Raw genomic sequence first — 72089 nt, forward strand, 5'->3', positions numbered from 1 at the left:
TCTACCGGTGCCCTAGTTTCCACTGCCACCAGTGACTCATGCCCTAGCTCCGGGCTTCGTCCTCTCTTCACTGTCTTGGTCACGGAGAAGGTGCCAAGTGATGGATTCCAGTGGGTTGTTTGCTGTGGATTGTACCTGTTGCCGATCACCACTTCTCCTTCTTGATCCGATGGATTCCAGCAGTACCTATTTAGTTGCAGTGTTACATTGAGGTGAGAAGTGTATAGAATTGGATTAGTACTAAATTAAATCCATTATTTTGTTGCTGCATTGAATTTGGTTATGGTTCTAAGAATTTAAGTGTTAATTGTGAACAGAGGATTGGTTTATTTTCGGGATTGAGGTTGTTAATCTGTGCAGCTTGAGGTATGGTATAGTAAATTTTGATACATGGTGTAGTAGGTCACATGATCAATTATAGGATTATGGGGTTAGTATCATGATTTGTTATGATGGATTGTTAATCAAATTGACATTGTGATTAATAAAAGAGTTATGATCGATGTCAAGGATCATTGGATTGATTATAAGATGTATAGTGTTTTGGAAAAAAAAAATAAAGGATTAAAGGGTTATTTGATTAGGGTTTTCCCTAATTAGGTTAAGTTGAGATTTAGCTAGTTGTTTGCATATATAATTAGCTAAATTATAATCATGTGATTGATACAGGACTTTGGTTTGAGACGAGACGTTGGATTTGACTGGATTGGACCTGCGATTTGAGGCGGGTACCTCTTGACTTATCTTTTATGATATTGTCTTTGGATATGCATAGTACTTTATAACTACAAGCAATGAACATGTTTGTCTTTGGTATGTCACTGTTTGATATCCATAGCATGTTAGGTTTGTCGCCTGAGATGTATTCGTGCTTATATCACATGATTTGTTGCCATGAGTATCTTATTGCCATGAGTACTTTATTACCTTATGTATCTTAGTTTCTAGAGTAAGTGACATACCATGTTTTACTTAGGTTTTTATGCCATGACTGGCTGGTGTACCTCTGTTTGTTGTCATATATGGTTCGTGTACCTAGACCTTGTTCTTTGATCTGTGCATATTGTTGGTACATAGGTTATGGAAGGGGGATATGTTTTAGGATCTAGGTTGTTATACCAGAGAGGACCTGTATACCCTAGATCCGTGGATTTGACCTACTGATACTGTGGTACCCATATTATATATATATGGATTTTTCTATGCTGATCAGGATATACCATACTTGTTATGTTCAGGACATATGTTTTTGATATTCTATCTGACCTGTGTACTCTAGATTTTGGTATGTGACCATCGCTTTTACAGTACCCATTTTGTATATATGGATATGGTTATGTTGATCAGTTTTTGCTATGTATAGTGACATGCATCATGATTGCATGCTGTGCGATTGTCGCCTCTGCTAGTTACATGTACTGCACACACCCCACTCATGGTTTAGTGGTATATCGTGTGTGTGGCGGTTCTTGTTTCTCCGTTGGTCATATGACTGGTGGTAGCCGCGCTGGCTCTGCTTGGCTCCGGCATTTAGTGTAGCAGTGGTAGCTGCAGATGGTGGACTCTGTTTGGCTCCGTTGGTCGTGACTCCGCCTGGTAGCCGGAGATTTCCTCCCCATCGTGGGAGATGAGAGCATTGAGCCTCCCATTTATGATTTGGGGTCACGGGGTGAGTACTCCGGCGTCCGTCCACTCGGTCACCATCAGCTGAGTACTCCACCCACCCTCGGTCTCGCCATTTGTGTGAGAGGGGCGATCTGGGGTGACCAGAATCATCATTAGCATCATATGCATTGATTGCCTTTATTTGTTTGTGTTTGCTATATGCTGCATTTTGGTGGATGCATTTGTTTGACATGCATATGGGAGACATCTGCGTATCGGTTTGATGACCCTTTAGATCGGGATAGGAGTTCCTGGTGAGTACACTTCGCATCTTTCCTATATATGATTAGGAAGTTGTATTCCATGTTTATTGTTGTTAGATATATCTTACTAGGCATGTCTATTGGTATTCGCTAAGTTGTTGAACTCACCCCCGTGGACACTATCTTTTCAGGTACCAGGTTATTTATGGTGTCGCTTGGAGCATCCTGTCTGCTGGTCCCCGCGTCACATCAGAAGACATATCGTTGGCTTTCTGTTGTTTTATCTTGGTATATGAAATTTTTGATTTTGTTTCCGCGTGTTATGTTGTTGGTTGTGTAAGCCTAGCCGGCTAGCCGAGTGGGCTGCTTTACTTTTAACTGCGTGGTTGTGTCAGCCAGAGGTTGAATTTGATATTAACTGCGTGGTGTTTGTTTTTTTTTATTGTTATGATTCCAGCTGCATGTGGCTGAGGTATATTATGTCTGTAGAAATGCTTCAGACTGTCACCGGTACAGGGGAGGTGCTGCCGAAATTTCTTCGGACAGGGACTCCTCTGGGGCATGACACTGCAAGCTAAATTAGCGTGTTTAGCTGGTCAAAAAGCAGTATTCAAAGGTTCTGATTACATAGGAATTCTTGCAGGCCTATCTTTGAGGGGCTCATTGACTATGGTCAAGAGTTCATATGATATGAGGTAACATTGGGTAAGCAATCTACTTTTATTACTGTTATTTTTAGAAATATTAGACAAACACAGGTGTTCTATAAAAAACATGATGATATCCAAAGCAAAGTGTAGAGCTACAATAGGAGGGGAATACAAAAAACAACTGCTGTTTCATAAAAATCAGAGACACATTCTTTAAGGGTTTACATTGACTCCAGAGCCAGAAGCTTGATCCTTTCTAATCAGATGAGCTTGGACCTTAACTAGATCTTCCTGAATAAGATCAAGGGCGCGCTTCAGTTGCCCAATGGTCTCGTCTTTGATCCGTCCTTCTTCTTTCAGAAGAGTCACCTCATCTTCATGCTTCATCTTCAAATAAATAATATAGTGCACCTGGCTCTGAAAGTTTGATTGAGCCTTCAGCTTAAGAGCAACTTCGGCCCGGGTCCTGGATTTGACGGCCAGCCAGAGGTTTTCCATTTCATGAGCAGAGTGGTAATCTGCTGGAGCGAAGCTTCTTCTTTTTGAGCCGATAGCTCCAACAGATGGGAGGTCTATCGAAGCAAAGAAGCAAGTTCGCTAGAGACGGTGGTAGGCTCCATAAGTACATAGTACTGTATTAACAAGAGGATAGTTGGAAGCAGCGGATGTTTGAATCTTTTATAAGGAAGGAGAAGGTGAAGAGATTTTCTTGAGACTTGAGGCGACGCTTAGAAAACAAGGAAATATTTATGGGAGGAAAGTACGCTCGGAAGTTGAGGGGTCAGCATGAGCATAGGAAATAGTACCTATCCTGGGAGGACAGGATATTCCCCAAGAGGCAGAGGGGAGACAGGGCAGCAAAGGGTGCGGAAGCCAGGTCAGCTAACACAAGGACGGGGGTCTAGTCAGTCAGACTAGAGCCTCCTTCGACTAGACTTGAGGGGGAGGCTTGTGATACGGTGTATGTTTTGTGGGGTCGATCGGATAATGTTGTCATGAGTCAAGGCCACAAGTGGGTCAAAAGTCAAGCCTCCGTGGCTGGTCAACAGTCAAGCTGACATGGAGGTCAGGAGGGTCAAAAGTCAAGCCTCCGTGGCCGGTCAGCAGTCAGGCTGACATGGACAGCAGGGAGGTCAAAAGTCCAGCTTACGTGGTAAAAGTCAAAGTCTCAGCGGATAGGGTGGTCAAAGGAGGGGATTATAAGACCAACCCTAATAGTAAGTAATAAACGGGCCCGCGGCCCAGGTACAACTAAGGGCGGAGATTAAAGGTCTGCTTACAGACCCAGCATGTAGGTCGGGACATCCAAGTCAAGGATCAGAGGTCTGCTTACAGACCCAGAGTGCAGGTCGGGACATCCAAGCCAAGGATCAGAGGTCTGCTTACAGACCCAACGTGCAGGTTGGAATAGCTGAGCCAAGGATCAGAGGTCTGGATACAGACCTAGGGTGCAGATCGAGATGTGCAGACCAGAGATAGCAGACAAAGTATATAAAAGCAGGGCGAGCCCAGATCTCGAAACACAGGCTCGACGGTCAGACACTACAAGACAAATCAGCCAAGGAATCGTAACTGCTCGTCAGAGAGAATAATCAAAGTGTCAGGAATATGCCAACAGTCGGGGCTCCATACACCTTCGGGTTTGCCGCCAGCCTATCAAGAAAAGCCACGTGTCAATTATATCTTGTCCCTTATGCAGGTACGCTCACTCGTCATTTCTCACTAGTATCTACTTTTCGTCATTTCTCTGTGATTTCTGGGGAAAAAGTACCTGACTTGAGCGTCGGAGGGCCTGACCCGGGGACTTTTTCCCTAGTTTCTGGTCTTTAATGACTGGTGGATCCGTCTGAGTGTGCGCAGGGTAACAGCGTCGTCGTTCTGATCATCTCTAGCCGTCAGCTGCCCGTGTGAACCGCTTCATGGGAGTACCATGTAGATTCGGCACTTCAACGACTCTCCGTCAATTGTCCGCACAACAAGGTCCGCTTTCATCCGACTCAGCTTCCGGACGGGATCATTGATAATCATATCTAGTCAAAGTTTATAAACCAAACAATAGTATTAGAATGATTAAACTTATTCCTATTCTAGTCTACTATCAAACTCATTCCCATTCTCATTCTTGTACTCTACACCAAATGCCACCTAAATGTTCATGATTCAGGTAAAGAATCCTTCAGCCAGAGCTGAGCACGAAGCAAGCACTTCAAAGATCGGTGAAGACCAGCTTTTCTACTTTCAGCAGAGAGGATCGATCACGAAAAGGCCGTTGCCGCAATGATTAGTGGATTCTGCATGGATGATGTGTTTGATAAGCTGCAGCTAGAGTTCGTCTCCGACGTGAACGAACTGATGAACATGACATTAGAAGGTTCTGTTGGGTAAATTCCACTTCATCAGATGGAAATTCTACTGATACACGCTCTGTATAGCTTTATTAAAACCATTTCCCCCAAAATCTGAGTACATTCTTAGCCTCATATGTCACATTATAACAATTTTGGAGAAGCTAGGCTCAAATATATCAAATGAACACATTCACTTGAAAATATCATATTGATTCTTTCATCCCTATATTTGATTTTTACATTGGTAAATGTCGAAGTTACAGAACTTGCAATTGGATGTGTTTTTTAGTAGAAAGGAGAAACTTTTGGTAGCTTCAACCATGAATTGATATTTCAGTATGCATTCATATCATTAACCGGAGAGTTTTCAGATCACAAAATTACAATCAATAAAGGTTACTAACAAAATATTAAATATAATCTAGGTCTTCGGATTTTATCCTTCTCTCTGATTTACTTATTGGGAAAAATCCGAAACACAATTTATGTGTGCTCAGAAGTCGATCTCGAAAATATTCATTCTTGGTGGATCCTCTTATTTATTTTCTTAAATATTTTATCATGCATCACACCCGAGGGAGCCAGTTACTAACAAAATTTAGGTGACGTTTGATTTAGAGGTTAGGGAATAAGGGAATGAATTCATTCCCAAACCTTAGGTTTGATTAATGGGAATTGAATCAAGATTTTGGAATGAAACTAAAAAATTTGGATATGGATGAAACTCACCCCCTTCCTTGGGTTTTGATGGAATGGAAATAAAAATTAAGTTTTGAACGAAAATACTCTTAGTATATTTGTTCAATTTTTCTTTCATTTCACTCTTTCTCCTTGTTCTCTCTCATCATAGTTCCTCTCTCCTCATTCTATCATCACATTTTCTCTCTCAACATAATTTCTCTCTCCTTATTCTCTCTCATCACACATTCTCTACCATTTTCTCTCTGTATTCTCTCTCATCACACACACTCTCTCATATTTTCTCCCTCTTCATTTTCTCCTCATTTTTCATCATACTTTCTCTCTCATATTCTTTCTCTCTCTTCAATCTCTCTTACCATACTTTCTCTCCATATTTTATCTCATCACACTTTCTCTCTCTTCATTCTCTTCTATTACACACTCTCTCCTCATTGCCTCTCATCACACATTCTCTACCATTTTCTCTCTGTATTATCTCTCATCACACTCTTTCATTATTTTATCTCTCTTCATTCTCTCATTTTTTCATCATACTTTCTCTCTCATCATACTTTCTTTCTCCTCAATCTCTCTTACCATACTCTCTCTCCATATTTTTCTTCATCACACTTTCTCTCTCTTCATTCTCTTCCATCACACTCTCTCCTTATTTTCTCTCATCACATTTTCCCTCTTTTCATTTTTTCCCATCACACTTTCTCTCTTATCACATTTTCTCATCATACTTTCTCTTCTCAATCTCTCATTTTCTCTCATCACGCTTTCTCTCTCTTCATTTTTCCTGAACACACTTTCTCTCTCATCATATTTTTTTCTCTTCTCAATCTCTCCTATCACGCTCTCTCTCCTCATTTTCTCTCATCACACTTTCTCTCTTTTTATTTTTTCCCATCACACTTTCTCTCTCATCATATGTTTCTCTCACATTCAACTTTATCTTCCATCTAATTTTTTCTCTTATTTTCCTCTAAAGGTAAAAAAGGAAATTTAAGTTCATTCCGATTGAAAATATTCAACTAACCAAATATTATTTTTAGGAATGATACCCAAGCTCATACCCATTCCTATTCCATAATACTATGATATTCATTCTCATTCTAATTTTTAAGAGAGAATCAAACGCCACCTTTAACACTACAAAAAAATAATAGTTTAGGGACGAAAGTTTGGGACGAAAAATTTTCATCCCAAAATCGCAACAATTTTGGCGACAAACAAAAATTTGATCCTAGATTCGTCCCAAATTCTGGAACGAATCTAGGATTCGTCCTAGATTCTGGGACAAATCCAGGATTCATCCCAGATTCTGGGACGAATCCAGGATTCGTTCCAGAATCGAAATTTATTTTAAGAAAAAATGAAAAAATGGGCCAAAATCTGGAACGAATCCAAGATTCGTCCCAGATTTTGGAACAAATCCAGGATTCGTCCCAGACTTTGGGACGAATCCGGAATTCGACCCAAATTTAAGAAAAATAAAAAATAAAAGACAAATCATTTGGAAGATCTAAATATGGATCTAACGATCTCATAATTTTATGAAACAAGTTTCTATGGGTTTTTAATTTTCTCATGATCTTAAAAATATCCTCAACCGTAATTTTAACCTCATATATTTAGTATGGTGATTTTTTAACCCGAATTTGACCTAATTCATAATAAAAAATTCACCGCATTTAATATAGTATGTTAAAATTATGGATGAAGATATTTCTAAGATCATGAGAAAAATTAAAAATCCATAGAAACTTGTTTCATGGAATTCCGAGATCGTTAGGTTCATATTTAGGCATTCTAAATAAATTTTCTTTTATTTTTTATTTTTCTTAAATTTGGGACGAATCCAGGATTCGTCCCAAATTTAAGAAAAATAAAAAATAAAAGAAAATTTATTTGGAAGGCCTAAATATGGACCTAACGATTTCGGAATTTCATGAAACAAGTTTCTTTGGGTTCCTAATTTTCTTATAATCTTAAAAATATCCTAAATCTAAATTTTAACCTAATATATTGAGTGTGGTGATTTTTTAATATGAATATGACCTAATTCGTAATAAAAAATTTACCGCACTCAATATAATATGTTAAAATTATGGATGAAGATATTTTAAGATTATAAGAAAATTAGGAACCCGTAGAAACTTATTTCGTGAAATTCTGAGATCGTTAGGTCCATATTTAGTGAAACATAGATAGTTTAGTATTAATTAAGTATGTTAGCGTTTAAGGCATGTTTGAATATGTGTTTAAAACTTAAAATATAGATCTACAGATGTCAGAATTTCATGAAACAAGAGTCTATAAGTTTCTAATTTCCCCTTAATCATAAATATATCCTCATCCTTAATTTTAAAATAATATATTGAGTTTCGTATTTTTTTACCTGAATTAGGTCAAATTCGGGTTAAAAAATCACCACACAAAATATATGAGATTAAAATTATGGATGAGGATTTTTTAAGATCATGAGAAAATTAGGAACCCAAAGAAAATTGTTTCATGAAATTCTGAGATCGTTAGGTCCATATTTAGACCTTTCGAATGATTTTTCTTTTAATTTTGGTTTTTCTTAAATCTGGGACGAATCCTGGATTCGTCACAAAATCTGGGACGAATCCTGGATTCGTCCCAAAATCTGGGACGAATCCAAGAATTCGTCCCAAAATTTGGGACGAATTTCTGGATTCGTCCCAAATTTAAGAAAAATAAAAAATAAAAGAAACATTATTTGGAAGGCCTAAATATGGACCTAACGATCTCGGAATTTCATGAAACAAGTTTCTATGAGTTCCTAATTTTCTCATGATCTTAAAAATATCCTAAATCTAAATTTTAAACTAATATATTGAGTGTGGTGATTTTTTAACATGAATATGACCTAAATCGTAATAAAAAATTCAACGCATTTAAAATATTATGTTAAAATTATGGATGAAGATATTTTTAAGATCATGAGAAAATTAGGAACCCAAAGAAAATTGTTTCATGAAATTCTTAAATCTGGGATGAATCCTGGATTTGTCCCAAAATCTGGGACGAATCCTGGATTCGTCCCAAAATCTGGGACGAATCCAGGAATTTGTCCCAAAATTTGGGACGAATTTCTGGATTCGTCCCAAATTTAAGAAAAATAAAAAATAAAAGAAACATTATTTGGAAGGCCTAAATATGGACCTAACGATCTCGGAATTTCATGAAACAAGTTTCTATGGGTTTCTAATTTTCTCATGATCTTAAAAATATCCTAAATCTAAATTTTAACCTAATATATTGAGTGTGGTGATTTTTTAATATGAATATGACCTAATTCATAATAAAAAAATTCAACGCATTTAATATATTATGTTAAAATTATGGATGAAGATATTTTTAAGATCATGAGAAAATTAGGAACCCATAGAAACTTGTTTCATGAAATTCTGAGATCGTTAGGTCCATATTTAGTGAAACATAGATAGTTTAGTATTAATTAAGTATGTTAGCGTTTAAGGCATGTTTGAATATGTGTTTAAAACTTAAAATATAGATCTACAGATGTCAGAATTTCATGAAACAAGAGTTTATAAGTTTCTAATTTCCCCTTAATCATAAAAATATTCACATCCTAAATTTTTAAATAATATATTGAGTTTCATGTTTTTTTTACCTGAATTAGATCAAATTCGGGTTAAAAAATCACCACACTAAATATATGAGATTAAAATTATAGATGAGGATATTTTTAAGATTATGAGAAAATTAGGAACCCGTAGAAACCTGTTTCATGAAATTTTGGGACGAATCCAGGATTCGTCCCAAAATTTAAAAAATAAAAAATAAAAGAAAAATTATTTGCAATGCCTAAATATGGACCTAACGATTTCGGAATTTCATGAAACAAGTTTTTATGGGTTCCTAATTTTCTCATGATCTTAAAAATATCCTAAATCTAAATTTTAACCTAATATATTGAGTGTGGTGATTTTTTAACATGAATATGACCTAATTCGTAATAAAAAAATTCACCGCCCAGATTTAATAAAAATAAAAAATAAAAGAAAAATTATTTGCAAGGCCTAAATATGGACCTAACGATCTCGGAATTTCATGAAACAAGTTTCTATGGGTTCTTAATTTTCTCATGATCTTAAAAATATCATAAATCTAAATTTTAACCTAATATATTGAGTGTGGTGGTTTTTTAACATGAATATGACCTTATTCGTAATAAAACATTTAGGCCTTCCAAATAATTTTGCTTTTATTTTTTATTTTTAAAATTTTGGGACGAATCCAGGATTCGTCCCAAAATTTAAAAAATAAAAAATAAAAGAAAAATTATTTGGAAGGCCTAAATATGGACCTAATGATTTCGGAATTTCATGAAAACAAGTTTCTATGGGTTCCTAATTTTCTCATGATCTTAAAAATATCCTAAATCTAAATTTTAACCTAATATATTGAGTGTGGTGATTTTTTAATATGAATATGACCTTATTCGTAATAAAAAATTCACCGCATTTAATATATTATGTTAAAATTATGGATGAAGATATTTTCCTTTTATTTTTTATTTTTAAAATTTTTGGACGAATCCTGGATTCGTCCCAAAATATGGGATGAATCCAGGAATTCGTCCCAAACTTTGGGACGAATCCAGGATTCGCCCCAAAATTTAAAAAATAAAAAATCAAAGAAAAATTATTTGGAAAGCCTAAATATGGACCTAACGATCTCAGAATTTCATGAAACAAGTTTCTATGGGTTTCTAATTTTCTCATGATCTTAAAAATATCCTAAATCTAAATTTTAACCTAATATATTGAGTGTGGTGATATTTTAACATGAATATGACCTAATTCGTAATAAAAAATTCACCGTATTTAATATATTATGTTAAAATTATGGATAAAGATATTTTTAAGATCATGAGAAAATTAGAAATTTTAAAATTTTGGGACGATTCCAGAATTCGTCCCAAATTTTAAAAAATAAAAAATAAAAGAAAAATTATTTGGAAGGTCTAAATATGGACCTAACGATCTCAGAATTTCATGGAACTAATTTTTACGGGTTCCTAATTTTCTCATGATCTTAAAAATATCCGAAATCTAAATTTTAACCTAATATATTGAGTGTGGTGATTTTTAACATGAATATGATTCGTCCCAAAATTCCTAGATCGTGCAGATGGTCTTACCTTGACTACTTTTTAAAATAGTTACTTACAAGGACCATCTAATAATTAGGTAAAATGGTCCCTTGTTAGTGTAAACATGTCCTAAGCATGTAGTTTGCTTGTGATTTTGGTATTTGGCAAAGTTTAAATTAGGGAGATATAGTTGGCCTTACACATGTCAAGTGTGTAAGTGTAGGGAACTTGACATTTTTATAGATGCAACAGTGGAAGTCAAAGTAGGTTGACCAAATACTTAACAAGAAAGTTCGATGAGAATTGAATACTTGACAAATAGGAAGACCAAGTAGATCGATGATGATTGAATACTTGACACGAGGAAGTCTGAGTAGGTTAAGGATCAGATACTCGACGTAGAAGTCCAAGTAAGTTGATGATAGGATATTTGGTGGAATGAAGTTCTAGCAGGTCAAGGAAGAATCAGATGTTTAGCAAAATAAAGAAGTCTTGGAGGTGAAGAGTTTCTAGGTATAGATGATCTGAAAGTAAAGAGGTTTCTTAGCATGAAGGTAAGGTCTTGTGGGGAGAGCTGAGTACACTTGTATTTAGGATACAGGAGGTGAGACTAGATTTAGGAGTAGACTTGATCTTAGAACATACTGTCTATGTGTTGATGCCAATCAACAAGGCAATCAACTGATACCTTGGACTCCTCAAACCCCAAATCACGAAAAAAATGACTTATTATGTAGCTAACTAATATCAATGTCAATTGACTAATGCCTTGGATCAATCAATACTAATTTTTTTGTGCACTGACCAATTGACTAGGTTTAAGTTGGTTTACTACACATTCATGTCAATTGATGAATAACTGAAAATTTTGAGTTGATGTGACAATAATGGTTGGATACCTAGTGACTATTATTTAAGTAGTCAACTGAAGTATTTATTACGGTGCAACAGGCCAATGAATTCAAGTCAGCAGTCGATTGATATGTGATCGAGACTTGAAAAGTAGAACCAAGGTTCAAATTGTAATAATTGTAATAGAACTAATTACGCTAATACAGTAATCTATAATTGCACCAATAAATGAACGAGCATGCAATAAACTTTAATAACAGTAAGGGTTAAGAAATTGTATATCTCCGGTCGAAGCGTCGGACGTGCCGACTGTCTTTAGAGAATTGATTGCCGCCCATGGTGCAGAGGCTCTCCGGCAAAATCCTCCCAAGATCCGACAACCGCTCGCGTCGCTCGTAGGTGCACTCCAAAACGAGCGCCGCACTCGGACTCAACCTCAGATCGCGAACCAAGCCTCAGAACTCAGAACAAGGGGAGAGAAGAAGAAGCTGAAGGCAGAAGAAATGCTTTGCTTCGGTGCGGAGGAAGTGTATTTATACACTTCAAAACAGCGCACGCACCAAAGTGTACGTCGCTTTGCTCCTTCACGCGAACAGAACCGTGTCTCTTCGTTCACGCGGATAGAAACAGTGCGTCGCGCTGTTTTGATTCCTCACGCGGCGCGGAAAAGGACCGAACCGGAATAGATAAATCAGGCAACAAAATCGAATGGAGTGAACCAAACCGAACTGCAAAAACAGACCGGGCCGGCCGTAAGCGCGAGGCCCACGAGCTGAGGATTTGCACCCCCCCCCCTGCGCGCGATAATCGCGTACGTGACGCCCGATTTATGGATTTCCGGCTCGAACCCCCCAAATCCATTCGATTTGGGCTTGGCCCGCGCATGCGTGTAGGCCCCCCTTATCATTGCTAAGCAAGAATGGAAGGGTTCCATATATAAGGCCTTCCAAAGTTCTTAACTTGGCAATGTGGGACTAAAAACTAAAGGGAAGGGAATAGTTTGAATTACAATTCAACAATCTCCCACTAATTCAAATTATTTTAGAAGAAAAGAAAGATATGTTCTGAGGCTTGGTTGCAATGAGCTTTCAGTGAAAATACCTTCCGGTTTGAATTTTCACCTAAGTACACCAATCTTATTCACATAGGTTTGAAGATAACTGAGTCTTGATCTTAAACCTTTTATATGTGAAGATCAATTGGTAACAACTCATCACTGACGACGGTTGAATCCTTCTGGGTTGGTGCATTACGGCCATGCCACCGAATCTTGTTTCATAAGTGCTAAGGAGAGTTGTCTAGACCCTCCACACTGCGGCCTCACAGTTACACTTACATAGGTGAGTTCTCCAAAGATGTACTGCAAGCATCCTGTCATTAAGACCTTGAACTCATTAAGAGCTCCTAAGCTCATCCTTACTAGCAGTCAAGCATCTATCCAGGGAAGAGACTATGAGATTACATCTCAATCAATTTGATGCTTACGTTTCACCCTTATAGCTTGTTTGTACCACATTGAACCTACTTTTTGGGATCTCCAATCAGATAAGTTGGGTTGCCGCTATAGATGAAACCAGGACAGGCCTCAATCCCATTCCCTTACTGGATCTCTTGATTTTCTCAGAATCAAGTCCTTTAGTGAGTGGGTCAGCAATATTGTCTTTTGAACTTACAAAGTCCAATGACACTACTCCAAGAGACACTAGCTCACGAATAGACTTTAATCTTATTCGTACATGTCTCTTCTGTTTCTGGTTATACTTGGAACTTCTAATCTGAGCTATTGTTGTTTGATTATCACAGTGTACTGAAATTGAAGGTATTGGCTTCATCATCAAGAGAATCTCAGAAAGAAGACCCTTAAGCCAATCAGCTTCAGTTACTGTGGTATCCAAAGCACACAATTCTGCCTCAGATGTAGACTGGGTTATAATCGTCTGTTTAACAGACCTCCAAGCAACTACACCACCTCCAAGTGTAAAGACATAACTAGTAACGCCTTTACACTCAGCAGTGTCAGCTATCCAACTGGCATCACTATATCCCTCCAGGACTGCAGGGAATCTCCCATACCACAAGCCTAAGGATATAGTGCCTTTCAGATATCTGAGTACTCTATCTAATGCATCCCAATGCGTTCTGTCCGGACAGCTGGTAAACCTGCTCAATTTCGATATAGCAAAAGAAATATTAGGTCTAGAACAATTTACTAAATACATTAGACTACCTATTATTTGTGAGTATCTTAATTGAGACACTGCCACACCACTCTTATTCTTGTGGAGAGTTTTTGAAGGATCATAGGGTGTGACTACAGATTTAACTTGGCTATAGCCATATTTCTCTAATACTCTCTCAATATAGAGTGATTGAGAAATTGCTATTCCATCAGTTGAACGAGTCAACTTCAGCCCTAAAATCATATCAGCACAACCCATATCTTTCATATCAAACTTACCACTTAAGAGGATCTTAGTCTCATTAATAATATAAAGGTTAGAACCAAACAGTAGAATATCATCTACATACAAACATAAGATAATACAATTATCACCTTTCATTTTAGCATACACACATTTATCAGAGTCATTCATTTCAAAGCCAAATGATAACATAGCTCTATCAAATTTTTCGTGCCACTGCTTTGGGGCTTGCTTCAAACCATAAAGAGATTTGACTAACCTACAGACTTTGTTCTCATTTCCAGAAACTACATATCCCTCTGGTTGATCCATATATATCTCTTCTTCAAGATCTCCATTAAGGAATGCCGTTTTGACATCCATTTGATGGACCTCAAGATGATATATGGACGCCAATACTATAACACTCGGATTGTAGTAATTCTGGTAACAGGAGAATAAGTGTCAAAATAGTCAATTCCTTCTTTCTGTTTGAATCCCTTAGCAACTAGGCGGACTTTGAATTTATCTACTGACCCATCATGTTTTAGTTTTCTTTTAAACACCCATTTACATCCTATAGTGTTACACCCAGGAGGTAAATCTACCAACTCCCAAGTGGCATTAGAGATAACAGAGTCCATTTCACTTTTAATGGCCTCTTTCCAGTGCTTAGCTTCAGGAGAAGCCATAGCATCTCTATATGTCACAGGGTCACCTTCTATATTATAGGTGATAAAGTTCTGGCCTAAATCCGTAGACACACGTTACCTCTTGCTCCTTCTCGGTTCTGTATACTCACTAGATTCATCTAGTCTAGAGTGACTTGAGGAAGGTGTACCCACTACGGATAATGGGACCTCTACGGAAGAAGGCTCATTTCTAGTAGAAATACTAGATTGAGGTGTTCTCGTCTTCATAGGAAATATATCCTCAAAAAATGTAGCATCGCGAAGTTCTACAATAGTATTTGCATTTATTCCAGGAATTTCTGATTTAATAATCAGGAACCTATATGCAATACTATTTTGAGCATAACCCAAGAAGATACCATCTACGGTCTTTGGACCAAGTTTTTTCCTTCTGTGTTCAGGTACTAGTACCTTTGTCAGGCACCCCCACACTTTAAGGTATTTCAAACTTGTCCTTCGGCCTTTCCAAAGCTCATATGTGGTTTTATCCCTTGATTTCATTGGGACTCTATTTAGCACATGGCATGACATAAAGTTAGGTAACCCAGAACGCCTAACATGGAATTAATCATATCTTCAAGGGTTCGATTTTTCCATTTTGTTAGGACTATATGGAGCAGTTACTTCATGGATTATACCTGTATCTTAACAAAATTTTTGAAACAGGTTCGAGGTAAATTCTCCACCCCTATCAGACCTTAACCTCTTAATAGTTTTATCGGTTTGATTCTCAGCTTCAGATTTACAAATCATAAATTTATCTAAAGCTTCATCCTTGGTTTTTAGCAAATAAACATAACAATAACGAGAGTGGTCATCAATGAAGGTAATGAAATACCTTTTATGGTCTCTCGTTATTACACCGTTAAACTCACAACAGTCAGTATGAATCAATTCTAAAATATCAGAATTTCTATCAACTGATTTGAAGGGTTTACGGGGTTGTTTATATTGCACACAAATTTCACATTTTTCCTTATCATTTATAGCATGCTTAGGGATCATGTCAAGATTCATCATCCTTTTTACGGTATTAAAATTGACATGTCCTAATCTATCATGCCACAGATCATAAGACTCGATGTTATGTGAACAACCAATATCAGAAGATTTATTTAAAGTAGCATTTTCTACATTGAGTTTAAATAAACCTTCATTAAGGTAACCTTTTCCAATAAAGGTTCCTAAATGTAATATTACAACTTTATTACATTTAAAGTTCAACTCATAACTAGCACGGACTAACTTTGATCCGCTAATCAAATTCTGATGCACCTCATGCAGTGACAGGACCTTTCCAGGTGAACCTCAGTCAACTTGTCCTATCCCAAACACCGGCTGCAGAATGGTTTCCCATGGTCACGGAAGTGCCTTCAATTACCTGATAAGTAAGGAAAGCTGAGCGATCAGCACAACAGTGTACATTAGCACCTGTATCAACTAACCATTCATTGGGTTGATAGATCAAGTTTAGTTCAGGTTTGAAGGTAACAAACCTAATATTGGTGTCGTCACTAGCAGTCACGACATTTACTTGTGCCTTGCTCCTTGTCCTTTCGCTTAGGGCAGAATTTGGCATAATGTCCAACCTGTCCACATGCCCAGCAAGGCTTAGGTTTGGTTCCAGTTTTCTTTTGAACCTTTGGGTTGGGTTTCATCTTGTTTTTCATTTTCTGATTTTTGAATTTCTTCTTGTCAGATGAGACTACTACATTCGCCTTTGGAATAAAATCCATAGGCATTCTTGTATCATCATTTTTATGTTGCTTCCGATGTTCTTCTTCGATATTTAAGGCAATCATCAAATCTTCGAGAGAGATTTTACCTCTCCGATGTTTAAGAGTCATGCCAAAATCTTCCCAACTCGGAGGCAATTTTTCGATGATTGACAAGACCTGAAATTTTTCAGGTAATGGCATATCTCCTTCAGCAAGACCATGAATTTGGACTTGGAATTCATGTGTCTGCTCTATCACAGATTTGCCTTTAACCATTTTGAAGTTTAGGAATTTTGCCACAGTGTACTTTTCTAAACCAGAATCTTCATAATTGTATTTTTTATCCAAAGATTTCCACAGCTCTTTAGCTGAAGCGGTTGAACAGTACACATCAAATAGTGCGTCTGAGAGGGCAGATAGGATTCTCCCATGGCAGAGATAATCCCTTTACTTAAACCTCTCTAAGGTAGCACTACGGGCAGGTTCCTCTTCATTGGGTGAAGGAGGGTCTGTTTCTATAACGGAGAATAGCCCTAGCGTAGTAAGCCAAAATTTCATTCGTTGTTGCCAACGTCTGAAGTTTTGCCCGAAAAATCTTTCGGGTCGGGCGCTAGCCTCATCAGACTCCGTTACCCTATCGTTCATCATGTTTATTGATGCTACAATCAATTCTCTAAAATTGTAATAATTGTAATAGAACTAATTACGCTAATACAGTAATCTATAATTGTATCAATAAATGAACGAGCATGCAATAAACTTTAATAACAGTAAGGGTTAAGAAATTGTGTATCTCGGGTCGAAGTGTCGGACGTGCCGACTGTCTTTAGAGAATTGATTGCCGCCCACGGTGCAGAGGCTCTCCGGCAAAATCCTCTCAAGATCCAACAACCGCTTGCGTCGCTCGCAAACCAAGCCTCGGAACTTCGGAACAAGGGGAGAGAAGAAGAAGATGAAGGCGGAAGAAATGCTTTGCTTCGGTGTGTTTTTAGAAGGAACGGAGGATGTCGCTTTGCTCCTTCACGCGAACATAACCGCGTCTCTTCGTTCACGCGGACAGAAACAGTGCGTCGCGCTGTTTTGATTCCTCACGCGGCGCGGAAAAGGACCGAACCGGAATCAGCTCGAACCCCCCAAATCCATTTGATTTGGGCTTGGCCCGCGCATGCGTGTAGGCCCCCCTTATCATTGCTAAGCAAGGATGGAAGGATTCCATATATAAGGCCTTCCAAAATTCTTAACTTGACAATATGGGACTAAAAACTAAAAGGAAGAGAATAGTTTGAATTACAATTCAACACAAATGAAGTTGTAAGAGTATGAGATGTGGATAAACCAATAATTAAAGAAAAGGCTAAAATGTCCATCAATGTATCGAATGTGTAAGTCAATTTCACTAATGCTTAAATCAATGTGTAAAGCGATTTTATAAGCATTAGCAGCCATATTTCTTCCAATAGGAAAAGGAACAATGGATTAAGCATGGAGTTTTTTAAATGAATTTTAAAAAAAAAAACATTTAGGTGATGTGAAGAACATAGTCAGTTTCATTGTTTTTTTGTTTATGGCATTCATCAATATGTAGTTATAATGTTCATAACTCAGAACACTTTTCCTCCTAACAGCATGTATGTGTGAATCTGTCTAATATGTTCAACAAAACTCAGATAGTTTATAGGTGTAGGTAAAGAATTAGGTTGCCTCCCTTTCCTTCGCCATCATTGTTGCTCACCATATAAGTCCTAAATGATTATTTTTGATTTCTATTCCACTTTAAAGTGTGTAAACCCTAATCATTTTGTTAAAAAGATTTGATTTAGAAATTTCAATATAAATCCTAATCTTTCGGTCATCTTTTTCTTCTTTGTAACTTTCAATTTTTTTGATGAACAATATCTAAAAGTCTTGGTTTCGATCATCTTCGGATTGCCAATTGCCATGATCTTTACCTGCGCCGCCGTAGGCGGCAATTGTGAGCAAATGCGACGGTGATTTTATTTATTTATTTATTTATTTATTTTTTAAAAAAAAATCCCGGTTAGGAGTTGGATTATAGTATTAAGCAAAAAAATTCAAATCAATTTTTTTTTAAGTGTATACAAGGTGTGTAAGATATCAAAACTCTCTATATATATATAGATTATCGTATTCTAGCCGTATCATATCTTATATTTTTAAAATTTGTTGTATTGTCATATCGTATTCAATACGATATCGGTATGCATGCAACATAGTTCACCAATTTGAGATGACACTTGGTAAATCAATTTGAAACGTTAGTCTGGTATTTTTGATTGTGTGACTACCAACACATTTAAATGTCCATGAACCAGGTAAAGAATCCTTCAGCCAGAGTTGAGCACGAAGCAAGCACTTCAAAGATCGGTGAAGACCAGCTTTTCTACTTTCAGCAGAGAGGATCGATCACGAAAAGGCCGTTGCTGCAATGATTAGTGGATTCTGCATGGACGTGTTTGATAAGCTGCCGCTAGAGTGACTGATGAACATGACATTAGAGGGTTCTGTTGGGTAAATTCCACTTCATCAGATGGAAATTCTACTGATCCACGCTCTGTATAGCTTTATTAAAACCATTTCCCCCAAAATCTGAGTACATTCTTAGCCTCATATGTCACATTATAACAATTTTGGAGAAGCTAGGCTCAAATATATCAAATGAACACATTCACTTGAAAAATATCATATTGATTCTTTCATCCCTATATTTGATTTTGACATTGGTAAATGTCGAAGTTACAAACTTACAATTGGATGTGTTTTTTCGTAGAAAGGAGAAACTTTTGGTAGCTTCAACCATGAATTTGATATGTCAGTATGCATTCATGTCATTAACCGGAGAGTTTTCAGATCACAAAATTACAATCAATAAAGGTTACTAACAAAATATTATATATAATCTAGGTGTTCGGATTTTATCCTTCTCTCTGATTTACTTATTGGGAAAATCCGAAACACAACTTATGTGTGCTTAGAGGCCCATCTCGAAAATATTCATTCTTAGTGGATCCTCTTATTTATTTTCTTAAATATTTTTAGCATGCATCACACCCGAGGGAGCGAGTTGCTAACAAAACTTAATACGGTGGATGGGAACTCTCAACAGCATAACTCATGAAGAGTAGCAGAAACCAAGTTTAATGGCAATTTTCAGAGTAAAAAAGATTGAGGAGAAGCCAGCTAGCCATGCATGCATGTGGGTTAAGAAAATCTATGAAAAGTTTTGACTTGGGTGAAGGAATTATAGAGAAGATCATTCTTTATTTTTGTAGACCAAGTGTAGAATTCTATAAGAAAAAATAAATAAAAGAAGGAAAGAGAAAGAAAGAAAGAAAGAAAAGTAAGGAGTAAAGGAAACGCATTGCCTAGATGCATGGCTCTTTCTTTACTCCCTAGTGATAGAATCCATAGTATTGTCTCCTCCTATACCAGACAGCCAATTGCTATATGGCTCTTGCAGTTAGTTTTGGGGACTTGAGCTACAGAAAAGTTATTATTTTTATTGTGAACTAGTGGTTCATCACCAGTTCTCTACTAGTGTTCATTATGATTTAGAGACTACTGGTCTTGCTTAGTAGCACTTGCTAAAATCGACATTACCTTAACAATCATCTTAGGTTGATGGATGCCCAAACTTAATTTTATATTTTTAGAATGCAAAATCACCTTCACTATTATGAGTGTGCATAGTAGAATCTTCATATCTTGATACCGATATAATATATCGATCCCACTTTAGTTTAGCAAGGCATATTTAAGTGGCTCTACTTTAGGTCGGCGCTCGTCCAACTCGGTTTCCCAAGTTCTCTATATAGTTTGTTTGACCTCAAAAATATCACATTTTACTCAATATCCTAGTTCCCTAGCCAACCCTCCCCTCCACATACCCATACCTCTTTGATAGGAAACACCTCGAGTTCCCCATTCTCTTGGCAGCCCAAGTAACTTGCAGGCAATAATCTAATGTGGCCCCTTAGGATTATTGACCTCGGGGATTACTGAGGCTTAGGGTTTAAATAATGATCTCTATAAACATCAAAGTCAATGATGGCACGAGAATCTAACATTAATCTCTCTTGCTAGTAAATACTTTCTTCTCCATTATTGTTTTATTATCTCCACAATACTATTATGACTTGAGGATCACAAGAATTTTACCGGACAATTTTGATACTTTTAACACGTGTTATCTTATTTATTTGTAGTATAACTTTTATCCGTCACCAATCCACTTTAGTATTTAGCCGAGCAGCAAATTTCAATCGCATCATATACTAACTATGGTAGAAAAATATACACATAAAAAGACAATCATATAGTGGTAGAAAAATATACACATAAAAAGACAATCATATATGATATCGATGGCAGAAAAGTGTACACATAAAAAAGTCAACTATAAGATAACGTGGTACAACTCAGATCAGATCATATGCATAAGAATCTTCTTGCTGTACCTTAGCTTTGCTACCATAACCTTCCTTACAGTAGGAGCTTTGCTACCTTAGCTTAGTATACACAAGAATCTTCATGCGTAACCCTTCCTTACAGTAGGAGCTTTGCTAGTTGCTACCTTAGGTTAGTATAATATGCACAGCTCCTTGTCTACGAAATCTATCATGTTGACCTGATGGCAGGTCAACAGCTTTGCTAGGATAGGATGACACCTCTGCCAGCTAACCCCTGAACTGAATCCATGAGGAACAAACTTAGCAACCAAAGAATCAAGTACTATGAACAACTAAGCTAATGACCTCTGGTCAAAACACCTTATATATAATAATTAATCCTCTCACGTTATCTCATTAACTTTGCCCATCTTACGATGACATTACAGTTATATATATAAAAGAGGACCGACTATAATTAAATCCATTGACTTCCAGTGCCTCAAGCTTGTGCTATAAAACCATGCAAGTGCTTCAAGTGTGAGTACGTACCTCTTCCTCCTCACCATTTACCAATGGCTCACCTTCTCCCAGTTCTCCTCCTGCTGGCCTCCCTTCGGCTGGCCCAAGCTCAGTACTTCAACTTCCCTCCGCCTCCGTCGTCGCCGCCGACTCCCACTCCCGCAGCTGAGCCACCTTCTCGGGTGGCCGGGAGGAACCATCCATCCGATTCCTTCATCTGCAACGACCCCCGCAGCTCTTGCTTCGGCCGAAACCTTACCTGCCCTCCTCAGTGCCCTGCCTTCCGGCCAGCAAATCCCAATGAGAAGGCGTGCTTTGTGGACTGCAGCAATCCCACCTGCGAGGCTGTTTGTGGAAGTAAATATGAATTTGCAGATCCATCTTTTTGCAGCAATGAGTTTGATTTTCATTTTGTTTGATTTCGAACAGGCAGAAGACCTAACTGCAATGGCGTGGGGGCGGCATGCAGGGACCCGCGGTTCGTCGGCGGTGACGGCATCGTGTTCTACTTCCGCGGACGGGCGAACCAGCACTTCGCCCTCGTATCCGACGCCGGCTTCCAGATCAACGCGCGATTTATCGGCCTCCGCCCCGCCGGGCGCCGCCATGACTACACCTGGGTGCAGTCGCTCGGTATCCTTTTCGGCCGCGATTCCCTCACTGTGGTCGCCACTCCTGCCGCTTCCTGGGACGCCTCCGCCGACCACCTCTCCTTTGCCTTCGACGGCGAGCGCTTCGACCTTGCCCTCGGCCACCTCTCCTCCTGGTCCGCCGGCGACCTCTTCGTGGAGCGCACCACCACTGTCAACAGCGTGGCAGTGGCTCTTCCGGGGGCGTTTGAGATGAGAGCGACTGCAGTGCCGGTGACGGAGGAGGATGACAGGGTGCATCACTACGGCGTGCCGGCCGGCGACTGCTTCGTGCACTTGGATGTCCAGTTTAAGTTCGCGGGGCTGACGGAGAGGGTGGAAGGCGTGCTCGGCCAGACCTACCAGCCGAACTACAGGAATCCGGTGAAGCTGGGGGTGGCGATGCCCATCATGAGCGGGGAGGAGCGCTACTTCCTGCCGTCCCTGCTGGCCACCAACTGCAACAGCTGCATCTTCTCGCCTGAAGCGGCCGCCGGAGACGGGGACACGTCGTCTACGATTCACCGGCAGTCATCTTGGATTGCACAAGCAAGGTAACGGCAGTACGGAAGTGGTGTGCATGCATGGCATGGAGAACAGGTGAAGAAGAAGATACGTACTTTGATTGTCCTCTTTGAAAAGTTAGTTTATGTTCTGTTGTTGTTGAGGCACCTTCTGCTGTAATTTGTCACTCAGTTAAAGAAGAAAATAAAGGATTTCAAAATAAAGGATTTCACAAAGAGAATCATAAAGGGGAGATTAGCCCTAATTATTCTGTCACTCCACTTTTGTAAGCAAGATGAAGAACTTCTATCGTTATCACTCCACTTGGACCTTCAATTATCTTTGTCAACTGAAAATTGCTAGGATGAAAATTTCAAAAACCCACCTTTTCTATGATTCGTCCTCTTAATTCTCCATCCAAATACCAGGCCCCAAGATTCAAAATCAAACTGACAGGAGAATATGAAGTTGGAGCTTCACTGGATAAACCATTGGGAGAGACACTATATCCCTGTTCTGAGCTTTTGCTTGGTTTCAGGATTCTCTCGCTTCAAATATATACTTCATGGAGACAAAATAAACTTCTTCTTCGTGGACGAGCTGAGAAACTAAGGAGAGGATTCATGTCCAAGTGCGATAAACCTGAAATAACCTTGGAGCAATACCAAAATGACCCACAATAACAGCATTATGATGGCAAAAACTTAAGAGGGATTGAAAGCTTCTATCACAAAAAAGGATTCAGACATGGACATGAAATTGTAATATCATAGACAAACACAAATCTCGCTGCTCCAATCAAAGATATTCATGAGGAGTTTTGATTGCTGAGGTTAAATAGCAATGACTGCATTGGAGAAGACTCTCTATCTTTGGAATATTAACACATACAGAATCAGAAATTAAAAAGTGTTTGATTTCCCTTCAAGTGGTTGATTTGGTGTTGAAAGGAATGAAGATTCTGTGTATGTATGCCCCATAAAAATAAAAGTGCACCTTTCTTCCTTTTATCCTATGTCATACCCCAAGCTAACCGACATCTTCTAGTTGGAAAACCTGAGCCACTACCTACCATCAAGAATCTGGAATTCACCCTATTGCATGTCTCTGCATTGGTTGCATATTGACACTTTAGACCAAGTAAAAGCTACCAACCTTGTTGGATGAAGCTGCATGTATCACAATAGATTAGCTATTCAGGTTCATGTGGTATATCTTGTAAGTTCCTCGCAAAATGATTGTGAGCAGCCAGAAATCGTTGAAAATATTGTAGTAACAACTGCAACAAAATCAATATTATCATTGTTATCATAAGAACTATATGGGATCTGTACCTCATTAGGCACAAGTAACATAATATGCAACACAAAATTGAGACAATGTACCTTCGTATTTGATATTCTGTTTGTGTGGCTCTATTCAAGAAACATTCTTGAATTGAATCTTCCCGTCACTATGTCAAAGTTTAGCCCAATTTTATATTATTTTAAACTCGAAGGAAAAAGGTTATCAAAATGAACTAGGCACATTTAAGGCATCCTTCTGAGAGTTTGGTATGGCTTCCTGCATCAGCTTGTATACATTCTTCGCGATAAGACCTCTCTCAATGGCATGGCTCCATAACAAGTCCAATACAACACTCTCATTTACATATGAAGCACAGAGGCATTTGTAAACCTTAGCTGTTATATTTAACTGCTTCTCAACCATTTCATTAAGTATCTCACAAGCTTTAATCCTCTTTCCTGCACTCAAGTAGCCATATGCAAGAGAAGAATACACAAGACTATCTCCTAATAAACCTTTGCCTAGCATCTTGTTATAAATCTCATGTGCAACATTGACCATGCCTCGCATGCATAGTCTTCTTATGAGAGCTCTGTATAATGACTTATCCACATAAATGCCTCTTTTTCCAATATCATCCGAAATACTCAGTAAAGCTTCGACATTGTTCTGGCTACTATAACCATCTACGAGCCATGAGTAAGTAGCGTAATTTGGGGCAAAACCTGCATGAAATGAACCAGAGTAAAATATCACAACAAACCTCAATAATTTTTCAAGATAAACCTTGAAGACTAGCAGTGTAAAACCTTTGCAAATTCCTGAATGCAAAAACATTCATCCTGTAACATCAAATTTCGGAAGGATATAAACAAATGGAGTGTCACACAAGCAGTGCCAACCACCACATATTCATTTTAAATGAGGTTACCATTCTTTGAAAAATCATGCTCTCAATAATCCAGCTCTCAAAAATCATGCTCTCACTTTAGACATAGTGAATAATTCTCTCTTTGATACTAGAACCTCTCATTTACTCCCTCTCACTCCAAACTGACACATAACACTGATACTAATCACATGGAAAAAAAATTTGAAAATATCATTGGACACATGTTTGGATATGTGCCAAATACACCCGCATTAGACATAGTAAGAAATTCTCTTGTTGATACAAGGACCTCTCATTTATTCCCTCTCACTCCAAACTGTCACCTATCACTGATATTGACTATTGTAAGTACCCCGGATAGATTTTGATATGATCAACCGGATAAGTTAGGTCCTATAGTGTTTTGATTCTTGTGTCTAAGTGTGCAGGAACTTAGGAACATAAAAAGTTGAGTGGAAGACACAGCAGGCGAGAAGGATGATACGGGAATCGAGTCAACGGGCTCGGTACATCTGAGGGACAAAAAATTGCGGAAGAGTACACCAGTGGATCGAGAAGAACGCGCGCGACGCTTTCGAGGGACGAGAAGTCAGATCGGAAGACTGCTCGAGGAGAAGGCCGGAGTTGGGTTTAAGTGAGCTCAACTCTGGAAGGCCGGAGGATCACCCAAGCGACCGAAGAAGAAGCTAGCGACTAGAGAAGGTGTCGGATGGTCAACATATAGCTGAGTGATCTGGGCGCCCGACACTCGAACAAGATGGTCCGGGAGCCCAGACCACTTTGGTACCGAAAGGATGTCTCGTCGCAGTGGATCAACTTGAAGTCCACATCAGCTTCGGTCTGGATACCCGATGATGGTCTCCGCGCCCTGAGATGGATAAATACTTATTCCTTTACCATTGCGAAGCAAATTGAGACGACTAGCTGGGGGTGCTCGGATTGGGTCTGGGCACCCAGATCGTGCATGTCATCAAACGGTCACGTCAACCAGTAAGCCTATAAAAGGAGCCCTGGTTCTCGAGATTTAAAACAACATTTGTATTCGAATCATTTCTTTCTGTTTTCATTGTTCTGAGTTGTAAATCATTGTACGAGACTTCTTCGCCTCTGAGAGTTTGCTCGATGAAGGAGTTCTGCTAGTGCACTTCATTTGTCATGGATTAACAACCTCCCCGGTTGCAAACCAAGTAAATCCGCTAACCTCATTTCATTTTATGCAATTTAGTTTTATTTTTCTAAGAAGTGTTTCTAACTAAAGTCCAAAGTTCCGAGAAGGGTGCATTTGTAATTTCAGACAATTCACTTGAACAAATATTCGAAAATGATTATTAGGCACATGTTTGGATGTGTGTCAAATACTCCAGCATTAGACATAGTGTGTGATTCTCTTTTAGATACTAGGACCTGTCATTTACTCCCTCTCACTCCAAACTGACATCCATGCTGATCACTTGAAAAAAAATTTGAAACAGTCATTGGACTGTTTGGATCTGTGTCAAATACTCATTCTAGAGTCGAAGGAATAAAGCTTGTGCTTGATTCCACGGAAATGGCTACCGACTTCCAATAATAGTCTAATAAACCTGCATATTATTATGCCAAGATTGATCAAGAAGAGACCTTGATAACCATCATTTGGTCATGATATTTTGATTTATATAAGCATACCATTTAATCCTCTCATGTGTTAATTTCATGTTTATATCATATTTCATGAGTTGTATGTGTTTTTGGACTTAATTATGAATTATTTTATATTTGTTGTATTTGATGCTAATATTTGGATATATTATCTATAGGCATCAAGGGATCATGGATCCGAGTTAGATCGGACCAAGTTGGGCTCAAATATGCATTCAGATGAGAAGATCAAGTTTTGGATCAATATGGACCGTCCATCTAAGATATAAGGAAATCCGAGCCATCTACTATGATCTGAACCATCCAAGCTCAAGAACGAGTAGATCATCACCAAAGATCAAGATCTAAAGCTTTTAATCCATATCTGAGAAGATCTGATCGTTGATCAAGATCCAAAGCCATCTCAGCGGTTACTTCAGATCTGAGATCTGATTTAAAAGAGAAGCTACAGTACTTAGCAAGGGGGGATCGCGAATTTGACGAGGAAGTAGAGGGCGCACATCTTCTTCCGCAGCTCTGTCGTCCTCCACCTATCGATCGCCGACGACCATCAACCTAACGAAGCTTCCAGATTCAGAAGTCATCTTCTTACCGCCGGGCCTCACCTCTTCCTCTCCAGATTGGGAGAGGAGAAGCTTAATTTCCTGGATCGCGACACAGAACAACAGAGGGTGGTTGATTGAACATTGTCTTCTCTTCCGCTTGTCGCCGATCTTCCACCAATCGATCTTCTTTGCCAACACCATCTTCATCCGTCACCAACCACTGGACGGGAGAAGGGGATAACCTTATTCGATCGCTAGACACTTCCTCTTCTCTTCTGCTTCGGCCGTGATCTAGTCGACTCCTCTCATCTCACCGGTGATTCCACCACAGATCCTTCTTCCACAGCACATCAAATCCGAGATTTCAACGGCAACAATTCAACCCATCCAGATCTGGATTGGTTTACTTCTATGTTAATTGTTTTCCTTTGATGTGTTGCTTGATTTCAATTGATTGTTGATGAATTGTTCACTTCCACATCAGATTGCATGTGTTAGGGATGATTTCATTCATGTCTACAACTTGTTCATTAGAATGTTTCTTAGACTTTAGTTTGGTAATTCCTTTAGTTGTTTGCATTGCTTTGCTAATGTTGAATCAATTATGTTTGTGCCCTTCCTTTGAATGCAATTAGGATAGATTAGCTTAGATTTCATTACTTACATTGTCTTTCATTGCTTAGTCTTAGAACTTAAAATCCAAACGCCCCCATTTAATGTCAAACTACCAAGCAATAACATTTGAGCCTAGATTTATCATACATTGTCTACACTTCTTGAGAGAGACCAAGTCATCTATGCTCAATTAGCTCAGAGGGGTTTAGGTACTTTATTGTTATACTACGTAATGAACACTGCCTATCAACACCGGTAAAAGGGAATTGTAACTGATTGATAATCTTAGGATTGCTTATTTTTACATAAAATTTAAAAAAATTATTTTAATTGCTTTCATGCATACATCCATGTGTTCGATCTTATATATTCTTGTGTCTTCCGATCTTATTTACCAAGTTTCAAAAGAGAGCAGAAATTTCATCGATCACGGATCATATTAGTATCACTACTGCACTCGATTCTATCAATATTATCAGATTCCACTATGAAGCTAAATCACGTAGCCAATTTCCTACCTATAATTTAACGGGTGGATCATTCATCAGCACGAGGTTAGGTCATAATCAGTTTATTGTCATACGCATATCAAACATACATAATGATTATATAACTACGCAAAGAGGATCTGATTCAACAATTCAAGGAGGAGACATCGTATTTCAGGACTCTCTATCTAGTTATCCTCAACATCTCAAATCAACAGCCTCGATATGGTTATTGGCCGATCGATTGACCGGACGTGGATAACTAGCTGGAGAGGCCTCGATTGACAAGACTTTGATGAAACTATAAAACTTTGGAAAACATGGGTACCACAATTTGAAATGGACAACCGTTACCATAATAATAGCATGAGACCATTCCTACGGATATCGAGTGCTCGAGAAGAGGGATCAGTGTCTTTAACAAACCTGATCTCGCTTCCATTACTCCAGACTCCTCTAGTATTTCTTGTGATGTCAGTTGTAGGATTCACTCTGCGATATCATGCTGTAGATGTCGCGGTATATTGGGGATGCTGGGGATCGTATGACGAGAATGTAATTAGGTAGTATCAGTCTATCGTAAGACATTGCATTATCCAGATATTGATGAAAGTAAGTGTAGGGATCATTGATCGAAGCAATACCCCAAGAATCAACGAGGCCTATTATTCACGATGATAGAGACCACAGTCACCATTCTAGCCTCCACCTATCAACAATCAAGTTATTCCTTTGATTTTTAAAAATTCTCAGAGTAAACCTATGATTAATTTTATCGACGACTTCTCGATACGCTTTCGCAAAATGTTATATTTTTCTGCTCTTCTTATCCCACACGCGTGTGGGAGAGTCATCTTCGACTAGAGGCTATAAGCTCTTGGTGGATCCTTAAACTGCCGTCTCAACCTCCGTATTTTCAAAGAGCAAATGGGAGGAGAGATTTTAACTTCATGAATAATTCCATTTCCTAAGTGGATGATACTTCCTAACCGACTCCAACCATCGAAGGACCATTCCACTACCACGGATGCTGCTTTTTAAACCGGTTTTAACCACCGAGAATAAAGGGAGTTTCCGTTTTTGCTTTTCTTTTCACTTATACTTTCTTTAGTTTACTTCATACTTGCATTTCTTCCATACTTTGACTTTGCTTAGTCCATAACATTATTTCAATAAAATCTCCACGGAATATCGTTCAGTAATACTTTTAAGACGGTAAAAGTTTTTAAGTTTTCAACTTTAGTCATTCGACACGATCAACGCTTTACTTGGTACGCTATGGTTGGCATGGTATAGATATTTTGATTAATCGAGTTTCGATTGAAAACAACCTACGAGAGACCACCAAAAGCCTATACTTTATTCCTGTGAAATGCACTCATGACAATTGAACTCTAGAACTTGCTTTACTTCTTTTCAAAATCACAATAACATATGTATGCATGGAAATGAAGGATATTTTTCATTCTTGTTCACTCATAATTTCTAGTTTCTTTCCCCACAATTTTCTTAAAATATTTTCATCTAGCATTTTAACCTTTGATTATCTTTGCTTGTGATTCTTTCATTGAGAGTTTTGGTTGATGACTTGATGAGTCGGATTGCCAAGATGGACATAGATGTAAGTGTGGGGGAGAAAGGTTATGAATTTTCAGGAAAAATGGAGATTTTGCAATTATTCATGAAGGTTGGTTCATTTTCTTTGATGCACTTTGGATTTGAAGCACTTTTGTGACAAATGGACAGTGGAGAGATCAAAACATTGATATTCTCATTAAAAAAATGCTGGAAAAAATAAAGATATAAAAAAAAGTCAATGGTTGGTTCTCTCTACTTCTAGAAGTGGTTGCTGGAAAATTGAATTGGTCAGAGTCTCTTTGGCCTGAATATATGAAATAAGCATTATGTAACACCCCAAATTTCATGATTTGGAGTTCTAAAAGACCTTATTAAAATCTAAAAGAAAATTTTTTTAGAGATTTTTTAGAATTTATAGAGTAATTTGTATGAGTATCCAAATTTTAGAAGTTAAAAAGAAAAAGAAAAAGAAAAAATATTAGAATGTTTGCCAAAGAACCCTGCTTGTTGTTGTTGTTGACGATATAATTGTAGTTAGGAACATTGAAATAAATCATGTAGTAAGGAATCAAGCCAACCTGGGACCTGAAATAAACTGCCTTCCACGTGATCCAACCTATGTTTTGTTTAAAAGGTAAGAAAATTTATTAACAAGTTAAACAGGTTACGAGGTAGAGGGAACTTAAGGCCTTAATTTTCCGTAACTAAACCTAATTTTTTCCTCCTCCCGATCTGGCTCACAAGGCGCGCCGGGCAAAGGACAAGCAGGAGTTTGGGTCTCCGCACAAGGATCAAAGCCGAGAGTCTACACCATCAGGATCTTCTCGCGAGAGTCAAGCGAACTCAAGAACCGGAACCCTAGAGCCCGAACCCCAGAACAAAAAGGTAAGTCGCCACCCGCAGAGGATAGTTCCGATTATCTCACTTGCGTTCCTTGTTTGCTCGATTTACGCGAAGCTTCGGATTGCACCGTGAACCCTAAAGAAAGAAGAAGGGATGAATGGTTTAGATCTGCGTTTAACAATGAAATAGATAAACACGAAGAGAAGGGTTTCGTCATTACGATCTCTTCCATGCTTCCCACGCTTTGGTTTCTACAGATCTGTTATGCAGAAAATCTGTTTATTCACCTCCTTCGTCTCCCCGCCGATGTCTCGCGGGAAGAGACTAGGTCTGTGTTCACTTAGGACCAAAAGTAGGGGTGAATAGCTCGCTGAACTTGTGCGCTTTGTCCTTCAAAGACGGCGTATGCCGGAATACAAACACACAACGCATAACAATTGGTGGTGCATCCACCTCACAAGAGGTGACTAATCCAAGGATCCACACCAACACACACCCTCCACTAAATAAACCTCCTTTACGGTAACTACCAAGGATGAGAAGCCCTACAAGACCTCAATACAGAGAGGAGATGATACAAGAACGGATACAAGAAATAGTAACAGAAAACCCTAACCCTAGCTTCTCTTCGCTGATCCGCCTCGACTCGAGAGCTTCCAAGATCCTTCATCCGAGAGCAGCTGTGGAGGAGGAGTCAGGAGACAGAGCGAAGCCGTGGCGCTGGCGGAAACGACCATGGTATAAACGACGCGGGTAACGGTCGATCCCGATCGATTCGTTGCTCAATCGACGGAGGCGTCGATCGACGATCGATCCGTAGCCCGGATCGGAATGCCATCGCATCGCCACGATCGATCGCGCTGGCAGCCGGATCCATCGGTCAGATGATCGATCCACGGATCGATCCGTAGGCTCGTCGCGATAGTTCCGATCGATCCACCGATCGATCTGCCCGGATCGATCATCGATCCAAAGACTTGATTTTTGTCCAAAACCAAGTCCCAAACCTCCCAAACCAACATCGTCAACCTCGACCTGCCACGCCCAGCATCTAGTCATCGACCGCCAGACTTTACCATGCAGTTCCCGGCCAATTCACCCTTCACTTCGTTCTTTTCTCTCAAGCATCCGGTCAATCCCTCGACCACTTTCTTTTCACGCCAAGTATCCAAATAATCCTTCGACCTACTTGATTCTCCCTGCCTGACGTCCGATCATCCTCGATCCATCCGGGATTTTCCTCGCCGGCACTCACCAGACTTTCACCCAGCTTCACCTCAGCCATCCGCCACATCTCATCACTAGGATTTCCACCGCCTCACTCTCACCGTGACTTCCATCCGCAGCATCACCACCAGGCTTCATTCACCACCAGCCTCACCACCAGACCTTCCTTCACCCCGGCTCTACACCCGACTTTCATAATCTCTACCTCACTTGGGTCTTCATTTCGCCTAACATCCCAGCTAGACTTTACAACAAGTATCGACCTACCTCTTGCTCTTCTTCTTCAATATCTTATCACAAACATCTAAACCCAAACCAAGACTCGTTACACTGTGTCAACTCTGAGGGATATCGCACCAACAATCTCCTCGATGTTCGACAATACCACAAATCCCATACGAAGTTGTGCTAATCTCCTTCTCTCCACGCCATTAGGTAACGAAAGCACAAATTAAGCTTTCTTCCCCCAAGAGGGCAAACCTCCAGCTGCAACGAAAAGCCTAACTTACTTCACGAGTCCTTTCATTCTCCCCCACGACCTTCCCCAGTAACGTAACGACCGTTTAACCATACATTCTCCCCTATCGCACACATCAACCCATCGCTGACACACATCAACCTACCCATCAAGCACACTTCAACAAATCCATTCACAAGACTCCCAAGAGTTTGCCATGCTCACAACCTCACCTGTCATGATCAACACGATAACGAAGGTCCCATACCCTTCATTTATCCTTAACCCTTTCTCACAACTACCCAACCTCGAGCATTATCTACTACTGAGTGTCCACTGAAATAACGAGGATATCCACTCCCCATTTCAAGTTTAAACGCTCAACCTCGAGTTCAGAATGTTAACCACCTTCCAAGGTTCAAAAATAATTTTCATGTCTTTAAAGAGTCCCTCCCCTAAAGACACGGTGGTAACTTCGTAACAACGACTGAATCCCTAAAACATTGGAAACCCAAATTGAAGTTTCGAGGTTCAAATATTCAAACAACCTCAACCTAAACTTACTTAGTCTTCGTTAACTAATCCATCCCTTTTCAACACGAACCCCTTCAGATGTATACAAATGTATTTAAGGGTCTCGAATGGTTACCTAGACTCAAAGAGGGTCAAAGATGTCAAATCAAGCCTTCCCACCAAAATCAGGAACTCGATCGATCGAGTCGGTTCCAATCGATTGAACCTTTCCTCAATCGATCCATCCGACGATTCAGACTCCCGATCGATCGGTCGATCGATCCAATGACTCGCCGCGAAGGCTGTCAATCGATCCACGGATCGATTCAGAACTCCAATCGATCCATGGATCGATCGAGTTCGATAGTTGCTGAAATTTCATTTTCAACTCTTTAAACCCCTTAAAATTCTAAAATCCAAAAATTACGAAATTTGAGACATTATTTAGAGCATACTTAATCACGGAAAATAGTTTTTTAAAATACATCATATTTTCAAAGATCGACACAAACTCGAAACTTGCAAAAACTTTAGTGTTTTTCTTCAAGTTCGTGTCAACTATTCAACGGTGATTACTATCAAAAGATAGTCTTCACCAAGGTTTTCCAAAACATTTTAAAACATTTAAAACCAATATCCCATCACCTCGGGCTTAATGCACAAGACTCAGACATTAGCTTTCAGGGAAAACACATAACTATGTGTTTTCACGAACCTAAAACTCAAAAAGAGCACCAAATCAACATCTTGAGTTTTGCTCATCATCCTAACATCTCACTTGTATATAATACGCACTAAAACACATACAAGTCACCTTAGAGTCTTAGACGAGATTTTTTCGCTCTAATCTGTGGATCATGACTATTTATCTAGCATTTTAGAAACGCTAGACATCCACCCCACGCCACCACTTGTGTTAAACGTCTATTCGTCCTTAATTACAAGGAATTAAACTTAACGATGATTACGCATATACATAAATCAAAAGAAAATAATTTTCAAAAGAAAATATCCTATTACTACACGACGTAAGTGTTGGATTTTTTGTATTGTAATAACGTAAGACTGTATATATGTCGCCATGGCATACACGGGCAAACAATCACGGCAAGATTTAGCATAAATAAAATATACCTAGATTAACTATCTAAGTATCCTTAAAGTCTTATAAACTTACAACTTAAACCTAGATCGCTAAAGTGTTCAAGAGAACGCCAAAGCCCAAATCGCATTTCTAATTTCCTCGATGACAATCGAAATAAACACGTCCTCAAATGTCGCATATTCCATTTTTCCACAAGAGTAGACTTTTAAATTAAGGCTTATGCCTTTAATTTCCCAAGAACATACCAAAATCCCAACTCGTAGTTCTTTTGTTTTCTCAAAATTCAGGCACTTAAAATAAAATCAATACCTTCCACATTTTACCTCTTTCAAGGAGTAACACATTCCATTTCATTTTCAAAGGTTAACAAAAACCCGAATGCCTCTCGAGTGTCAATTTCAAAGTCATTAACCCTTCTAATCTGAGTCGACACCTCTAACCCATCTACGGGTAGAAGACGCCTAGAACCCAACATCGTGCCCCTCGCTTCGACGGTCACTACTGAGATACTCTCAGATACCCACTTGGACCTCTGGGCTTCTGTAAGCCTCGTCACATTTTCTAGGTCAACCTAGGGATAACCTCCTCAGCACTGTTGACTTCTGCACTTCAAGTCTTAGTCACATTTATCAAAAAATACCTTGTGACGACACTAGTATTCTCGCTCGACCACACCACCTAGACCTGTTTCGCTCCATAACTATACGGAATTCTGTAAGAGGCACATCCTTCAAATCTGCCTCTGATCCCAAACCCCCCATCGACACGGCTTGCACTTCTAAACCCAGTTATGCTATGCTCTAATAGGATATTTTCCATCCTTTTTTAGGTTTTTTCCATTTTATCAAGTCTCGACCTCAAGACTGATTTTCTCTCAAGTCCCCAGATTGATTCACCACATTTTTGTTTTCGCTTAGTCTATTCTAAAACCTGTTTTTTCGCCTTAGGTTTACCCACATTCAGCCTTAGTGATAGTTTCATGCAGGGCCACACGCCTTTAAAGCCCTCACGCTCCCTATTCCGGTAAATCCGATTAAATGATAAAAATGCAGCACGCCACTTACCATTTCAGGGAACAGCTCAACCAGTTACCTTCCCCTTTTACCGAGGCCCCTCCTGGCGCCTTCCCGAGTCTCGACCATCTTCTTCCCTCACTACGCCTCAACGACACAAGAAGCCACAATGCCCTCCCCTTCCTCGTCCCCGGTTTGCTCTCCTTCGCTTCTCGCCACTCGGCCCTTCTCTCGCCAAGTCAGACACTCTCTTATAATATGCTCCCCTACACTCAAAACATATTATATGATTTTATTATTAATCAAATATTTATACCTTCTCAGATAGGGTGGCACTCCCTCCATTCGACATTTCGAATCGGAGGTGGCACCATCTCTTCTTCTTCACTCAACCCGACGCAGGCTTCCTCCTTCTTTCCTCGATCCTGTCATCAAGGATCGCCCTCAATCCTGTGAGGTGGAGGCTCATCATCTCGATACGAAACAGGAGTACGCCCTCCTCCTCCCTTCTCGATTCCCTCGAGGACGAAGCATCTCGATTTCTTCTGAGGTCGAGCATTTATCAACCCCTAATCCTTCTGTCTCGCTCCAAAGAGTCACCCTCGATTCTTCATCTTCTGTGGAGGGATCCTCTTCAAGTTTCCCACCTGCCCAAAGCCCTCGCATCTTCGAATTCTCCAACTCGAAGACGCGCTAGCAATGTCAATAAGTCTGCTCTTGGGTCACTTGCGCCCTCCGCCTTCGAATTCCTCCAGCCCATCCGCTTTGTCACTGGAGTCATGGCTGGCCTTCCATTAGAGCAAACCATCGCTCTATCTCCATCATAAGAAAGTTTTCGATTCTCGATCTCCAAGAATCAAACACGCAGACGCGCGGAGCCACCTCATGTCAAATCCAAGTCCATCTGAATCAGATCTCAAGTCGAGCCTGATAGAACTCAAGAATTTGTGCCTCCAACTTCACCCTCTAGCTTTCTCGACATAGTCATCCTTCCCGCGACGATTGCCAAGAGCGGTCTCGCCTCGATACCACCTGTAGACCAAAAGTAGCGAGGGGGTGAATAGCTCGTCGCTGCTCGTGTCGGTGCTTGTTTCTTCAAAGACAGCTGAAAATACGTAAACAAACACACAACGCTAACACGGGTGGTTCTTTGCATCCACCTCACAAGAGGTGACTAATCCAAGGATCCACACCAACACACACACCTCCACTAAATAAAACTCTCCTTTACGGTAACTACCAAAGGAGAAGCCCTACAAGACTCAATACAAGAAGAGAGGGAACGGATACAAGAAATACAAGCTTACAAGCTTACAACGAGTACAAAACCCTAACCCTAGCTTCTTCCTCTTGATCCGCCTCGACTGAGAGCTTCCAAGATCCTTCAAGAACCGCGATCCGAGCCTTAGCCAACGGAGGAGTGCAGAGCTCCGAGTGAATCAAAGGGACGCCAAGGAAATGAACGGCGCTATAAACGACGCCAACGGCTCGGATCCCATCGATTCGAACGTTCCCAATCGATCGGAGGCTTCGATCGATCCACGATCGATCCAGCGCCCTCGGCTCGAACGCGATCGATCGATCCATGGACGATCTGGTCGCTGAGCAACGGCCCCAATCGATCCATCGACGATCGATTAGACCTCCGATCAATCCACGGATCGATCCGTAGGCTCTCTATTCACGAGATAGGTCTCCGGATCGATCCATCGACGATCCAAAGACTTGATTTTGTCCAAAACCAAGTCCCAACCTCCCAACCAACATCCGTCAACCTCGACTGTCAGGCGCCACGCCAGCATCTAGTCACCCTCGACCTGCCAGACTCTCTCAAGTGTCCAACCTTCGACCCACTGACTTTTCTCTCAGCCAAGCATCCCACAATCCCCTCGACCTACTGACTTTTCTTTACGCCAAGTATCCACCAATCCTTCGACCTACTGACTCCCAAGAGTCACGTCCGATCATCCTCGATCCATCTCGATTTTCCTCCCCGCTTCACTCACCTGACTTCACCTACCACTGTGGTTTTCCATCCGCCTAGCTTCACACCTCATCTCCTCACTTTCCGAGCTTCACTCACTGTGACCATCCACCCTCACTCACCGTGACTTTCCACCCAGCTTCACTCACCCTTCTCCACTTCCACCACCTCACTCGCTTCACCTTCTTCATACCTTCCAGCATTACTAGTGTTTTCATTTCGCTTTAACATCCCGCCAGACTTCCCAAATAAGTATCCAACAACCTCACTCTTCTTCAATCAATATCTTATCACAAACATCTAAACCTAAACCAAGACTCACTTGGTTACCCGACGTTGGATATCGCAACAAGTTAGCTTCCGATAGCAAGCAAGTTGATTTTCTTAGTTGCAATTAAGCAAGCTTGATTCCTTTGTTTCAATTCTGCAAGTTTTATTCCTTTTGTTACACATGCAGCAGTTAGTTAATTTAGTTTTCCTTCAACAAGTTAGCTAAGTTTCACCATAGTTTTTGGTGCTAGTTAGGCTATACATATATATATATATATTTAGCATCCGCTTAGACCCTTTTCATACTTAACGTACCTAACAACCCATTAATCCTATAACCGAGCTCGTTTTTCAGATTTTGATTTATTCTAAATGTTGTTAACCTTCCTCATTGTTGCTAGCAGTGGTAGTTCTTTACTACTAGATATACTGAGCAGCTTTAGTTTTTTATTGTTATTAATTATAGCATGAAGCGATTGATTTAATTCCTAGTTTTGCTGTTACATGGTCGAGCATGACCGCCTTCCCTTCACAGATACGTAATGAGTATACTTCTAGTTTCTCCGTATTAGATCAACCCCGAGCGCTATATATACGTTGTTTATTTCAGGATTTTAATTGTTTTTTTCAGATTAAACCCCGCAGAGCATGTTCAAGAAGTTAGATATTCTTTCACATAAGACGCTTATAGGTTTCGATTTTCTTCCTTCGATTTAATTTCGCCATATAGATACCATGCTCTTTTAAGAGTTTAAGAAAAGTATAAGAAAGATTAAGAAAGAAAGAAAAGGCCGAGGCCTTAAGAGATCCCAAAGTCAAGACTTTAGGATTTTCGCACACAAGGTGTCTATTAAAATGTCAAGGCATTTAAAGAAGAAGTGATTAAGATTATAAGTATTTTACTTTAAGAAGAGGCTACAACCACTTCCGAGGTGTCAGTTAAACAAATCCAGTGTCCAATTCGAGGTCTCACCCTGCATCCAGGTCTTATCCGCCTTTAGATCGGTGGCCTCGCCACCCCAACCTATTAGGAACGCGATAAGACGGCATACTACCGGCCCAAGAAGAAGTGATTATTATTTCATATTATAAGTATAAGCTGAACTAATAAAACAAGTTTACAAAAGTTTACAAGTATTAAAGAATAAGTTTAAATAAGTGAAATAAAAGAATAAGTTTTAAGTAAGTTTAATAAGAATCGAAAGTGTTTAGAATTGTAGTTAAATTTTACGCTAGTACGACAAGATAGACTGTCTACATGCTTAGCCTTCAAGATGCTTTTACTATTTGCGAATATTAGTTACTGTTAATTTATTAGCACGAATAGCATTTTAGCTACATCGAGTAAATTTAGCATTTTATTTATATACACGTAGCTTCAGTTAGATAATTGGCAAATTTCGATTGCTTATAGACTACACCTCTCCATGACGACAGAAAGGAAAAGATATGAAGGCGATAGAGGTGTTCGAGGACGCGATGCCAGACTATGGAAGCCTCTGGGACTTAGTTTAAGAATTTATTAAGAATACGATTATTAGTCTTCTCACGTTAGTTAACCCAGATGTTTTTATTTGCTTCCGCCATTTATTACTCAGACGCTTGATTTCATTAAACCAAGCAGGATGTTATTCCTTTGTCAGAAAATATATGTCCAAATCACAATCGAGTATAGTTTTCAGATTGTTGATTCGTCACCCAAGGTGGAGACTCACACAAATTTTCTAGGTTTCCATGTGATTTTTAATCATACCGGTTAAGTAGAGTTAGTAGTTAAGTAACGGTCATCCTTAGAGAGTAGTAGTAGTAAGAAGGGTGGTCGTTACACATTACACCAAGTTGCATAAGTTGATGATGAAGAGCAGTGGCACTAAAAGTGTGTAACAACAAGGAACTGTTTTGAACCAAATCTTCTTTACAGAACTCTAGTCAATTATGAGTCCAAGAGGAGTTTTTGATCCCTAAGGGGTTATTTGGTGTTTGCTTCTCCCAGAGTCCCTTGTGATTAAAACCTGAAAATTTTTCCAGAGGCTGATTTCTGAGTTGATGCAATTCAGAATTGGAGAAGCTTATTTCCAGAATGATTGCTATTGATGTTACACCAAACTTGTTGGTTCTCTACCTATACTGTATGAACATATTCCTCAAGCTATCTGATATTAACTTCTAGATACCGCATCAACAACAACAACAACAACAAGCAATACTGTATTTTCCTTGCCATTACTGCAAACCATCGAGCTATCTCCTATTATATCATCATCTATATTTAAATAAATTTTATCTTGTTTTAAAGGTCGCTAACCAAGTCTTTTTCGTCTCTTCCTGCTGAGCATACGCATTAATAGTTTCACATCGCCTAACCGAGCATTTATCGTCGCCTAAGTCGTCCGCACCATCTCAAACGTGTCTCCTGAGTTCCTCTTCACAATAGACGACTCTTTCTCTAACGCCTCATTCCTTATTTTCGGATCGCATCGACGTCCACACATCCACCTTAACATCCCTCATCTCTCAACTCTCATCTTACGCCATGAGTTGTATACCAACATTCAACTCCATATAACATAAGGTATTCAAATAATGTTTTATAGAATCTTACCTTTAAGTTTAAGAGGTTTACTACTTCCATAAAAACACCCGACGCCCTCCATTTCACCCATCCCGCTTCTATAAGACGCCTCTCTCAATTCCTCCATCATTTTAAACGATCCAAATATTTAAATCTCTTGCTCCGCAACTCGTCCCTTCCTATCTTAACAATCGTTTCATTACTTCTAATATCATAAATTTAAATTCCATATATTCTGTTTTAATCTACTGCTTAAAATCTTTCCTCTTAGTTTCCTCCAAGATTCTAGCTAGATTTACTCCTTCACGGTCTCATCTACTAAAATATTATCCAGCAAACAACATACATCACTGTTTTGCCGCAGTAGTCGTCACATTGTAAAAAGATAGACTTAGCGATCCTCGACGTAACTTATCTTTATCGGAATCGCTCCACCTCTCAAGTCTTTACTGTCATATATCCTACATATCCTTAATTAATATATTACGCGCTAACACCTCTTCAAAATTTCTAAACATATTCATATACTCTCTTGACTTTATCATGTTTCTTAAGTCTGCCAGTAGATTGCTCGTTCCCGATATTTCTTTCAATTCGCTTGAGATGATACTTCTCGTTTCGACCTTCCGAACCCAAATCGATTCTCTCACACGGTCTCCTTAATCTTTTCTATTACTTATTCCCAAAGTTTCATAAGATTTAATTAGTTTAATTAATTCCTATAATTCCGCACAACAGACAACGCTCCTGTTTTATATAAGGGAACCTGTAGTTCTATCTCCATCGATCGTGCATTTTTTTTTTCATCACGTTAAATAATTTCATTCATCCCCTGGCTCCCCAAGACTCCATACCCCCTCATCGAATATCATCCGTCCAACTGCTTTTCCATCAAGATCTCATTTAAAGTTTGCTTACTCAAGTTCAATTCTACGATAAAAATAAAAATTTCTACTTCATTCGACCTAATTAAATTACCTAAGATCACCTAAACCTTCATTAAAAGTCGAGAAAATACCTCTTCCACCGCTTTTATTTCTCCATCATTTACTAATACCCTATTACATTCATCTTTAATACATTTTATTCACAAGATCTCTTGTTTTCCTTTCTCTCACTTTAGTTATATAAATATCTTTCCCCTTCTTTTGTATCCAATTTTTGATATAACCGTTCAAAAGTTTCATTTTTTGCTTCACTTACTACTTCCTTAGCTTCTTTCTTGGCTATTGTATATTTTTTTAAGTTTTCCTCGTTCTTACAAATATATAATTCCTTATAAGTTGTTCGTTTTTCCTTCACTTTCTCTTGTACTTTCTCATTCCACCACCAAGATTCTTTACTTAACGGTGCACGTCCCTTCGACTCACCAAGTACACTCTTACTACTATTTTCAACTTCGATACCATCTTATCCCACGTCAGACAGAGTCATCGATATTTCACCTAATGCCTGTATCTCACCTTCTCCTTAAATATATTTTGCTTCTCATCCTTTAACTTCCACCACTTAATTCTAGGATCGTATATATTTTTTCTATCGATACTACGCTTGAGGCGTGATATCCAACACTACTACGGTGAGTAGTTATGCTTTCTCCGGACGACTTTGTAATCTTTACAAATCTTTCTATCCTTCTTCCCAACCACAAGAAAGTCAATTCGATTTATTATTCCACTTTCGAACGCTGACTCAAGTGTTCTTCTCTTTTCTTAAAAAACGTATTAGCTAATATAAGGTCATTTGCTATCGCAAAATCTAATATAGTTTTCCCTTCCTTATTCCTCGTTCCAAACCCATAACTTCCATGTACTCTCTCATATTCCTCATTTTTCACTCCAACATGCCCATTTAGATCACCTCCTATTAAAATCATTTCATTTGATGGAATATTTTGTAATATTTCATCTAAGTCCTCCCAAAACCTTGATTTGGTAGCTTCATCTAATCCCACTTGTGGTGCATATACGCTAATTATGTTCATAGTTTCTTTCGCCACTATTATCTTAAGGGCTATAATTCTATCCCCTTTTCTAACTACTCCTACAACTTCATCCTTTAACAAATTATCTACAATGATACCCACTCCATTTCTTGCTTTACTCTTTCCAGTGTACCATAACTTAAAACCCGAGTTCTCTATTATCTTTGCCTTCTCGCCTATCCATTTTGTCTCTTGTACACACAAAATACTAATTTTGCTCCTAATCATCATATCTACTACCTCCATTGATTTACCTGTGAGAGTTCCTATATTCCATGTTCCAAATCTTAGATTATTAGTTTTCCTATCATATTTGTTCTTATCTAACCTATGGTGTGAGAACTTTTGCCTATTTAACACTACACCCAAGTTCTCATGGAGATGTAGCGGTCCTTGCTGAGACGTTCAGTCGGACCCTGTAACGCGAACTCTTGCATATTTATCACTACACCCGAGTTCTGGAGATGTAGCGGTCCTTGCCGAGACGTTACAGTCGGACCCTGCAACGAGTTCCTTCTGGGGAACAACCTAGCATTAACACAATAGTTTAATGGATTCTTGATACCAGACTAAGAACAGGAAAAATGAGATGCTAATCAGTAATCTGTGAGCTTATTCTTTATCAGAAATTATGTAGCAATCTGGATATGTTGTGTGCCATATCTTCTATGCAGTTTACTGATTACTGATTAGTAAAGATTCCTAGTGAAGCTTTTGCTCTCTTCTTGTCTTCCTTACCAAATTCTTTTATGGTTCAAAATCTATAAATCCAGGAAGCTGTCATCTGAAATTGTTGAGTTGTGAATTTGATCCCAAATTTTTAATGCAAGCTTCTGGACAGTGAATGACCAAGAAGTGCACTTGACCTTCCATTGCCATTTTTCTCTTTTTAGTGCTGATTTCAGAGAATGCAATGGATTGAAAAATATAGAGAAGGAAATAGATGAAAAAAAAAGAAGAGTGATGAGGAGGGTAGAGAAGCTGAAGCTGAATTTACTGATTCTTAGGAGTTGCTGAACAGCTGAACCAATTTTATTGAATCTCCATTCTTATTGGGAGAGAAAATTTGAACTGCTGGAAGAAAAGAGTAGATTTGTTGTTGCGTTGCTGCAATTGTGTGGATTCTATAGAGAATAACCTGAATATGATTTTGAGCATGTTCAATTACTGAATCTGATTCAGTTCAATTGAAGTAAGACTACAGGTTAAGAAGGTTGCTGCTGATTCTGTTATCTGTCTGGATAGCTGATGTTGCTCATGAACTGCTGCAATATCGATTTAAGTCATCTTTGAAGGGCTGTGACCAAAAGCTGCAGAATTTGAAGGGAGCAATATCATGGGAAGGACACAACAGAAGCTATAGCAGAATTCATAATTTAGCCATCTTATGCTATTAAGTTTTTGAACCTTCGTTGAACTTGAGTCCTGAATGGCACGATTGAATCTAAATTCAGAAAAACAAGTTCAGAATTGTACAAGTTTTGCTGACGGCATTGATTCCAGGAATTTCTGAAATTGTGAAGTATCAGAATTCTATGATACATCTTTGAATTGGATTGCTTTGCCAAATTGCTGTTGCTTTGAACCCTGAGGATTCTGTTGAAGCTTAAGATCTAAAACTGAATTCTGAATCTGAATTTGGAAGGTTTGTTGTCTTGTGTCAGATTTCTGGAATTTCTGTAATGCAGGAATCTGTCTTTAATTATTTGTTTCAGCTAGGTAATTTCAGAGATCAAAACCAAATTGTTGTACCCCATTAGTATGCAAGAGGAAAATTAGAAAAGCTGAGCTTCTGTGTTGCAATATCATTTGCTATTCCATCCTTCCAATGAGCACTCTCTATTGCCTTAACAACATTCAGATTCAATTAAAGTATTCTGCTGAGTTCTGTCTCTTTCAATAATGGCATTTCATAAATGGGAAGATAGGAAGTGGAAGTTTGTTCAAAGGGGCTGCTGTTAGTGTCTATAAACCTTGTTTCAGTCCCTTACCTTGTGAAGCTTAATTCTTGATGAGATATGGTGAGATGACCTTAGACTCTAAGTTCTGAAACCAAACTCTTACAGAAACTGAAATTTCAGGAAGGAGCTGATTCTTGAAACTAAGTGGTGGATATGGAGAGTTAGTTGTGAGATGAATTTTGAATTTGTGTTGGGGAATTCTGTGATGAATTATGCCAAAGAACTTTGGAGTAGGTCCTGAATTCACAGATTGGAGAGGAAACAGTACACAAAGATAGTGTATCAAGTGAAGCTTAAGCATGCCAAGTTTTTGGGTTAGCTATCTGATCAGAGAAAAGCTTAGCAAGATTTCTTGTCAAAGAATCTATCATGGTAGATCATAAGTACTTGGACAGCAAAGATCACCATTTATAAATGATTAGACAAGCATGTTTATAAGTATCAGCTGCTGCAGATTTCTGAAACTAGTATCAATTCTAGAAGTTTTTGATTGTTCTGTTGAGTCTGATTTCTGAATCTAACCAGCTAAACTTCAGTGCAAGAATTCAGTAGGTTGGCATGAGTTGGAAACATGTTACATGGATCATATTCCAAGGAAGAAACAAGTGATGTTAAAAAATTTGAAATTGGGTGGCTGCTACACATGCCTATTTTGGTGAAGTTAACGTGGTGAATTGTAATGGGCCATGCTAAATGTCATTCCTTCATTTACTCCATCAACATAAGATATTATTTTCTGCACATCAATTGGTTAACTCATTAGGTTACTCATCCAAGACTCTCTCAGTTACTCTTTGAATTCTTTCTTTCAATCATTTTAATTGTTTCACTTAGTTCTTTTTGATTCTATTCCTTCTCTTAATAAATCCTTTTGATTCATGTATGACATGTTTTATAGTGGTGGAGAAGTAGAAAATAAGAAGCATATGGTAATGAAGTGTTGTGAGTGACATTGAGTGAGCTCCGCTTATACATGTTTGAGTGTAAGAGTTAGAATAGGTGAATACCTTGTGAGATTGCAACTTGCCTAGTTATTTCAAATGGATTGAAGCCATTATGCTTATTGATTAGCGTAGGGATTGCATTCATGATTGTTTTGGTCTTTAGATGATTTTAGTTAAATTCTTTTATCATCTTCTAGGTATTGCTAAGGAATTATTATGGAGATGAATTTTAATTGTTTCTTTCTTTTGTTTGCTTACCTGGGACGTGCAAGAATAAGTGTGGCGGAATTTGATAACAATCATTTGGTCATGATATTTTGATTCATATAAACATACCATTTAATCCTCTCATGTGTTAATTTCATGTTTATATCATATTTCATGAGTTGTATGTGTTTTTGGACTTAATTGTGAATTATCTTATATTTGTTGTATTTGATACTAATATTTGGATATATTCTCTGTAGGCATCAAGGGATCATGGATCCGAGTTAGATCAGACTAAGTTGGGCTCAAATCTGCATTCAAATGAGAAGATCAAGCTTTGGAACAATATGGACCGCCCATCTAAGATCTAAGGAAATCCGGGCCATCTACTATGATCTGAACCATCCAAGCTCAAGAACGAGTAGATCATCACCAGAGATCAAGATCCAAAGCCATCTTGGCGGTTACTTCAGATCTGAGATCTGATTTAAAAGAGAAGCTACAGTACTTGGCAATGGGGGATCGCGAATTTGACGAGGAAGCAGAGGGCGCACATCTTCTTCCGTAGCTCTGTCGTCCTCCACCTATCAATCGCCGACGACCATCAACCTAACGAAGCTTCCAGATTCAGAAGCCATCTTCTTACCATTGGGCCTCATCTCTTCCTCTCCAGATTGGGAGAGGAGAACCTTAATTTCCTAGATCGCGACACAGAAGAACAGAGGGTGGTTGATTGGACATCGTCTTCTCTTCTGCTCGTCGCAGATCTTCCACCAATCGATCTTCTTTGTCAACACCATCTTCATCCATCACCAACCACTGGACGGGAGAAGGGGATTACCTTATTCGATCGCCAAACACTTCCTCTTCTCCTCTGCTTCGGCCGTGATATAGTCGACTCCTCTCATCTCACTGGTGATTCCACCACAGATCCTTTTTCCATAGCACATCAGATCCAAGGTTTCAACAGCAGCAATTCAACCCTTCCAAATCCGGATTGGTTTACTTCTATGTTGATTGTTCTCCTTTGATGTGTTACTTGATTTCAATTGATTGTTGATGAATTGTTCACTTCCACATCAGATTGCATGTGTTAGGGATGATTTCATTCACGCCTACAACTTGTTCGATGGAATGTTTCTTAGACTTTAGTTCGGTAATTCCTTTAGTTGTTTCCATTGCTTTGCTAATGTTGAATCAATTATGTTTGTGCCCTTCCTTTGAATGTAATTAGGGCAAATTAGCTTAGATTTCATTACTTACATTGTCTTTCATTGCTTAGTCTTAGAACTTAAAATCCAAACCCCGCCCCAATTTGATGTCAAACTACCAAGCAATAACATTTAGGCCTAGATTTATCATACATTGTCTACATTCCTCGTGAGAGATGACCCGAGTCATCTCTATGCTACATTAGCGTAGAGGGGTTTCGGTACTTTATTGTTTGTAACTGTGTCATGACAATACGGTCTATCAGACCTCTAACCATGGTTTAAAATTTCGACCCGTGCCGAGATTTCGGTCTCAGGCCGGAACGATACGGTTTCGGTATCGTATCGTGCCGTGCCGATATAGTTTCGATATTTTTTATTTATCTATAATAATGATAAGATAAATATGTTTATTGTGTATGTAAAAATAAGTTATATATTGATTTATAATAAGTTCTCAATTATTGAATAATTTAATATTGTTAGAAAAAATAATTAAAAATAATTTTATTTAAATAGAATTGATATATCAATAATTCAAATTAAAATGGAAGTATCTATAATAATAATAATAATAATAATAATAATAATAATAATAATAATAATAATAATAATAATTAATACAAGATATTATTTTATATTAATAATAATTATATAAATTAACTATTTATTCATTTAATTAATTATTAATTAAATAATATATATTTTTAATAGTAAAAAATATCAAGAAAAAAAAATTGAAAATTTTTTTTAAAAAATCAGAATATAAATATAATTTATTAGAATTTTTTTAGAATTTTTTTACATTTTTTAAAAAATTTAAATGAAATTTAAAATAATAAAAATATATTAGAATATAAATAAGAATTATTATATATTTTTAAAAAATTTTGAAATTTAAAATATTATTTTTTCAGTATATTAATTAATAAAATTTATTTAATTTATTTTAATTTTAAATATATTTTTTATATATTTTATTAGGATAATTTAACTAGGTTTATAAAAGCCTCTTCCAAATATCACACATGCTCTACCCATCCTACTTAGGAATTGTTTAAATTAATAAAATAAAATAAATAATTATTAAAAACAGAAAAAAAAATAACGCAGTAGCGTACACGAGATTGCGCCCGCGCGCGATCGATCTCGCGGGGGCGTCCGGCGAAGCTGGAAGCGTCGCCGGACGCTTTCGGCGCCGCAGCAGAAGGCGTCGCGCGGCGCCTTCTGCACGCCGAAGGCGTCGCGTGCAGAAGGCGTCGCGCGCGACGCTTTCGGTGCCGAAGGTGCCGCGGGACGCCACCGGAGGCGTCCCGCGTCTCCTCCAGCTCCGAAGGAGGCGTCCCTCGTCTCCTCCGGCGCCGCCGGGACGGGGACGCCTCCCGTGCCGGTTTCGGCCGCCCGGCGGAACGGTAAAAACCGTCCGTGCCGGGCGGCACTTCAAACATTGCCTCTAACACTAGATATGCACCATCTCTTCAGCATACTAAGACCTCTAACACTAGACATGCACCATCCCTTCATGATACTAAGACCTCTAGCAGTAGAATGCACCATCTCTTCAACGTACTAGGTGTAGCTGGACACATGCATGCAAAGTATAAATGTAGGAAATTGATACTCCTGGTTGATTTATTTCCACATAACATTGTTGAAACTCACCGGAATTCATATAACCATCAAATATAATACACAAACTGTAACAACCAGATCTAACAAGGCAGAGAGTGATTGGTGGTGCACAGAGCTCAAACAAGGTGTAGCTCCTGGCAGACTTCTAAAACAATGTCAGCAGGAACATATACTGAACAAAGAAATTATGGTTGGGATATGCAACTCACCTTAAATAGATTGAGTATGTACTCTCAACAAAGAGGCACCTTTTCATTAAATTGATTGAGTCTCAACAACAATTCATAGTTAAGTGTGTGTGTGAATCGACTCTGAGATGGATGATCTCCCATGAAGGTCCTCACCTTGAGTCATATTCCACCATGGGAAAAAACTGTGAGGCCGACGCTATAATATCTCAGTCAAATAGACAATACGTTGATGTTACTGAGCAAATGGTGCATTACACAAAGTACTATATACAGTGTGTTAATAATATCTCGATTTTGCAAACAACTTAAGTTTTTCTATCTTCAGCCACACATACAAACAAAAAACCAGGCAAACATATGCTAGAGTCCTATCATTCGTAATCAGCATATCAGATAATGGAAAATAAACATTAATGTTCGCTAGAAATCAATAATACCTGCTTCGAGCATGTCAAGGACAACTTCCTTAGCCTCATCTAGTTGTTGGACCTTGCAGAAGCCATGTATCAAGGCCTTGTAAGTAAATTGGTCTAGGGCTAGTCCAGACTCCAGCATCTTGTTCCTTAACTTCCATGCAAAATCCATGTTTCCTCTCTTGCAGTATGCATTAATCAACGTGTTGCACGTGACATTATCGGGTTGCACCTTTCTATCATCCATCTCATTCAACAGATCATTAACAGCCTTCAATTTACCTTCTGTGCAAAGCTTTCGTATGATTGCATTGTACGTAGCCACCCCAGGATTCATACCTTTTGCTTCCATCTCTTCACGCAATCTAAGTGCTTCATTGAGGTCATTCATTCTGCAATAGCCATCTATGAGCGTAGTATAAGTAACTTGGTTCGGAATGGCATGCTTGATCTCCTTAAAAAGCTTTGATGCCTCCCTCATTCTACCTTCTTTACAAAAACCATGGATAAGAGAATTATAAGTCACAATATCTGGATGGATTCCTTTCTTCTCCATTCTATCCTGAATAGCCAAAGCCTCATAGTGCATTGCCTTCTTGCAATACAGCGAGATCAACGTGTTATAGGTGAACAAATCAGGAGGTACAGCCTTCCTCTCCATCTCCAGCAACAACTTATCGGCCTTCTCATTATCCCCCGATTTGTAACATACATGGATCATGACATTGAAAATGTAGAGATTGGGAACAACTCTTAAGCTGCGAAGAGCTTCATAGACGTTCCAAGCTGTGGCCGTTAGTCTTGCTTTAGCTAGTGCGCTTAATAGAGCGCTGCAAGCATGAGGATCAGGTTTTAGTCTTCTCTTCTTCATTTCATCAAACAGCTGGAGTGCGTCCTGGATCTTGTTCGAGCGAGCGTGGATGAAAACGAGCCAACTTACGATTTGCGAATCGGAGTCCTTGTCGTCGTCATCATCGTGAGTGCTGAGAAAGGATCCCAGCACTGACGGCGAAGAGACGAGCTGCTTGAAGGCGAACTTCTCGAGCAAATCGCGGGCTTCTTGGAATCGCCGGGCGTTGGTGAGGATGCGGACCATGGCGAAGTTGGCGGATAACGAGTGGCGGTAGTGGGGGAGAGAGAGAGCGGCCCAGTTGAAGAAACGCCACGAGAGAGCGGAATCGAGGGAGAGGTGGAGCAGGATTCGGTGGACGGTGGAGGAGGAGGAGGAGGAGGAGAGGCGCGTGGTGATGTGGGGACTCGACAGAGTGCGCCAGCTTCCCTTTGAGGCAATTGCGCAAACACCTTGAATGAAGAGTGCCTCGTTCCTTGCCTTCGCGCGGCTTGCCATCTCCAAAGTTACAATTCCACTGACGCAGAAGATCGTGTGAGGCGCCGCTTCATCTTGGACAGATTGTTTGCAATATAATATATATTTACTAACCAAAGGATTCCTAAGACCCTTTGATTTAAGATTTTAAAATTTTGAACATGGTAAAATCATCAATAAATTTTGACCAAAACTAATTAATAATTTTAGGAATATTAAAATAACTTCAAACCAAGGCTATTACGCTCCTTGAAACCTCCAGAGTATAATCATACCCTCAAATCTTGATTTCACATTCTAAATTGAGAGTTATATTTTTTAAAAATCCTTATAACCTTGAGATAACTTGACCTAATTTAGATTCTCAATATAGGTTATGGAACTAGGTCTAAAGGCATGGTTACACTGAAGAGGCTTCCAAGAATATAATGGTCTTAATTTAATGTGATTATGAATTCTTAAGGTCATCAGCAAGTTTTAATCAACTCATTGACGATCTTACAATGCCTATAATTTCAAAATCTTAATATAGATTGAACTAAATAGAGTCTTAGAAACTCTTTGGCGATATTAGTGAGTAAGTATGACAGACCTAAGCTCTTTATTTTTTTTAGAATGGTAAATAGTTTTTTTTATATTATATGAGAAGATACATATTAGATGCATGCAAAGCAAAAGAAGTGCATTTGGATCTTGTGAAACATCCTCTCAACATCGGGAATATCTTCCTCATATTGACGGTGATTATGTGCTTGTCATAACAAAAAGACCGTACAAGACATGTCCAAGCATCTATCTCTAAATATGACCCATCGCTCGTATTCAAGGAAGACCTTCCGCTCGGGCTTTGGAGTTGCTCATGCCAGCATCGAAATAAGCCAAGTCTTGACCCAAAGAGCTACGCGAACCGCGTAATACAAATTGGACTGGTCAAGGTTTCTGATATGTCGATAATTTAAGCTTAATGTGCATACTAAACTCAGACCGACTAATGATCAAGGTCGATCATTTTGAGAGGAAAAGTCTGCCATTGACATTTGGCACGCCAAGTCGAGAGGGCTCGTAGCTCGTTTCCTGACCAGGCCGAGAGGGCCCTCAGAGGCCTGCCTCTAATTCCACGCAGCTTGAGAGTGTGCTGTCTCCGCATAGGTCGAGAGGGCCTGGCCCTGCCTCCACTGACGGGTCGGAGAGGGCTCACTGCTTCTCCGTGACACGCCCGGCCGAGGTCGCAACACCGGACCCCTGGACGGGCCGAGAGGGTCGCAGAGCTCGCTCAACTAGGCCGAGAGGGCCCAGCGCTCGCCTCCACCTGAACACGGGGCCTGGAGGGCCTTCCACGAGAGAGGCCTGTTTCCGACTTAGCTTGAGGTCGTGAGCTGTTACTGGTTCACCGTCCACCCATCCAGCGATGCCCGGATCACCAACCATACCATGTTCAACGTCCGCAACCGCCGCGGTCCTCAATGGGTCCTGCGACCCATCAAACCAAACAGAGTTCATCAGAGTTATTCATCGGCCTCAGACCAATGGGCGAAGCGAAAGGATTCGTAGGATTAGGGATCGTCCGTGGACCGATTCACGAGAATAATTTCCGCCTGCTGCATCACGTATCGCACCGGCTCGTGATATGTCCCGATCGGTCCAGAGAGCTATGGATCGACCCGATCCACAACGATGTCGTTATCTTTTGATATTTCTCTGTGATTTCGATTCATCGATCTAACCATCTATAAGCTTTTTGAGTTACGATTGCGGTGTCGTGCCAATGCTTGAATTCAAACTAAGCACCATCAAGAATAAGACCAAGTGTTTTCACGGCAATGTTTGTAAATGCTATTCGATCAGTTCACAGACAGCTTGACTCTTGCTTATTGGTTCGAGCTCAGAGACAGTGAAGACCATGGATGGTATTGGTGTGAGTTCGAGAACTAGATGAGGAGGAAGAGTGATTGGCGACGCCTGGCTCTGGCTGAAGACAGTGAGAAAGCAGAGGAATAAGAAGAAGGAAGAAGAGAGGTTTTGCAAGAAGAAGAAGATTTTGAAAAACTCTCTGTCGATCAAGCAAGAGGCTGTGTGTTTGAGCTCTTGGCTGAGGAACTTCTTCTGTTTTTGCGTTTTGCTTTCATCGTGGTTGTAAGTTTATTGTTCATTCCTTTTAGCCACTAAACTCTGTAAGTCTTACGCTTCATTTCAAATCTTTTCTGAGACTTTGTGGAGAGGTTACTCCACCGAGAAGGAGAAATACTTAACCGGAATTTGTTCGGGGTGTGATCTACCAAAAGATCAAGGGATCGTCCACCTTACGAACACGCCGAGGAGTAGGGGTAAGTTATCCCTGAACCTCGTACATCTTTGTGTGTTAGTGGTGGGTTGTTTCTTTTCCTTGCATCAGTTTTCTTTTTGCTTATTTCCGTTGTGCTAACAAGCTTTTGTGAGGAATTAATTGAGTTTTTAGTGGAGGCTATTCACACCGCCCCTCTCTAGCCATCCGAAGGTCCTAACAAGTGGTATCAGAGCAAGGCGCTCTTCATCTGGATTAACACCCTAAAGAGCAAGAAGATGGCTATGAAGGAAGGTTTTAGCACCAATCGTCCACCCTATTTCGACAGAGCGGACTTCCAATATTGGAAGAGCCATATGGAGTATTATCTCAAGACCGACATCTCCATGTGGTTCTCGGTTAAGGAAGGGTTCACACCTCCGAAGGACGAAGAAGGTAAGGAACTAGAGTCGTCAAGGTGGTCCGCCGAGCAAACTCGCAAAGGACAAGCCGATGCCAAGGCGGTGGTCACTCTACAATGTGGGATAGCCAAAGATCAACTTGTCAAGGTAGGTCCATTTGTGAGCACAAAAGATTTGTGGAACAAGCTCATCGAGCTCCAAGAAGGAACCCGAGACTCTCGGATCGCCAAGAGAGACTTGTTCCTAAACCAACTACAAAATCTCACCATGAAGGAGAACGAAACGGAAAGTGAACTACACGGAAGGTTCAAAGAGATCATCAATGGTCTTCATTCCGTAGATGAACGCGTAGAGAATCGCGATCTTGTAAGGTACGCTCTCAAAGCCTTACCGAGGAATGCCTTGTGGTCATCTATGGTAGATGCCTACAAGGTCTCCAAGGACCTTTCAATTGTTAAATTAGATGAATTCTTTTGTGAAATGGAACTTCATGAACTTGCTAACAAGGGTCAAAAAGAGAAAGGTATTGCTTTAGTTGCAGGAGAAAAGAGCAAGGATGGAAGAAGGAAGAAAGAAAAGAAGAAGGAGAAAGAGATTCCAACATCCTCATCCTCCTCCGAGTCCGATGATGAAGGTGGATCATCATCAAGCGAGATGGCCAACTTCGTAAGGAGAATCATGAGAAGAAGTCGGAGATATAAAGGGAAAGGTAAGTCTACTGATCAAAATGTTGATAAGACTAATGTTACGTGTTATGAGTGTAGCAAGAAAGGACACTATCAGAGCGAGTGTCCAAAACTCAAGAAGAAGGAGGAAAGGGCCAAGAAGAAGAAAGCTCTCAAAGCTACTTGGGATGAATCCTCCTCAAGCTCATCGGAAGAATAGAAGAAGGAGAAGAGCACTCGTCAATTAGCGCTCATGGCAAGGGAGGAATCGAATTCCGGAAGTGATACATCAGCCGCGGCTTCATCATCTTCGGATGATGAAGAGGTAACTTCTCCTCACTTAGAAAAATGCTATAAAACTATTGCACATTTATCTACTTTGCTTAAGAAATCAAAAATTGAAATCAAATTATTAAAAGATGAAGTAGAACACTTGAAGACTCTTAGGGAAGATGAGGTTGATGACCTACATCAAGAGCTTCTTGAGGATGAAAACAAAGCCTTAAAGAGTGAAGTTGAGAAACTCAAGAAAATGCTTGAGAAATTCTCAACTAGCTCCAAGACCTTAGATATGATTCAAATACCTAAAGGGCGGTCTACAATAAGGCTGGGTTAGGATATCAACCTAAGGAGTCTAGTTTTATTTCCCTAGTGTCTAGAACCCAATTTCATAGATCACATTCTTTTAGGGTTCATGAGACTAGGAAGGGTGTGACCAAGGCATGGGTTCCTAGGTCTTTCATTGTAGATGCATTAGGTCCCAAGATTTGGGTACCTAAAACATCTATCTTTCGTGTCTGGTAGGCATTTGTCAAGGGGGAGCATCTATCAACTTGGTTTGTTGATAGTGGATGCTCCAAGCACATGACCGGGGACAAATCACTCTTTACTATCCTTCAAAACAAAAATAGAGGTAATGTGTCCTTTGGTAATAATGGTAGCCTTAAGGTTATAGGAGTTGGAGATATTCATATATCCGAATGTCTTCAAATCAAAAATGTCCTTCTAGTCAAGGGGATGACCTTTAATCTCCTAAGTGTCAGCCAATTGTGTGATGCGGGTTACACAATTGAGTTTCATTCAAGTCAATGTCTGGTCAAACACATTGACACACTTGACACGGTACTAGTAGGCACAAGGGTAGATAACATTTATCAAGTATTTTTTAAAAGTGCTACTAATGCCTCTGCTAAGTGTTTCATGTCAAAAGAAGAAGAATCATGGCTGTGACATAGGAGTTTGGCCCACGTAAACATGAAGAATATTCGAAAGCTGGCCAACAAAGGATTAGTGCGAGACTTACTAAGCATCAAGTACCAAAAGACAAAATTATGTGATGCATGTCAAAAGGGTAAGCAAACAAAAGCGTCTCATAAAGGTAAAAGTGCTGTAAGTACATCTACTGCTTTAGATTTATTGCATATGGATTTGTTTGATTGCAGTAATGTTATTTCATTGAATGAAAGTAGATACTGCTTAGTGATCATTGATGACTTTACTAGATATACATAGACCTTCTTTTTGAAAAATAATGATCAAACCATAGATGTTTTTGTTTCTTTTTGTAGAAGAACTGAAAATGAAAAATCAACAAAAATTAAAACAATTAGAAGTGATCATGGTGGAGAATTTCAAAACCATAGATTTTTAGAATTTTGTCAAGAAAAAGGATATAGGCATGAGTTCTCTACTCTGAGGACCCCACAACAAAATGGGGTTGTGGAGAGAAAGAATCAAGTCTTGCAAGAGGCTGCACGAAGCATGCTCAATAAGTACTCACTACCGAGTTACTTATGGGCTGAAGCTGTAAATACAGCTTGCTATGTGCAAAACCGAGTTTTGATACATAGGTTTTTAGAAAAGACTCCCTATGAACTTTGGTTTGGGAGACCCCCTACAATTAAACATCTTAGGGTGTTTGGTTGTAAGGTGTTTATCTTGAACACCAAGGATCATCTTGGAAAGTTCACGGCTAAAGTTGACGAAGGGATACTAGTCGGGTACTCTCTTATCAGCAAAGCCTATCGAGTCTACAACAATAGGACTAAATTGATTGAAGAGTCCTCGGATGTAGCATTTGAAGAAATTCCTAAATCAAATGATCAATCAAGGGATGTAGGAGAAATTTAATTTGAACTTAGAAATCTAAGTTTAAATGATCAAAACATAGAAAGAGTCGAAACTGACTCCGATGATGATGAGCAAAGGCAAGAGAGGGCTCAGTCCGATCCTTTGCCTGATACTGAGCCCTTGCCTCATGAGGCACCGCCAACACCAAGGCAATTTAGGATAGCCTCTAGTCATCCCCAAGACCAGATTGTGGGAGACATTCAACAAGGGGTTAGGACTAGATCATTCTTTAGAAATGAGTCTAATGAGGTCGCGTTGATCTTCGAAATTGAACCAAAATTAGTTGATGAGGCATTGCACGATCTTGATTGGGTCATAGCTATGCAAGATGAGTTAGGTCAATTTGAAAGGAGTCAAGTGTGGGACTTAGTTCCTAGACCTAAGAAGACCACCATTATTGGAACCAGATGGGTCTTCAAAAATAAGTTAAACCAAAAGGGAGAAGTCGTAAGAAACAAGGCAAGACTTGTAGCTAAGGGCTATAGTCAAGTCGAAGGCCTCGATTATGATGAGACATATGCTCTCGTGGCTCGATTAGAGTCCATTCGTTTAATGCTAGCGTTTGCTGCACATAGAGGTTTCAAACTCTATCAAATGGACGTTAAATCGGCCTTCTTAAATGGTTTTATTAAAGAAGAGGTCTATGTTGAACAACCACCGGGGTTTGTTAATACCGAAGCTCCAAACTACGTGTACAAGCTCAAGAAAGCTCTTTATGGGCTTAAACAAGCACCTCGAGCATGGTACGAAAGGTTGTCAACTTACTTACTAGAAAAGGGTTTTGTAAGATGTCAAATAGACCCAAAACTATTTCTGCGTAGAGATGGTGAAAATATATTTGTAACCTAGGTGTATGTCGATGACATAATTTGTGGCTCAAATAACAAGGGCTATTTGAATGAATTTATTACTCACATGGAAAGTGAGTTTGAGATGAGTCTGGTGGGAGAATTGACATTCTTCCTTGGACTGGAAATCAAACAAATTCGAGATGACATTTATGTTCATCAAACAAAATACACTCAAGAGATGCTCAAGAAATTCAAAATGAGTGACTCTAAGGAAGTATCCACTCCAATGGCGACAAACACTCGCCTTGACAATGATGAGAATGGAAAACCAGTTGATCTAACGTAATATAGAAGCATGATCGGTAGTCTTCTATATCTCATAGCTAGTCGACCGGACATACTTTTTGCTGTGAGCATGTGCGCTAGATATCAAGTATGTGCCAAGGAATCTCATTTAATTGCAGTTAAGAGAATTCTAAGATACCTTAAGGGCACAATTAGAGTAGGTCTCTGGTACACTTGTACTGAGTCTTTTGACTTGATATGTTATACCGACTCCGATTATGCTGGGTGCAAATTGGATCGGAAAAGCACTAGTGGGGGTTGCCAATTTTTAGGTTCATCATTGGTTAGTTGGTCAAGTTGGAAGCAACATTGCGTTGCTCTCTCCACAACCGAGGCTGAATACATTGCCATAGAAGAGAGTGTATCACAATTGTTGTGGATGATCCACACCCTAGAAGATTATGGGCTTTCGTATAAGGGAGTGCAAGTGTTGTGTGACAACATCAGCACAATAAACCTAACGAAAAATCCAGTCCATCATTCAAGGACTAAACACATTGATGTGCGTCATCACTTCATTAGAAATCATGTAGCTAGGGGAGACATTGCGCTCACATATGTTGAGTCAAAATCAAACCTAGCCGATATTTTCACCAAACCTCTTCCGGAAAATGAATTTAGTCATTTGAGGAGAGAATTGGGAATGTGTTTGGCTCAATAGACCATTAGGACCCCATCATGATCAATAAGGACAATTAAAACGACAAGAGAAATTGGGAAATTAACTTGGGCAACTTGGGAACATCTCACACAAACTATAAGGTTAACAAATTATTTTTGTTTGCTAGAAATGGGGTGAGATGCTAGGATCAGCCGAATTATTCAAAATGTATCATGAATCTCTTGAATAATTAGGTTGAAGAGACATAAATTAAGTATGGGGAAGACCATTACATAATTCATGTGTATTTGGTTCCTAGATCTTACTCATATATTCCAACGAAGGAAACTTGGTTGGACTTTTACCTAGAAATTATGTAACTTTGGTTGATGGACTGTTTGATACCTTTGATCGATACTTTTCATGATTTTGATTGAAACTAGGACAAGTCTTTGAAATAATGATAGCAATTTGGTTATATTTTGACAAACTTGAAACTGAACATAACAAGGTCGAAAATTTCAGTTTTCAAGCCTGAGTTATCTGTTGTTCTAAATGTCTGAAACTTTCGGGCTATAAACAATTTCAGACCATAATCTTTAGGAACTAGTTATGCTTGTAGATTCTTCAGGTTCTAGGTACTGAATTTGGAAGTTTTACTAGAGAAACTTCTATGAATTATCGAACACCTCTACGAATTTCAGTTACTGAAATTACTGGAGAAACTTCAGTATCAGACACTGATCAGTCTACAGCCTGATCAGGAGAAGGTGGATCGGTCTGTCGACCGATCCAAAAATCTCTCCAGACCCTCTGTTTGTAATATGATCGGTCCAGGGACCGATCAGGTTCGTTTTGTACGCTAGGAAGCCTACCGATCGGTCCACAGACCGATCAGGAGTTCCCTGATCGGTCACGACGTTCCCTGATCGGTCCAGGGACGGATCAGGATGGTTCTGATATCTCCTGATTGGACAGCCGTCCGATCACTTCAACACCTGGACAGCCGATCTCCCTTAAATCTTCCCGATCCTTTCTCTTCTCCTTTCACACTGAAGCCCTAGCCGACACTTTCCTACACCTCCACTCTTCTCTTCTCTTTGCACGCCGAAGCCCTAGCCAAAGCCCTAGCCAAAAGATACTTCAATGGCACCAAGGTAACTCCATACTTCCCTAGAACTACTCACCTTGGCATTTCAGTTTCATATCTCACCATATCTGTGCATTTTGTTTTGGCTCTCGGTTGTTGGTGGCTCCGGTGATCACTTATTTGCCCCATTGTATCACATTATTAAACCTTAGGAAGAAACAAGTGGGTGAAGGAACCTCTAAGTCGCCTGAGAAGTCTAAGTCTAAGGCTCCCACCCGACCTCAACCATCTGTCTCCGGGAGATTCCCAAACCACCATTTTGAACAAGCCTTTAAACAACGGACCTTCAAATGCTCCCTTGTAGGTCTGTTGATCGAAAATTTATGGACGAATTTTGTCCATCTGTATCAAAAATCATTGCCTATTACAAACTTGATTCCCTTGTCTATTTAGAGCGAGATATCAACTATGACTTAGTATCTAAGTTTTATAACAATCTTCATCAAACTAATGATGTAAGTTATAAAACAAAAGTTGCTAAGCGGACTCTTGATTTCAGTTTCTCAGCCTTCTTTGATTATCTTGCTTGCCGTAGGTGTTCAGGAAATGTCTTTTCTATATATCCTGATTTACCAGACCCCTTACCCTCACCCTTTGATGTCTCATCTGACTCCATTTATGAGTATTTTTTCGGACATCCTAGACCGGGTGGGCTAGATGAATTAGATGTTGATTTTCCTACTTTTGCAGCCTTGAGATTATCTGCCCCAGATTACATTCTTTTTAAGATTGTCACGAACTGCCTTCTGCCAATCACATCTAAACCCTTGTCTGAGATCCGACCATATCATTGCCTGATGCTTTATGGATTGTGTCGGCGTCTCGACTTTGACATCATGTCTAGCATCTATTCTTCGATCATCTCCTATAGTGAGCCAAACAGCTTCACTGTTTATATGCCTTATGGACATATAATTACAGATTGGCTCGAGACCCTTCAGATTGATGTCTTCAAGGGTAGAATAGTCAAGATGGTCAGACAGGACTGCAGACTTGGGAAACGGGCATTTTCCAAGTCTGGCATCATAGGACAGAATGGGGAGGTTCGGTGGAAGGATGGGAGAGCACTAGGTGAGCTAGCACGGGCACCTCCACGACAGGTTGCGGCTGCTCCCGTTGCTGCTCCTGCTGCAGCTGCTGCTGACGATGGAGAGCCAGATCCTGATCTGCGCTGGCAGATCGCCGAGCTGGAGAGTCGCATTGATCGGCTGGCGACACATCGAGCGATTATGGGATGGATGGCCAGATACCCACCTCCGCAGGATTTCCCGAGCTATCCATCCTCGAGCAGCGGCATGCCCCAGCTGATGATGATGATGCTCCTCATGATGAGGAGGCTGATTGATACACATTGTTCTATGCTGCCATTTTGATTATCTATGTTTTGGATGTTGTTGGCTGGATACTTATGTCTAACCTGGATACTTGCTGATTTTATATATTTATGCTGCTCATTTTCTTGCTTATGTTTCACTTCCTATTGGCTATTAATATGCTGTTCATATGCCATGTCTTGTATGTCTCTTATTTCTTTATTACTGTCTTATAATACACTTAGAGGGCATTCTAGGTGGATTAGGAAAAAGACAGTATGGTTTAAGGGGGAGTCCTTTAACGTTTTCTTACCTAATTCGCACCTTTTCGGTGTTTGACAAAGGGGGAGAAGATAACTAAGTTTAGAGATAAATGAAAGTTTGACTTTAAGGGGAGGATCTTGATTCCCCTAACCTTACATGGTGTTGTGTCTGTCTTAGGGGGAGGATCTTGATTCCCCTAAAAGTGTTGTCAAACAACAAAAAGGGGGAGATTGTTAATACAGTCTGACCTGGCTGTTGTTTTAATGTTGATACTGATTTAAGTTTGTATCAGATATTAATTAAACTCAGACTGATTAATGATCAAGGCTGATCATGTGGAGAGGAAAAGTCCAAGTACGGATACTTGGCACGCGAAGTCGGAGAGGGCTCGGTAGCTCGTGTGTAGCTGTTCTCCGGACGAAGTCGGAGAGGGCTGGCCTCCTCACCCGCACTAGGTCGAGAGGGCTGAGCTCTGCTCGGAAGGTAGCTCGGACCGGCGAGAGGGCTCGGCTCCTTCTCCCTAGGTCGAGAGGGCTGAGCTCGCTCGGACCAGAAGATGTTAGAGTTTCAGTGGAAGTTCTAAAACCAACCGAGGCATTGATCGCCCGGTGATATGATACTTTTGGATCGGTCTGGTCGACCCATCTAGTGATACCTTAGTTATCGATCGGTCTCGTGACCGATCAATAACCACACTTACGTGGGTTATCTAATTGGTCCAGTGACCGATCAAGAACCAAACGAAGAGTTCATCAGAAAGTTGATCGATGGAGACCGATCCGATTGAGGAGGACTAGGGGATCGTCCGTGGACCGATCCACCTATAGGTTGATCGGTTCACAGACCGATCGAAACCCACAGATATGCTTCGGTGTGGTTATGGATCTGTTGACCGATCCACAACGATGTCGTTTATCTTCTGATATTTCTCTATGATTTCTGATTCATCTGATCTAACCATCTGCTGTAAGCTTTTTGAGTTACAGATTGCAGGTGTCGTGCCAATGCTTGAATTCAAACTAAGCACCATCAGAAGAATAAGACCAAGTGCTCTTTCTGCTGTGTTTCACGTCAACGTTCACTGGCTGCGATCAGTTGGTAACAGCTTGACTCTTGCTTATTGGTTCGAGCTCAGAGACACCAGTGAAGACCATGGATGGTATTGGTGTGAGTTCAGAGAACCAGATGAGGAGGAAGAGTGATTGGCGACGCCTGAGTTGGTCGCAGTGATTCGATCAAGTGACAGTGATTCGGCTCTGGCTGAAGACAGTGAGAAAGCCGAGGGATAAGAAGAAGGAAGAAGAGAGGTTTTGCAAGAAGAAGAAGATTTTGAAAAACTCTCTGTCGATCAAGCAAGAGGCTGTGTGTTTGAGCTCTTGGCTGAGGAACTTCTTCTGTCTTTGCGTTTTGCTTTCATCGTGGCTGTAAGTTTATTATTCATTCCTTTTAGCCACTAAACTCTGTAAGTCTTGCGCTTCATTTCAAATCTTTTCTGAGACTTTGTGGAGAGGTTACTCCACCGAGAAGGAGAAATACTTAGCCAGAATTTGTCCGGGGTGTGATCTACCGATCACCTTACGGACACGCCGAGGAGTAGGGGCAAGTTATCCCCGAACCTCGTACATCTTTGTGTGTTAGTGGTGGGTTGTTTCTTTTCCTTGCATCAGTTTTCTTTTTGCTTATTTCCGCTGTGCTAACAAGCTTTTGTGAGGAATTAATTGAGTTTTTAGTGGAGGCTATTCACACCCCCCCTCTCTAGCCATCTGAAGGTCCTAACACTAACAAGACACCGAAAGAAGATATGGTCCAATGTTCCAATGTTTCATTCGTTTGCTTGCACAAGGGCCATATTTTGCATGGCTCGTACTCCAGCTTGTCCTTGGTGTGTAAGCGGCCATGTGCAAAGAGCCATAGGGCAAACTGATTCTTAAACATGAGGTTGGGCTACCACATAGCCTTTGCCCACACCTTGGGCTTGATTTGAAGCTGGAAGAAGTCATACAAAGCTGTTGTTCCACATTGGACAGAATTGAACTAGGTGAATAGAAGGTTTTGCGACCGCTGTTTAGAGTTGATCTTGCTAAACATTGTGTTCCTATGTTGTAGTAGTTTCTTGATCAAAGGTGAGTCCACAACCTTGGCATTCTTGTCCCATAAGTTGACATGCTAAAGGTACAAATGATGGACCCATTTCACCCAAAGGGAGTCCTTCCATAGTAGATTTCATAGAAACTTGCAAACAAAAGCTAAGATCCAAGCTTACAAATCTCAAACTCCATACCCTCCTTCATCTTTAGCTAAACACATTATGGTCAAGTAGATTAGCAAGTACTTGGACGTCCAAATGAAGGAGAGACAAATGACATATAGCTTGTCAACTATCACACATGGAATTGGCAAGATGGATAGCTAAAAACATTTGATGCCTTGCAAAACAATTTTGACCATAACTCGAGTTTACATGTGTATAACAGTGTGTGTTTTGGCCACAACACAATTTTCCGCATTATAGCGTCCGTCAAGGCACTGTAGTCTCTAGTCCTTCACTTCTACACAACCAAGGGGATGCCGAGGGAAAGGAATGGGAATGTTCCCTACTGGAATCTAATAAGTTGCAGTAATTTGTCTTTGATTTAGTCATTGAATCAGACAATGTAGATGCTAGACTTTCTGAGGTTGGGATGCACTCTAGTGGTCTTTCCAAACTTCGTGATGCAGCTTGCTAGCAATGCAACAGTGGACTCATTGGCTTGGGCGAAAAGAAGCAAGTTATCCACATAAGCTAAGTGAGTAATGCCAGTGCTCGCACATAATGAATGATATGTTGGTGCAAGGAGCACCAGATAATCGAACCTGAGTTTTGATATTGGTAAAGAGTTTAAAGTTAAGTTTTACTGTTGTACTAATAAGTTTGACTAAGTGTGCAGGAAAATCTTAAGTGATCTTAGGCAAGGTGAAAGTCCTAGTTGAGGCTAGGTATAGAAGTTCTAGTGGACACTAAGCAGGTGGAAAGAGTTGCGTCTAGGCAAGAAAGTCCTGGTCTAGGGGACTGGGCATGTCTTGACAGGTCGAGGACATTGGACAAAATCTTAGGGTCGAGGATACTAGGTGAAAGTTCTGGGGGTCGTCGACACTAGGCGGAAGACTGGACGGGTTAGGGATTGAACTTCTTGCGGAAAGTCCTGAAGTTTTAGATGTTGAGCAAAAGTCTAAACGGTCTGAAAGACATGTTTGGCAAAAGATAAACTCTCCTGAGAGGAGTAGGTCAGTACGTGTTCCCCATAGAGGGAACAGTAGACGTCAGTTTGACCAAGAGTTTCAGTGAAACTCAAAATTGGGACTGGACAGTCCAAGGCTGCCAAATATTACTCTTCTTTATAGATTATTACTTGTCGGGCTAACCTTATGTTGTAGGAAAGGAAAAGGATGAAAAAAGGCTCCAGGCGCCTGATAACTATCATTTTATCATAACATTTTGATCCATATAGGCATACATTTTAATCTTCTCATATGTTAAAGTCATGTTTATGTTAGAGTGTATACTAAAAGCCTAGCTTTTGGTATGAACATTTATCTAGAAATAAGAATCACATTGGTCAAATGTCTACATTTATGATAAATGTAGTTGCTCAATTAATTTATATTGTAAATAACATGGTGTGTGGTGTCACACACAGAAGATCATGCTATCGGTTCCTTATAAATTATAAACAATGGCTCACGACCATGATGGAAAGGAACAAACCATTGGAAGGTCGTAGTGTAATTAGGTGTTAGTTTATCTTAACTATATAATTACACTAGTACACTTAGAGTGTATTGAGTAGGACCATTTGAGGTCATTTCTTTTATACTGACTTTATAAAGAAACAAAGACCTCGGTTATTATGGAAGTGTGTGCTCTTAATCCTAATATAATAACAAGCACATATATTTGATATTTATTTCTTTAATTTATCAATGGGTGAGATTTAGTTCGATGAATCAATAAGCTCGATAAGTTGGGAAATGATATCACTTATAGTGTGTGTTGTTGATTATAAAAGGAAACTGTGTCCTAGAGATACTAGGTTGATAATGTCCTCAAGAGGAGCTCATAAGGATTGTCATGTTAAACCCTGCAGGTGGACTTAGTCCGACATGATAATAAGGTTGAGTGGTACTACTCTTGGACTAAGATATTAATTAAATGAGTTGTCAGAACTCACTTAATTAGTGGACATTCGATATCTTAAACACAGGAGACTAACACACTCATAATAAGAAGGAGCCCAAAATGTAATTTGGGATTGGTGCGATAGTTCAATAATAGTTCTCTAGTGGAATGAATTATTATTGATAAAATTAAGTTGTGTGAACACGGGATGCTTAATTTTATCGGAGACCAAAACCAATTCCTCCTCTCGGTCCCTATCGTAGCCTCTTGTATAGAGATTTATACCCACCACATACCCACCTTCTTACGCATCAGGTTGGCCTTAAGGTGGCCGACCAACAGCTTGGAGCCCAAGCTTAGTGGCCACATCATATTAAAAGGATTTTTTAAAATTATTTTTATATGGATATCATAGTTTTAAAGAGAGTTTAAAATTAAATCTTTCCTTTTAAAGCTTTCTACAAAAGATTAAGAAAAGATTTGAAATCTTTCCTTATTTGTAGATTGAAAGGAGATTTTATTTTTAAGAAAAACTTTCCTTTTTAACCATGATAATAATTTAAAAGAGAAGTTTAAAAATTAAATATTCTCTTTTATTAGTTTCTACAAAAGATTAAGAAAAGATTTGATATCTTTCCTTATTTGTAGATTTAAAAGAGATTTTAATTTTTAGAGATAACTTTTCTTTTGGAAATTATCCACATGTTTAAAAGAAGAATTTTATTTTATAAAATTTCCTTTTTATTAACCAATCATGAAGGGATAAAAATTATTGGAGAAATTTTTATAAATTTCTAGAAACAAATTAGGAAGTTTTAATTCTTGTGTGAATTAAATTTTCCTTATTTTGGGGAATTAAGTGGTCGGCCATTATTATTAAAAGAAGAAAATTGTTTTAAATTAAAATAATTTTTCTTTTTTATGACAAAAGAATTAAGGAATTTTTATTAAAATTTCCTTATTTGTCAAGACCAAGGATTATAAAAGAGGGGTAGAGGTGCCTTCAGGGTGATCAACTCTATTATTCTTCTCCTCTCTTTTCCTCCTTGGTGGCCCTAGCTTCTTCCTCTTCTCTTCTTCTTATGGCCGGCGGCAACCTCTCTTGGAGCTCTTGATGGTGGCGGTTCTAGCTAGGAGAAGAAGGAGAGAAAGGTGGTTTGGTGGCTTTCATCCCTTGGAGCTGGGTGGTGGTGGCCGGACCTCTACTTCTCTTGGAGAATTGTGGTGGCCGAAACTTGCAAGGAAGAAGAAGGTGCTTGGTGGTTCTCATCTCGGAAGATCGTTGCCCACACAACGTCCGAGGTTAGAAGAGGAATACAGTAGAAGATCAAGAGGTCTTTTTAGAAGGTATAACTAGTAATTTTTTCTTTCCGCATCATGCTAGTTATTTATGGAAATAATACCAAATACAAGAGGCTTACGATTCTAGTATTTCGAATATGTTTTTCGAAGTTGTGTTCTTTTATTTTTCTTTTCCTTGTGATTTGATTGTTCTTTTTGGTTGACCTAAAGTTATTTTAGGAAATTAAATATTAGCTTTCCATAAAAGGTTTTGTCTAGTCGGTGGTGGTTGTTCCCATATCCAAGAAGGCCATGTGCCTCGCCACGTCAGTACTGGGAACCAATTATGGAAATTAATATTTAATGGAATTAATAACTTAGGTGATTTGGATCAAACGTGTTAAGTTCCGCAGGAGATCCAAGTCTAAACTTTAAAGAACAAATAGATTAAGTTTTGGATCAAACGTGTTAAGTTCCGCAGGCGATCCACAATTTAATTTAAAAGAACACATGGTAGCTAGGAAAAGGTTCAGACCTTTGTACAAAATTTTTGTACAGTGGAACCTCTAGGTTTTCCGAGTAGCAACCAACAATTGGTATCAGAGCTAGGGTTTTGCCTCTGTGTATTTGGTATTAGTTTAATTATGCACATGTCATACATAATTTAGGCAGGTTAATAGTAGGATGTGCTAACTTTGTGGATGCAGGATCCAACTATTATGGCTTTTAGTTATTATGTGTGTGATTGGACCCTTGGACATGCCAAGGGCATTTATATGTGTGTGCATGATTGTATTAAAATACAGCAGGAGCTGTATTTAGTTTTATTAGGATTTTATTTTTGATCTAGATACATGTACATTCCTTTTATGGAATATAGGATCAAAAATGTAAAATTCTATTTATGTCATGGATCAAATCTTGCAAAGCGTGGAACCTTCTAAGGACCAGAGGCGCAGTGGAACTAGGAGCAAGATGGAGGTGGCCAAATATGGCAGCAGCTTGGGATGACAACACACGGAGGACAACTAGAGATAAAAGCCATAATAGTTGAAAATTAGATTTTCTATTTATTGCTTTTATATTGTGTGCATGTTAGTTTACAAGTTTAGTAGGCTAGCATAGTTAAAATTCCTCATTTATAAATAACTAAGTGGGAGAGGATTTTTAAGTAAATCCCATGGTCTCCATTACTGGTTTGTAAGTGATGCAAATAAGCTTGCGCGTTGGCTCTAAGTGTCTTCCTCCATAGATGAGCTTGTTTGTGGATCACTAGAACAGACTTCCATTTTGGATGACTATAGGAAGTTAATTAAGAGCGTGTAATCTTCCCCAACGGAAGGGCATAATCTTATTAATGGACTTAGTGTCAAGTAATGGTATACACTTAGACACATTTAATAGTATCCTCCCCAACGGAGTCACTACTATCACTTGTGTGACCAAAGGGAAACCAACTATTGATTTGTCATAAAACTAGATTGGCAATATAATAAAATTAATAAACCCCTCTTATAAATGTTTGAATTTGTATACGTCCACACTAACGTGGCATACAAGATTCATGGTGTTTGAGGTAATTTTATTTGTCAAAAGGTTATATTGACAAGATAGTCAATGGGTAAAACCCTCCTCTTACAAATGATGAATTTGTATACGTCCACACTAACGTGGCATGCAAAATTCACGGTGTTTGAGGTGTTGGTGAATTTAAATAATATTGTTTGAGGAATCAATGTTATTTTAAATTCAAAGAGTTTTGACCAAATATTTGATCAAAGACAGATCAACTATTAATTTTATTCGTCATAAAGTAAAGTTGACGAGATAATAAAATTAATGAATAAAATCTCCTCTTCGATTTTGTATACGTCCACACTAATGTGGCATACAAAATTCATGGGGATTTTTAAGGAGTTGATCTTGACCAAGTATTTTTGTGATTCTTAGGATTTAAAATGTTTGTCAATCCCCTAGTAGTCATACTATAAGAAAGACTTAGTAATCCCAATTGTAATGATTGGAAATAGGACTTGGACATTAAGGTAGACTGTCTTCTTAGAATTAAGAACAATATAGGTGTATTTAATTCATTAGTTGAAACATGTTTAGTGGTGTTATCTAACAAAACCTGGAGTATAGATACAGATGCCATTAATCATGTCCGCAATTTATTGCAAGGTTCCAGGAAACCCGGCAACTAAATGAAAATTAAAACACCGTCTACATGGGCACTACTGTAAAAATGGTAGTTGTTGCAGTGGGAGATGTTTATCTTTTGAAAAGAATAAAACATGAATTTTTGAGTAATTGTCTTTACGCACCAAGTTTAGAAAGAACTAGTTTTCAGTTTCTAAACTATTCAAAGAACTTGATATTCTGCCTCTTTTAAATAACAAAGTTGTTATTAAGAAAAAGAGGGAAGTTATCTGTTCTGGTACGTTGGTTGGCAATTTATAAATCCAATAACTCTCACGATGCAACAAATAAAAATTAGTAACACATCTTCTAAATTAAGAGAAAGTAACCTTCGAAAATAAACCAATTATATCTTTGGCTTCTAAGGCTAGGTTATATTAACTTGAGTAGGATTCATTGGTAGCTGATGAACTTTTAGGTTCATTAGTAGTGGAAATCTTTCCAACCTACGAGTCTTACTTGGAAGGAAAAATAACCAAGAAGCTTTTAAGTCTAAGGGGTATGAAGTCGAAGATATATTGGAATTGGTTCATTCTGATTTGTGTGATCCTATGAGCATCCAGGAAAGAGGTTGTTTCAAATATTTCATCTATTTTATAGACAACTATTTGAGATACGGATATATTTACTTGATGTGTTCTAAGTGCTTTGATTAGTTCAAAGAGTACGAGGCGATGTGGAGAAACGACAAAGTAAAGTATCAAGACACTACGGTAAAATCAGTGGCAAGTACCTCTTGGGAGAATTTAGGAGTCATTTATCGGGGATTCAATCCCAACTAATCGCACTGTACACCCCAAAATGGTGTAGGATAAGGAAGGTATAAGACTCTTATGGAAATAAGTAGATTGATGAGTTATTAAGAATATTATCAAAATCATTTTAAGGATATACTTGGAAAGGGAGTGAATATAGTACCTTCCAAAGTCGAACTCTCTACTCATATAATAAAGCATATTCAGATTCGGGTAGTCCAGCACATATGCTGAAGAGAGACAATGATAAGTTGGACAAGAATTCACTTGTTTGTGGGTTATCCTAGAGAAATGAAAGTAGGTTTATAGTCTTAAAAATCAGAAGGTTATTGTTAGCATCAATGACCGATTTTTAGAAAAGGACTATGTAATAAACCATGTGCCCATATGAAAATTTGTTCTTAAGGAAATAATAAAAGACATGTCTAATCTAGTACCAATTGTACAAGATGAGATACCACAAGGAAACTACAACACGTATCACAAATGATACATAATTGCAGAAAGTGCCTTGTCGTAGTGGGAGGGTTGTTAGGCAACCTAAAAAGATTCATGTTTTGGGGAGAGTTTTTGGACTCGATCCCTGGAGGACATGAACCTGATCTCCGGACATATGACGAAGCACTCCAAGATAAAGATGCAATATCTTGGCAAAGAGTAATGAATAACAGAATTAGAATATATGTATTCTAATAAAATCTAGAAGCTTGTAGAACCACCAAATGGTGTAAAAGCCTTTGGGTATAAAAAGGTCTATAATAGGAAAAGAGGGATAGACAGGAAGATAGAAACTTTCAAAGCAAGGCTAGATGAAAAAGGAAACTTTTTCACTGGTAGCCATGCTTAAGTCTATCCGGATTCTTTTATCTATTTGGTAAGTGGATGTCAAGACAGCATTCCTTAATGGAAGTCTTGAAGAAAAAACATCCATATAAAGCAATCAGAAGGGTTCATTGCAAAGGGCTAAGAGCATCTTGTGTGCAAGTTCAATCAGTCTATGGACTGATACAAAGCTTCAAGGTCTTGGAACATTCAGTTTATCAAAGTAATCCAGACCTTTGGATTCATTTAGTAACTGGATAAGTCTTGTGTATACAAAAGGTGTGATGGAAGCGTGGTGGTATTTCTTGTACTATACGTAGATAACATTTTTGGTAGTTGGAAGAAATAAGAGTATGGTTGTCCAAACAATTCGATATAAAGGACTTGGAAGAATGTATATATTCTTGAGATCAAAGTAATAAGGGATGCAAGAAAAGAATATTTTACTTATTCCAAGCTTCATACATCGGAAAAATCCTTGCTTGTTTAAGCATGCAAAACTCAAGAAAGGTTTCTTACTTTTTAGGATGGAGTAACTTTATCTAAAGATATGTCTCAGACATCAAAGGAGATAAAGGAAATAAAGGCGGTTCTTTACGGCTATCCGAAGCCTAATGTATGCTATGCAAGAGATCGAAATCTGGTTAGCTGATATCAAAGTAACCCTAGACAAGGACATTGGACTGTAGTAAAGCATAAGTACTTAGAGGCGCTAGAGATTATATGCTAGCTTACAAGGCAGTTAATTTGGTGTGGGTTACACGGATTTTGACTTCCAATCGGATAGGGACAATAATAAGTCGACCTCGGGTTTTGTGTTTACTTTAGGAGGAAAAGTCATAACTATGGAAGAGTGATAAGCATAGGTGTTTTTTCTGGACTCCACCATAGAAGCTGAGTATATGGCCTCTGAGGTAGCCATAAAAGCTGAATGACTTAATTACCTCAAGATAGACTTAGATATGATTTCTAGTTTGTCCAAAGATTATTACCATTTATTGTAATAATAATGGTGCAGTAACAAACTCGAAGAAACCATGAGTCTATAAGGCAAGAAAACACAATAGAGCGCAAGTACTACCCAATACAAGAAATTGTATAACGAGGAGAAGTTGTTGCCGCCTAGATTGCATCAGATGATAACCTAAGGTCCTTAAGGCAAGAGCTTTTTGAAAGGCTTGGGAATCAGATGTATGGAAGCTTAGTCTTTTAGTATAAGTGGGAGATTGTTAGAGTGTATACTAAAAGCCTAGCTTTTGGTATGAACATTTATCTAGAAATAAGAATCACATTGGTCAAATGTCTACATTTATGATAAATGTAGTTGCTCAATTAATTTATATTGTAAATAACATGGTGTGTGGTGTCACACACAGAAGATCATGCTATCGGTTCCTTATAAATTATAAACAGTGGCTCACGACCATGATGGAAAGGAACAAACCATTGGAAGGTCGTAGTGTAATTAGGTGTTAGTTTATCTTAACTATATAATTACACTAGTACACTTAGAGTGTATTGAGTAGGACCATTTGAGGTCATTTCTTTTATACTGACTTTATAAAGAAACAAAGACCTCGGTTATTATGGAAGTGTGTGCTCTTAATCCTAATATAATAACAAGCACATATATTTGATATTTATTTCTTTAATTTATCAATGGGTGAGATTTAGTTCGATGAATCAATAAGCTCGATAAGTTGGGAAATGATATCACTTATAGTGTGTGTTGTTGATTATAAAAGGAAACTGTGTCCTAGAGATACTAGGTTGATAATGTCCTCAAGAGGAGCTCATAAGGATTGTCATGTTAAAGGTGGACTTAGTCCGACATGATAATAAGGTTGAGTGGTACTTTGGACTAAGATATTAATAAAATGAGTTTAACTCAATTAATTAGTGGACATTCGATATCTTAAACAGGAGACTAACACACTCATAATAAAAGGTTAAGCCCAAATAGTAATTTGGTTGCAACATAGTTCAATAAATAGTTTGAATAAATTATTGATAATAAATGTTGGAAAAAATCAATAAATATTAGAAATAATAATTAATTCAGCATGAAGAGCATTTGAATTGGTTTAATCTTTAATGTTTATTGTTTAGGTGAATTAAAAAATTTAAAAAATGATGAAGTATTTGATTTTGCATTTAAATATTTTTGCATGGCATAATTTTTAATGAGCTAATTAAGAGCAAATATAGATTGACACCTAACATAGCTTAAGTGCCGGCCACATCATATTAAAAAGGATTTTTTTTAAATTATTTCTTATGTGGATATCATAGTTTTTAAAGAGAGTTTAAAAATTAAATCTTTCCTTTTAAAGCTTTCTACAAAAGATTAAGAAAAGATTTGAAATCTTTCCTTATTTGTAGATTGAAAGGAGATTTTATTTTAAGAAAAACTTTCCTTTTTAACCATGATAATAATTTAAAGAGAAGTTTAAAATTAAATATTCTCTTTTATTAGTTTCTAAAAAGATTAAGAAAAGATTTGATATCTTTCCTTATTTGTAGATTGAAAAGAGATTTTAATTTTTAGAGATAACTTTTCTTTGGAAATTATCCACATGTTTAAAAGAAGAATTTTATTTTATAAAATTTCCTTTTATTAACCAATCATGAAGGATAAAATTATTGGAGAAATTTTTTAAATTTCTAGAAACAAATTAGGAAGTTTTAATTCTTGTGTGAATTAAATTTTCCTTGTTTTGGGGAATTAGAAGTGGCCGGCCATTATTATTAAAAGAAGAAAATTGTTTTTTAATTAAAATAATTTTTCTTTTTTATGACAAAAGAATTAAGGAATTTTTTATTAAAATTTCCTTATTTGTCAAGACCAAGGATTATAAAAGAGGGGGTAGAGGTGCCTTCACGGGTGATCAACTCTATTATTCTTCTCCTCTCTTTTCCTCCTTGGTGGCCGGCCCTAGCTTCTTCCTCTTCTCTTCTTCTTATGGCTGGCGGCAACCTCTCTTGGAGCTCTTGATGGTGGCCGGTTCTAGCTAGGAGAAGAAGGAGAGAAAGGTGGTTTTGTTTCTTGCATCCCTTGGAGCTTGGTGGTGGTGGCCGGACCTCTACTTCTCTTGGAGAATTGTGGTGGCCGAAACTTGCAAGGAAGAAGAAGGTGCTTGGTGGTTCTCATCTCGGAAGATCGTTGCCCACACAACGTCCGAGGTTAGAAGAGGAATACGGTAGAAGATCAAGAGGTCTTTTTAGAAGGTATAACTAGTAATTTTTTCTTTCCGCATCATGCTAGTTATTTATGGAAATAATACCAAATACAAGAGACTTACGATTCTAGTATTTCGAATATATTTTTCGAAGTTGTGTTCTTTTATTTTTCTTTTCCTTGTGATTTGATTGTTCTTTTTGGTTGACCTAAAGTTATTTTAGGAAATTAAATATTAGCTTTCCATAAAAGGTTTTGTCTAGTCGGTGGTGGTTGTTCCCATATCCAAGAAGGCCATGTGCCTCGCCACGTCAGTACTGGGAACCAATTATGGAAATTAATATTTAATGGAATTAATAACTTAGGTGATTTGGATCAAACGTGTTAAGTTCCGCAGAAGATCCAAGTCTAAACCTTAAAGAACAAATAGATT

The 72089-nt window shown here is 39.0% G+C and overlaps 2 protein-coding genes across 5 annotated transcripts; one reads left to right on the plus strand and one right to left on the minus strand.

Annotated features, from left to right (window-relative positions):
* Positions 1–21344: 21344 nt before the first annotated feature.
* LOC122031408 lies at positions 21345–22478 on the plus strand. Its single transcript, XM_042590525.1, has 2 exons — positions 21345–21648; positions 21721–22478. The coding sequence occupies exons 1-2, from the start codon at positions 21345–21347 to the stop codon at positions 22476–22478; spliced, it is 1062 nt and encodes a 353-aa protein (XP_042446459.1).
* Positions 22479–22544: 66 nt separating this feature from the next.
* LOC122031981 (pentatricopeptide repeat-containing protein At5g38730-like) lies at positions 22545–49432 on the minus strand. 4 transcript variants are annotated; one of them, XM_042591220.1, is made up of 5 exons: positions 48022–49432; positions 23810–24436; positions 23580–23703; positions 22810–23066; positions 22545–22598 (listed from the first exon to the last, which is right to left on the minus strand). In XM_042591220.1, exons 1-2 carry the CDS (start codon positions 49343–49345, stop codon positions 23934–23936), a joined length of 1827 nt encoding a protein of 608 aa, XP_042447154.1. In that variant the 5' UTR covers positions 49346–49432; the 3' UTR covers positions 22545–22598; positions 22810–23066; positions 23580–23703; positions 23810–23933. The 4 variants fall into 4 exon arrangements, with proteins under 4 accessions (XP_042447154.1, XP_042447153.1, XP_042447152.1 ...); XM_042591219.1 differs by having other exon boundaries at positions 22810–23076; positions 48022–49427; XM_042591218.1 differs by having other exon boundaries at positions 22545–22595; positions 22810–23703; positions 48022–49427.
* Between the last annotated feature and the right edge of the window lie 22657 nt (positions 49433–72089).

This window comes from Zingiber officinale, chromosome 11A, assembly GCF_018446385.1.
Source record: "Zingiber officinale cultivar Zhangliang chromosome 11A, Zo_v1.1, whole genome shotgun sequence".
Lineage (NCBI taxonomy): Eukaryota > Viridiplantae > Streptophyta > Magnoliopsida > Zingiberales > Zingiberaceae > Zingiber > Zingiber officinale.

Excerpts from the sequence above, each read along its gene's own strand:
- LOC122031408 (XM_042590525.1), top strand. The coding sequence starts at position 21,345 with ATGGCTCACCTTCTCCCAGTTCTCCTCCTGCTGGCCTCCCTTCGGCTG. Across the intron at positions 21,649-21,720 it reads CTGCGAGGCTGTTTGTGGAA|GCAGAAGACCTAACTGCAAT; the intron begins GTAAATATGAAT and ends GATTTCGAACAG.
- LOC122031981 (XM_042591220.1), bottom strand. The coding sequence starts at position 49,345 with ATGGCAAGCCGCGCGAAGGCAAGGAACGAGGCACTCTTCATTCAAGGT. Across the intron at positions 24,437-48,021 it reads CCTTGACATGCTCGAAGCAG|GTTTTGCCCCAAATTACGCT; the intron begins GTATTATTGATT and ends CATTTCATGCAG.